This window comes from Rhipicephalus microplus, unplaced genomic scaffold (genome assembly GCF_043290135.1).
Source record: "Rhipicephalus microplus isolate Deutch F79 unplaced genomic scaffold, USDA_Rmic scaffold_179, whole genome shotgun sequence".
NCBI lineage: Eukaryota > Metazoa > Arthropoda > Arachnida > Ixodida > Ixodidae > Rhipicephalus > Rhipicephalus microplus.
Window position 1 is genome coordinate 290,133 of NW_027464750.1, and position 68,677 is coordinate 358,809.

Below are 68,677 nucleotides of genomic sequence, written 5' to 3' on the forward strand. Positions count from 1 at the left end.
GCCGCACCACCACCGGGTGGGCTCGAACCTCCAGCCTTTCGGTTAACGGCCGAACGCGCTAGGCAATAGCGCCACGGAGACTGTCGTGCTCCACTCTCACCACCGTCAGAACATTTCTTCAGAGCTATCAGCGCAAAGAAAAAGGCAACACACCACTCCCGGGAGGGCTCGAAATTCCAACCTTTCGGTTAACAGCCTATCGCGCTAGGCATTTGCGCAACGGAGACAGTACCCTATCGAAAAAAAACGTATGGTGGGCATGGTGGAAACAACCACCCACCATTATAGTGGATTAATGTAGTGGGTGAATGGTGGAAAACGCCCACCAATGTGCATGGTGCGTATGGTGGGTGCTGCAGTGCCGTCAACGCTTCAGCGCGAAATGACGTCAGAATCACCGTGACGAGCTGCCACAAAAAATAAAAAAGAATTCCATAGAAACGGTTTAAAAACACCTGTCCTGTAAAAAAAAAACAAGGCGCCCCGGGAGATCGAACGTGCAACCTGTGGATTTTGATTCGAAGACACTAACGACTGCGCCACACCAACATGACGTTGATGGTGTGTTGAATACTTAGTTGGCATACTAACGTACGGTTCAACTTATGTTTGTCGAGTACACAACATAGACAAGATATACACCTGCTACTAAAAATTGCACATTTAATAAACACAGGCAACTGCGGCCTGTAACGATTGCCACTGTGTTAATGGCACTAGTGCTATTTTTTTACAATTCACAACTTCAAGAAAAAAAAACAAGTGGACTGGGGAGCAGCAACAGTTTACCGGCGGGGTCTGCCAAGTTTAATATCCGTTTCGCGCTCGTTCTAAAGGGCGACATCTGCTCACGCTTTATGACGCTTCTAGGCTCATTCCATAGATTTGCCCGCCTAGTTTATTTGATTGAGTATTGGGATGCTTTTCGCGCAATGTAGAGGGCGGTCGTGCCAGCGCAATGCTGTAGCTCTTTCGCTAAAGCAACAACTACATAACAGCTTGGCCAAAACGAATTCAGTGTGCCGAAAACATTACGCTATCATATTGGTTCACCAAGCATACGAATTGCCACTTCTGAGTTCCCGTACAAAAGCTAGAGAAGTGCCGGCGAGTGCGACCGGTGGCTGTCGGTGAGAAGACACTGACGTTCTCTGGGAGTGCGTTAATCGCGTCGCATCGATGTTTGTTGCTTCTTGAGCGGACACCATACACAATGAAAAATGCTTCAATTAGGTTAATTGATGCCATGGCTGCGCTGTATTGTCATACTTAATCGTCGAAATCGTGTATTCTGAAACCCGGAAGCACGGATAACACAATTGTACGGGCTCGGTCGGTAGGCCTAACATTTGGTGGAAATCATGGTGGTAGAACATGTAGTATACAGATCCCAGCTTGGTACACTATATAAATTGCCCGCCATTATGAGCCCACCCATCATCTGCTTACTGCTTCCCAGCATTATCGCGATGGTGGGCAGAGCTTCTCAGCTTGGTACACCATGTAGCCCACCATAATAAGCACCACCCAACATATGCTTAGGGCTTCCCAGCATTATCGCAATGGTGGGCCGAGTGTCCCATTATTGCCCACTATCTAGCCTCTGCTTTCCACCATCATTTCCACTTTACCCATCATCTGTACACCATACCACCCAGTATGTCCCGGCATATCCACAATATTTTCCACTACGTCCCACCATATCCATCATAATTTCCACCATGCCCACTATTATTTCCACTACGCCCGCCATGTTTTCCAGTATCCACCATGGCAATTTTTCTGGTAGGGTAGTGCAGCACTCCCACCTCCGTCAGAACATTTCTCCAGAGCTATCAGCCCAAAGAAAAAAAAGCGCCGCAACTCCACTGGGTGGGCTCGAACCTCCAGCCTTTCGGTTAACAGCCCATCGCGCTAGCCAATAGCGCCACGGAGACAGTCGTGCTCCACTCTCACCACCATCAGAACATATCTTCAAAGCTATCAGCGCAAAGAAAAAAGCAACACACCACTCTCGGGAGGGCTCGAACCTCCAACTTTTTGGTTAACAGCCGATCGCGCTAGCCAATTGCGCCCCGGAGACTGTCCTTCTATACTCTCACCACCAGCAGAACATATCTTCTAAGCTATCAGCCCAAAGAATGGCGCAACGACTATCTCCGTTGCGCCATTGGCTAGCATGACGGGCTGTTAACCGAAAGGTTGGAGTTTCGAGCCCACCCGTGGACGGTGTGTCGCTTTTTTTGCTTTGCGCTGATGGCGTTGAAGATATGTTCTGATGGTGGTGAGAGTGAAGCACGACTGTCTCCGTGGCGCAATTGGCTAGCGCGATCGGCTGTTAACCGAAAGGTTGGAGTTTCGAGCCCACCCGTGGACGGTGTGTCGCTTTTTTTGCTTTGCGCTGATGGCGTTGAAGATATGTTCTCATGGTGGTGAGAGTGAAGCACGACTGTCTCCGTGGCGCAATTGGCTAGAGCGATCGGCTGTTAACCGAAAGGTTGGAGGTTCGAGCCCACCCGGGGGTGGTGCGGCGCTTTTTTTTCTTTGGGCTGATAGCTTTGAAGATATGTTTGATGGTGGTGAGAGTGGTGCAGGACTGTCTCCGTGGCGCAGTTGGCTAGCGCGATTGGCTGTTAACCGAAAAGTTGGAGGTTCGAGCTCACCAAAGGACGGTGTGTCGCTTTTTTCTTTGCGCTGATAGCTTTGAAGATATGTTCTGATGGTGGTGAGAGAGGAGAACGACTGTCTCCGTGGCTGGCGCAATTGGCTAGCGCGATCGGCTGTTGACCGAGAAGTTGGAGGTTCGAGCCCACCCGGGGGTGGTGCGGCGTTTCTTTTTCTTTGGGCTGAAAGCTCTGAAGTAATGTTCTGACAGTGATGAGAGTGGACCACGACTGCCTCCGTGTCCCAATTGGCTAGCGCGATCGGCTGTTAACTGAATGGTTGGAGGTTCGAGCCCACCCGGTGGTGGTGCGGCGCTTTTTTTTTCTTTGGGCTGATAGCTTAGAAGATATGTTCTGCTGGTGGTGAGAGTATAGAAGGACAGTCTCCGGGGCGCAATTGGCTAGCGCGATCGGCTGTTAACCAAAAAGTTGGAGGTTCGAGCCCTCCCGAGAGTGGTGTGTTGCTTTTTTCTTTGCGCTGATAGCTTTGAAGATATGTTCTGATGGTGGTGAGAGTGGAGCACGACTGTCTCCGTGGCGCTATTGGCTAGCGCGATGGGCTGTTAACCGAAAGGCTGGAGGTTCGAGCCCACCCAGTGGAGTTGCGGCGCTTTTTTTTCTTTGGGCTGATAGCTCTGGAGAAATGTTCTGACGGAGGTGGGAGTGCTGCACTACCCTACCAGAAAAATTGCCATGGTGGATACTGGAAAACATGGTGGGCGTAGTGGAAATAATAGTGGGCATGGTGGAAATTATGATGGATATGGTGGGACGTAGTGGAAAATATTGTGGATATGCCGGGACATACTGGGTGGTATGGTGTACAGATGATGGGTAAAGTGGAAATGATGGTGGAAAGCAGAGGCTAGATAGTGGGCAATAATGGGACACTCGGCCCACCATTGCGATAATGCTGGGAAGCCCTAAGCATATGTTGGGTGGTGCTTATTATGGTGGGCTACATGGTGTACCAAGCTGAGAAGCTCTGCCCACCATCGCGATAATGCTGGGAAGCAGTAAGCAGATGATGGGTGGGCTCATAATGGCGGGCAATTTATATAGTGTACCAAGCTGGGATCTGTATACTACATGTTCTACCACCATGATTTCCACCAAATGTTAGGCCTACCGACCGAGCCCGTACAATTGTGTTATCCGTGCTTCCGGGTTTCAGAATACACGATTTCGACGATTAAGTATGACAATACAGCGCAGCCATGGCATCAATTAACCTAATTGAAGCATTTTTCATTGTGTATGGTGTCCGCTCAAGAAGCAACAAACATCGATGCGACGCGATTAAAGCACTCCCAGAGAACGTCAGTGTCTTCTCACCGACAGCCACCGGTCGCACTCGCCGGCACTTCTCTAGCTTTTGTACGGGAACTCAGAAGTGGCAATTCGTATGCTTGGTGAACCAATATGATAGCGTAATGTTTTCGGCACACTGAATTCGTTTTGGCCAAGCTGTTATGTAGTTGTTGCTTTAGCGAAAGAGCTACAGCATTGCGCTGGCACGACCGCCCTCTACATTGCGCGAAAAGCATCCCAATACTCAATCAAATAAACTAGGCGGGCGAATCTATGGAATGAGCCTAGAAGCGTCATAAAGCGTGAGCAGATGTCGCCCTTTAGAACGAGCGCGAAACGGATATTAAACTTGGCAGACCCCGCCGGTAAACTGTTGCTGCTCCCCAGTCCACTTGTTTTTTTTCTTGAAGTTGTGAATTGTAAAAAAATAGCACTAGTGCCATTAACACAGTGGCAATCGTTACAGGCCGCAGTTGCCTGTGTTTATTAAATGTGCAATTTTTAGTAGCAGGTGTATATCTTGTCTATGTTGTGTACTCGACAAACATAAGTTGAACCGTACGTTAGTATGCCAACTAAGTATTCAACACACCATCAACGTCATGTTGGTGTGGCGCAGTCGTTAGTGTCTTCGAATCAAAATCCACAGGTTGCACGTTCGATCTCCCGGGGCGCCTTGTTTTTTTTTTACAGGACAGGTGTTTTTTAAACCGTTTCTATGGAATTCTTTTTTATTTTTTGTGGCAGCTCGTCACGGTGATTCTGACGTCATTTCGCGCTGAAGCGTTGACGGCACTGCAGCACCCACCATACGCACCATGCACATTGGTGGGCGTTTTCCACCATTCACCCACTACATTAATCCACTATAATGGTGGGTGGTTGTTTCCACCATGCCCACCATACGTTTTTTTCGATAGGGTACTGTCTCCGTTGCGCAAATGCCTAGCGCGATAGGCTGTTAACCGAAAGGTTGGAATTTCGAGCCCTCCCGGGAGTGGTGTGTTGCCTTTTTCTTTGCGCTGATAGCTCTGAAGAAATGTTCTGACGGTGGTGAGAGTGGAGCACGACAGTCTCCGTGGCGCTATTGCCTAGCGCGTTCGGCCGTTAACCGAAAGGCTGGAGGTTCGAGCCCACCCGGTGGTGGTGCGGCGCTTTTTTTTCTTTGGGCTGATAGCTATGAAGAAATGTTCTGACGGTGGTGAGAGCGGAGCACGACTTTCTCCGTGGCGCAATTGGCTAGCGTGATCGGCTGTTAACCGAAAGGTTGGAGGTTCGAGCCCACCCGGTGGTGGTGCGGCGCTTTTTTCTTCTTTGCGCTGATAGCTTTGAAGAAATGTTCTGACGGTGGTGAGAGTGCAGCAAAACTGTCTCCGTGAAGCAATTGGCTAGCGCGTTCGGCTGTTAACCGAAAGTTTGGAGATTCGAGCCCTCCCGGTAGATGTGTGTTGCTTTTTTTCTTTGCGCTGATGGCTTTGGAGAAATGTTCTGATGGCGGTGAGAGTGCAGCACGAACTTCCAATCACAGGTAATGTTATTAGGTTCCTTCTGTTCAAAAAGAGTCTGACTGATAATACTCCTTACGACTTGTTTATGTTGTTGGGACTGTATTCATTATGGAAAAGTCGCACGATTGATAGACATGCCGAGCAACCATGGTCGACTAGATCTGTCTTCCGAGAAGCAGCTGCTCAAGTGCGCAGTGTTGTCGACACTTTTGACCCTGTTCCGGAGTCACCTCTCCTTCTTGACGCTTTTGCGTGTTTTCCGGACTTCTGGTGAAGTATGCTCTGTGTACATTACTGTTGATAATTTCATTCATTCAAGAAAAAAAAAGTCTCCGTGGCGCAATATTCTAGCGCGTTCGTATGGTAATCGAAAGGTTGGAGGTTCCAGCCCTTCCGGGAGCAGTGTGTCGCTTTTTTTTATTGCGCTGATAGCTTTGGAGAAATGTACAGACGGTGGTGAGAGCGCTGCACTATTGTCTTCGTGGCACATTTGGCTAGCGCGTTCGACTGTTAACCGAAAGGCTGGAGGTTCGAGCCCTCCCAGGAGCGGTGTGTCGCTTTTTTCTTCTTGGCGCTGAAAGCTTTGGAGAAATGTTCTGACGGTGGTGAAAGTTGAGCACGACTATCTCCGTTGCGCCATTGGCTAGCATGACGGGCTGTTAACCGAAAGGTTGGAGTTTCGAGCCCACCCGTGGCCGGTGTGTCGCTTTTTTTGCTTTGCGCTGATGGCGTTGAAGATATGTTCTGATGGTGGTGAGAGTGAAGCACGACTGTCTCCGTGGCGCAATTGGCTAGCGCGATCGGCTGTTAACCGAAAGGTTGGAGTTTCGAGCCCACCCGTGGACGGTGTGTCGCTTTTTTTGCTTTGCGCTGATGGCGTTGAAGATATGTTCTCATGGTGGTGAGAGTGAAGCACGACTGTCTCCGTGGCGCAATTGGCTAGAGCGATCGGCTGTTAACCGAAAGGTTGGAGGTTCGAGCCCACCCGGGGGTGGTGCGGCGCTTTTTTTTCTTTGGGCTGATAGCTTTGAAGATATGTTTGATGGTGGTGAGAGTGGTGCAAACTGTCTCCGTGGCGCAGTTGGCTAGCGCGATTGGCTGTTAACCGAAAAGTTGGAGGTTCGAGCTCACCAAAGGACGGTGTGTCGCTTTTTTCTTTGCGCTGATAGCTTTGAAGATATGTTCTGATGGTGGTGAGAGGGGAGAACGACTGTCTCCGTGGCTGGCGCAATTGGCTAGCGCGATCGGCTGTTGACCGAGAAGTTGGAGGTTCGAGCCCACCCGGGGGTGGTGCGGCGTTTCTTTTTCTTTGGGCTGAAAGCTCTGAAGTAATGTTCTGACAGTGATGAGAGTGGACCACGACTGCCTCCGTGTCCCAATTGGCTAGCGCGATCGGCTGTTAACTGAATGGTTGGAGGTTCGAGCCCACCCGGTGGTGGTGCGGCGCTTTTTTTTTTCTTTGGGCTGATAGCTTAGAAGATATGTTCTGCTGGTGGTGAGAGTATAGAAGGACAGTCTCCGGGGCGCAATTGGCTAGCGCGATCGGCTGTTAACCAAAAAGTTGGAGGTTCGAGCCCTCCCGAGAGTGGTGTGTTGCTTTTTTCTTTGCGCTGATAGCTTTGAAGATATGTTCTGATGGTGGTGAGAGTGGAGCACGACTGTCTCCGTGGCGCTATTGGCTAGCGCGATGGGCTGTTAACCGAAAGGCTGGAGGTTCGAGCCCACCCAGTGGAGGTGCGGCGCTTTTTTTTCTTTGGGCTGATAGCTCTGGAGAAATGTTCTGACGGAGGTGGGAGTGCTGCACTACCCTACCAGAAAAATTGCCATGGTGGATACTGGAAAACATGGTGGGCGTAGTGGAAATAATAGTGGGCATGGTGGAAATTATGATGGATATGGTGGGACGTAGTGGAAAATATTGTGGATATGCCGGGACATACTGGGTGGTATGGTGTACAGATGATGGGTAAAGTGGAAATGATGGTGGAAAGCAGAGGCTAGATAGTGGGCAATAATGGGACACTCGGCCCACCATTGCGATAATGCTGGGAAGCCCTAAGCATATGTTGGGTGGTGCTTATTATGGTGGGCTACATGGTGTACCAAGCTGAGAAGCTCTGCCCACCATCGCGATAATGCTGGGAAGCAGTAAGCAGATGATGGGTGGGCTCATAATGGCGGGCAATTTATATAGTGTACCAAGATGGGATCTGTATACTACATGTTCTACCACCATGATTTCCACCAAATGTTAGGCCTACCGACCGAGCCCGTACAATTGTGTTATCCGTGCTTCCGGGTTTCAGAATACACGATTTCGACGATTAAGTATGACAATACAGCGCAGCCATGGCATCAATTAACCTAATTGAAGCATTTTTCATTGTGTATGGTGTCCGCTCAAGAAGCAACAAACATCGATGCGACGCGATTAAAGCACTCCCAGAGAACGTCAGTGTCTTCTCACCGACAGCCACCGGTCGCACTCGCCGGCACTTCTCTAGCTTTTGCACGGGAACTCAGAAGTGGCAATTCGTATGCTTGGTGAACCAATATGATAGCGTAATGTTTTCGGCACACTGAATTCGTTTTGGCCAAGCTGTTATGTAGTTGTTGCTTTAGCGAAAGAGCTACAGCATTGCGCTGGCACGACCGCCCTCTACATTGCGCGAAAAGCATCCCAATACTCAATCAAATAAACTAGGCGGGCGAATCTATGGAATGAGCCTAGAAGCGTCATAAAGCGTGAGCAGATGTCGCCCTTTAGAACGAGCGCGAAACGGATATTAAACTTGGCAGACCCCGCCGGTAAACTGTTGCTGCTCCCCAGTCCACTTGTTTTTTTTTTCTTGAAGTTGTGAATTGTAAAAAAATAGCACTAGTGCCATTAACACAGTGGCAATCGTTACAGGCCGCAGTTGCCTGTGTTTATTAAATGTGCAATTTTTAGTAGCAGGTGTATATCTTGTCTATGTTGTGTACTCGACAAACATAAGTTGAACCGTACGTTAGTATGCCAACTAAGTATTCAACACACCATCAACGTCATGTTGGTGTGGCGCAGTCGTTAGTGTCTTCGAATCAAAATCCACAGGTTGCACGTTCGATCTCCCGGGGCGCCTTGTTTTTTTTTACAGGACAGGTGTTTTTTAAACCGTTTCTATGGAATTCTTTTTTATTTTTTGTGGCAGCTCGTCACGGTGATTCTGACGTCATTTCGCGCTGAAGCGTTGACGGCACTGCAGCACCCACGATACGCACCATGCACATTGGTGGGCGTTTTCCACCATTCACCCACTACATTAATCCACTATAATGGTGGGTGGTTGTTTCCACCATGCCCACCATACGTTTTTTTTCGATAGGGTACTGTCTCCGTTGCGCAAATGCCTAGCGCGATAGGCTGTTAACCGAAAGGTTGGAATTTCGAGCCCTCCCGGGAGTGGTGTGTTGCCTTTTTCTTTGCGCTGATAGCTCTGAAGAAATGTTCTGACGGTGGTGAGAGTGGAGCACGACAGTCTCCGTGGCGCTATTGCCTAGCGCGTTCGGCCGTTAACCGAAAGGCTGGAGGTTCGAGCCCACCCGGTGGTGGTGCGGCGCTTTTTTTTCTTTGGGCTGATAGCTATGAAGAAATGTTCTGACGGTGGTGAGAGCGGAGCACGACTTTCTCCGTGGCGCAATTGGCTAGCGTGATCGGCTGTTAACCGAAAGGTTGGAGGTTCGAGCCCACCCGGTGGTGGTGCGGCGCTTTTTTCTTCTTTGCGCTGATAGCTTTGAAGAAATGTTCTGATGGCGGTGAGAGTGCAGCACGAACTTCCAATCACAGGTAATGTTATTAGGTTCCTTCTGTTCAAAAAGAGTCTGACTGATAATACTCCTTACGACTTGTTTATCTTGTTGGGACTGTATTCATTATGGAAAAGTCGCACGATTGATAGGCATGCCGAGCAACCATGGTCGACTAGATCTGTCTTCCGAGAAGCAGCTGCTCAAGTGCGCAGTGTTGTCGACACTTTTGACCCTGTTCCGGAGTCACCTCTCCTTCTTGACGCTTTTGCGTGTTTTCCGGACTTCTGGTGAAGTATGCTCTGTGTACATTACTGTTGATAATTTCATTCATTCAAGAAAAAAAAAGTCTCCGTGGCGCAATATTCTAGCGCGTTCGTATGGTAATCGAAAGGTTGGAGGTTCCAGCCCTTCCGGGAGCAGTGTGTCGCTTTTTTTATTGCGCTGATAGCTTTGGAGAAATGTACAGACGGTGGTGAGAGCGCTGCACTATTGTCTTCGTGGCACATTTGGCTAGCACGTTCGACTGTTAACCGAAAGGCTGGAGGTTCGAGCCCTCCCGGGAGCGGTGTGTCGCTTTTTTCTTCTTGGCGCTGAAAGCTTTGGAGAAATGTTCTGACGGTGGTGAAAGTTGAGCACGACTATCTCCGTTGCGCCATTGGCTAGCATGATGGGCTGTTAACCGAAAGGTTGGAGTTTCGAGCCCACCCGTGGCCGGTGTGTCGCTTTTTTTGCTTTGCGCTGATGGCGTTGAAGATATGTTCTGATGGTGGTGAGAGTGAAGCACGACTGTCTCCGTGGCGCAATTGGCTAGCGCGATCGGCTGTTAACCGAAAGGTTGGAGTTTCGAGCCCACCCGTGGACGGTGTGTCGCTTTTTTTGCTTCGCGCTGATGGCGTTGAAGATATGTTCTGATGGTGGTGAGAGTATTGCAGGACTGTCTCCGTAGCGCAATTGGCTAGCGCGATTGGCTGTTAACCAAAAGGTTGGAGGTTTGAGCCCACCAGGGGACGGTGTGTCGCTTTTTTCTTTGCGCTGATAGCTTTGAAGATATGTTCTGATGGTGGTGAGAGCGGAGAACGACTGTCTCCGTGGCTGTCGCAATTGTCTAGCGCGATCGGCTGTTGACCGAGAGGTTGGAGGTTCGAGCCCTCCCGGGAGTGGTGTGTTGCTTTTTTCTTTGCGCTGATAGCTTTGAAGATATGTTCTGATGGTGGTGAGAGTGGACCACGACTGTCTCCGTGGCGCAATTGGCTAGCGCGTTGGGCTGTTAACCGAAAGGTTGGAGGTTCGAGCCCACCCGGTTGTGGTGCTGCGCTTTTTTTCCTTTGGGCTGATAGCTCTGAGGAAATGTTCTGACGGTGGTGGAAGTGTAGCGCGACTGTCTCCGTGTCGCAATTGGCTAGCGCGATCGGCTTTTAACTGAAAGGTTGGAGGTTCGAGCCCTCCCGAGAGTGGTGTGTTGCTCTTTTTTCTTTGGGCTGATAGCTTTGAAGATATGTTCTGATGGTGGTGAGAGTAGAGCAGGACTGTCTCCGTGGCGCAACTGGCTAGCGCGACCGGCTGTTAACCGAAAAGTTGGAGGTTCGAGCCCACCCGGTGGTGCTGCGGCGCTTTTTTTTCTGTGGGCTGATAGCTTTGAAGTTATGTTCTCATGGTGGTGAGAGTGGAAAAGGACTGTCTCCGTGGCGCATTTGGCTAGCGCAATCGGCTGTTAACCGAAAGGTTGGAGGTTCGTGCCCTCCCGGAAGTGGTGTGTTGCTTTTTTCTTTGCGCTGATAGCTTTAAAGTTATGTTCTGACAGTGGTGAGAATGGAGCACGACAGTCTCCGTGGCGCATTTGGCTAGCGCGTTCGGCTGTTAATCGAAATGTTGGAGGTTCGAGCCCTCCCGAGAGTGGTGTGTCGCTTTTTTTTTCTTTGCGCTGATAGCTTTCAAGAAATGTTCTGACGGTGGTGAGAGTGGAGCACGACTGTCTCCGTGGCGCAATTGGCTAGCGCGTTCGTATGGTAATTGAAAGGTTGGAGGTTCGAGCCCTTCCGGGAGCAGTGTGTCGCTTTTTTTATTGCGCTGATAGCTTTTGAGAAATGTACAGACGGTGGTGAGAGCGCTGAACTACTGTCTTCGTGGCACATTTGGCTAGCGCGTTCGACTGTTAACCGAAAGGCTGGAGGTTCGAGCCCTCCCAGGAGCGGTGTGTCGCTTTTTTCTTCTTGGCGCTGAAAGCTTTGGAAAAATGTTCTGACGGTGGTGAAAGTGGAGCACGACTATCTCCGTTGCGCCATTGGCTAGCGCGATGGGCTGTTAACCGAAAGGTTGGAGTTTCGAGCCCACCCGTGGACGGTGTGTCGCTTTTTTTTGTTTTGCGCTGATGGCGTTGAAGATATGTTCTGATGGTGGTGAGAGTGAAGCACGACTGTCTCCGTGGCGCAATTGGCTAGCGCGATCGGCTGTTAACCGAAAGTTTGGAGGTTCGAGCCCACCCGGGGGCGGTACGGCGCTTTTTTTTTCTTTGGGCTGATAGCTTTGAAGATATGTTTGATGGTGGTGAGAGTGGTGCAGGACTGTCTCCGTAGCGCAATTGGCTAGCGCGATTGGCTGTTAACCAAAAGGTTGGAGGTTTGAGCCCACCAGGGGACGGTGTGTCGCTTTTTTCTTTGCGCTGATAGCTTTGAAGATATGTTCTTATGGTGGTGAGAGCGGAGAACGACTGTCTCCGTGGCTGTCGCAATTGGCTAGCGCGATCGGCTGTTGACCGAGAGGTTGGAGGTTCGAGCCCTCCCGGGAGTGGTGTGTTGCTTTTTTCTTTGCGCTGATAGCTTTGAAGGTATGTTCTGATGGTTGTGAGAGTGGACCACGACTGTCTCCGTGGCGCAATTGGCTAGCGCGTTGGGCTGTTAACCGAAAGGTTGGAGGTTCTAGCCCACCCGGTTGTGGTGCTGCGCTTTTTTTCCTTTGGGCTGATAGCTCTGAGGAAATGTTCTGACGGTGGTGAAAGTGTAGCGCGACTGTCTCCGTGTCGCAATTGGCTAGCGCGATCGCCTTTTAACTGAAAGGTTGGAGGTTCGAGCCCTCCCGAGAGTGGTGTGTTGCTCTTTTTTCTTTGGGCTGATAGCTTTGAAGATATGTTCTGATGGTGGTGAGAGTAGAGCAGGACTGTCTCCGTGGCGCAACTGGCTAGCGCGTTCGGCTGTTAACCGAAATTTGGAGGTTCGAGCCCTCCCGGAAGCAGTGTGTCAGTTTTTTTTATCTTTGCGCTGATAGCTTTGGAGAAATGTTTTCACGGTGGTGAGAGTTGCGCATGACTGTCTCCGCTGCGCAATTGGCTAGCGCGATCGGCTGTTAACCAAAAGGTTTTAGTTCCGAGCCCTCCCGGGAGTGGTGTGATGCTCTTTTCTTTGTGCTGATAGATTTGGAGAAATGTTCTGACGTTGGTGAGATTGGAGCACGACTGTCCCCGTGGCGCAATTGGCTAGCACGTTCGGCTGTTAACCGAAAATTTGGAGGTTCGAGCCCTCCCGGGAGTGGTGTGTTGCTCTTTCTTTGCGCTGATAGCTTTGAAGATATGTTCTGATGGTGGTGAGAGTGGAGCACGACTGTCTCCGGGGCGCAATCGGCTAGCGTGAACGGCTGTTAACCGAAAGGTTGGAGGTTCGCGCCCACCCGGTGGTGGTGCGGCGTTTTTTTTTCTTTGGGCTGATAGTCTGAAGAAATGTTCTGACGGTGGTGAGAGAGGAGCACGACTGTCTCCGTGGCGCTATTGGCCAGCGCGATGGGCTGTTAACCGAAAGGTTGGAGGTTCGAGCCCACCCGGTGGTGGTGCGGCGCTTTTTTTCTTTTGGCCTGATAGCTCTGAAGCAATGTTCTGATGGTGTTGAGAGTGGAGCACGACTGTCTCTGTGGCGCAATTGGCTAGCGCGATCGGCTGTTAACTGAAAGGTTGGAGGTTCGAGCCCTCCCGGGAGTGGTTTGTTGCTTTTTTTCTTTGGGCTGATAGCTTTGAAGATATGTTCTCAAGGTGGTGAGAGTGGAGCAGGACTGTCTCCGTGGCGCAATTGGCTAGCGCGATCAGCTGTTAACCAAAAGGTTGGAGGTTCGAGCCCACCCGGTGGTGGTGCGGCGCTTTTTTTTCTTTGGGCTCATAGATTTGAAGATATGTTCTGATGGTGGTGAGAGTGGAGCAGGACTGTCTCCGTGGCGCAATTGGCTAGCGCGATCGGCTGTTAACCGAAAGGTTGGAGGTTCGTGCCCTCCCGGAAGTGGTGTGTTGCTTTTTTATTTGCGCTGATAGCTTTACAGTTATGTTCTGACAGTGGTGAGAATGGAGCACGACTGTCTCCGTGGCGCATTTGGCTAGCGCGTTCGGCTTTTAACCGAAAGTTTGGAGGTTCGAGCCCTCCCGGAAGCGGTGTGTCACTTTTTTTATCTTTGCGCCGATAGCTTTGGAGAAATGTTTTCACGGTGGTGAGAGTTGCGCATGACTGTCTCCGCTGCGTAATTGGCTAGCGCGATCGGCTGTTAACCAAAAGGTTGGAGTTCCGAGCCCTCCCGGGAGTGGTGTGATGCTCTTTTCTTTGTGCTGATAGCTTTGGAGAAATGTTCTGACGTTGGTGAGATTGGAGCACGACTGTCTCCGTGGCGCAATTGGCTACCACGTTCGGCTGTTAACCGAAAATTTGGAGGTTCGAGCCCTCCAGGGAGTGGTGTGTTGCTTTTTCTTTGCGCTGATAGCTTTGAAGATATGTTCTGATGGTGGTGGGAGTGGAGCACGAATATCTCCGTGGCGCAATCGGCTAGCGTGATCGGCTGTTAACCGAAAGGTTGGAGGTTCGAGTCCACCCGGTGGTGGTGCGGCGCTTTTTTTTTCTTTGGGCTGATAGCTTTGAAGATATGTTCTGATGGGGGTAAGAGTGGAGCAGGACTGTCTCCGTGGCGCATTTGGCTAGCGCAATCGGCTGTTAACCGAAAGGTTGGAGGTTCGTGCCCTCCTTGAAGTGGTGTGTTGCTTTTTTCTTTGCGCTGATAGCTTTAAAGTTATGTTCTGACAGTGGTGAGAATGGAGCACGACAGTCTCCGTGGCGCATTTGGCTAGCGCGTTCGGCTGTTAATCGAAATGTTGGAGGTTCGAGCCCTCCCGGGAGTGGTGTGTCGCTTTTTTTTTCTTTGCGCTGATAGCTGTCAAGAAATGTTCTGACGGTGGTGAGAGTGGAGCACGACTGTCTCCGTGGCGCAATTGGCTAGCGCGTTCGTATGGTAATTGAAAGGTTGGAGGTTCGAGCCCTTCCGGGAGCAGTGTGTCGCTTTTTTTATTGCGCTGATAGCTTTTGAGAAATGTACAGACGGTGGTGAGAGCGCTGAACTACTGTCTTCGTGGCACATTTGGCTAGCGCGTTCGACTGTTAACCGAAAGGCTGGAGGTTCGAGCCCTCCCAGGAGCGGTGTGTCGCTTTTTTCTTCTTGGCGCTGAAAGCTTTGGAGAAATGTTCTGACGGTGGTGAAAGTGGAGCACGACTATCTCCGTTGCGCCATTGGCTAGCGCGATGGGCTGTTAACCGAAAGGTTGGAGTTTCGAGCCCACCCGTGGACGGTGTGTCGCTTTTTTTTGCTTTGCGCTGATGGCGTTGAAGATATGTTCTGATGGTGGTGAGAGTGAAGCACGACTGTCTCCGTGGCGCAATTGGCTAGCGCGATCGGCTGTTAACCGAAAGGTTGGAGTTTCCAGTCCACCCGTGGACGGTGTGTCGCTTTTTTTGCTTTGCGCTGATGGCGCTGAAGATATGTTCTGATGGTGGTGAGAGTGAAGCACGACTGTCTCCGTGGCGCAATTGGCTAGCGCGATCGGCTGTTAACCGATAGTTTGGAGGTTCGAGCCCACCCGGGGGCGGTACGGCGCTTTTTTTTTCTTTGGGCTGATAGCTTTGAAGATATGTTTGATGGTGGTGAGAGTGGTGCAGGACTGTCTCCGTAGCGCAATTGGCTAGCGCGATTGGCTGTTAACCAAAAGGTTGGAGGTTTGAGCCCACCAGGGGACGGTGTGTCGCTTTTTTCTTTGCGCTGATAGCTTTGAAGATATGTTCTTATGGTGGTGAGAGCGGAGAACGACTGTCTCCGTGGCTGTCGCAATTGGCTAGCGCGATCGGCTGTTGACCGAGAGGTTGGAGGTTCGAGCCCTCCCGGGAGTGGTGTGTTGCCTTTTTCTTTGCGCTGATAGCTCTGAAGAAATGTTCTGACGGTGGTGAGAGTGGAGCACGACAGTCTCCGTGGCGCTATTGCCTAGCGCGTTCGGCCGTTAACCGAAAGGCTGGAGGTTCGAGCCCACCCGGTGGTGGTGCGGCGCTTTTTTTTCTTTGGGCTGATAGCTATGAAGAAATGTTCTGACGGTGGTGAGAGCGGAGCACGACTTTCTCCGTGGCGCAATTGGCTAGCGTGATCGGCTGTTAACCGAAAGGTTGGAGGTTCGAGCCCACCCGGTGGTGGTGCGGCGCTTTTTTCTTCTTTGCGCTGATAGCTTTGAAGAAATGTTCTGACGGTGGTGAGAGTGCAGCAAAAATGTCTCCGTGAAGCAATTGGCTAGCGCGTTCGGCTGTTAACCGAAAGTTTGGAGATTCGAGCCCTCCCGGTAGATGTGTGTTGCTTTTTTTTCTTTGCGCTGATGGCTTTGGAGAAATGTTCTGATGGCGGTGAGAGTGCAGCACGAACTTCCAATCACAGGTAATGTTATTAGGTTCCTTCTGTTCAAAAAGAGTCTGACTGATAATACTCCTTACGACTTGTTTATCTTGTTGGGACTGTATTCATTATGGAAAAGTCGCACGATTGATAGGCATGCCGAGCAACCATGGTCGACTAGATCTGTCTTCCGAGAAGCAGCTGCTCAAGTGCGCAGTGTTGTCGACACTTTTGACCATGTTCCGGAGTCACCTCTCCTTCTTGACGCTTTTGCGTGTTTTCCGGACTTCTGGTGAAGTATGCTCTGTGTACATTACTGTTGATAATTTCATTCATTCAAGAAAAAAAAAGTCTCCGTGGCGCAATATTCTAGCGCGTTCGTATGGTAATCGAAAGGTTGGAGGTTCCAGCCCTTCCGGGAGCAGTGTGTCGCTTTTTTTATTGCGCTGATAGCTTTGGAGAAATGTACAGACGGTGGTGAGAGCGCTGCACTATTGTCTTCGTGGCACATTTGGCTAGCACGTTCGACTGTTAACCGAAAGGCTGGAGGTTCGAGCCCTCCCGGGAGCGGTGTGTCGCTTTTTTCTTCTTGGCGCTGAAAGCTTTGGAGAAATGTTCTGACGGTGGTGAAAGTTGAGCACGACTATCTCCGTTGCGCCATTGGCTAGCATGATGGGCTGTTAACCGAAAGGTTGGAGTTTCGAGCCCACCCGTGGCCGGTGTGTCGCTTTTTTTGCTTTGCGCTGATGGCGTTGAAGATATGTTCTGATGGTGGTGAGAGTGAAGCACGACTGTCTCCGTGGCGCAATTGGCTAGCGCGATCGGCTGTTAACCGAAAGGTTGGAGTTTCGAGCCCACCCGTGGACGGTGTGTCGCTTTTTTTGCTTTGCGCTGATGGCGTTGAAGATATGTTCTGATGGTGGTGAGAGTATTGCAGGACTGTCTCCGTAGCGCAATTGGCTAGCGCGATTGGCTGTTAACCAAAAGGTTGGAGGTTTGAGCCCACCAGGGGACGGTGTGTCGCTTTTTTCTTTGCGCTGATAGCTTTGAAGATATGTTCTGATGGTGGTGAGAGCGGAGAACGACTGTCTCCGTGGCTGTCGCAATTGTCTAGCGCGATCGGCTGTTGACCGAGAGGTTGGAGGTTCGAGCCCTCCCGGGAGTGGTGTGTTGCTTTTTTCTTTGCGCTGATAGCTTTGAAGATATGTTCTGATGGTGGTGAGAGTGGACCACGACTGTCTCCGTGGCGCAATTGGCTAGCGCGTTGGGCTGTTAACCGAAAGGTTGGAGGTTCGAGCCCACCCGGTTGTGGTGCTGCGCTTTTTTTCCTTTGGGCTGATAGCTCTGAGGAAATGTTCTGACGGTGGTGAAAGTGTAGCGCGACTGTCTCCGTGTCGCAATTGGCTAGCGCGATCGGCTTTTAACTGAAAGGTTGGAGGTTCGAGCCCTCCCGAGAGTGGTGTGTTGCTCTTTTTTCTTTGGGCTGATAGCTTTGAAGTTATGTTCTGATGGTGGTGAGAGTAGAGCAGGACTGTCTCCGTGGCGCAACTGGCTAGCGCGACCAGCTGTTAACCGAAAGGTTGGAGGTTCGAGCCCACCCGGTGGTGCTGCGGCGCTTTTTTTTCTGTGGGCTGATAGCTTTGAAGTTATGTTCTCATGGTGGTGAGAGTGGAAAAGGACTGTCTCCGTGGCGCATTTGGCTAGCGCAATCGGCTGTTAACCGAAAGGTTGGAGGTTCGTGCCCTCCCGGAAGTGGTGTGTTGCTTTTTTCTTTGCGCTGATAGCTTTAAAGTTATGTTCTGACAGTGGTGAGAATGGAGCACGAAAGTCTCCGTGGCGCATTTGGCTAGCGCGTTCGGCTGTTAATCGAAATGTTGGAGGTTCGAGCCCTCCCGAGAGTGGTGTGTCGCTTTTTTTTTCTTTGCGCTGATAGCTTTCAAGAAATGTTCTGACGGTGGTGAGAGTGGAGCACGACTGTCTCCGTGGCGCAATTGGCTAGCGCGTTCGTATGGTAATTGAAAGGTTGGAGGTTCGAGCCCTTCCGGGAGCAGTGTGTCGCTTTTTTTATTGCGCTGATAGCTTTTGAGAAATGTACAGACGGTGGTGAGAGCGCTGAACTACTGTCTTCGTGGCACATTTGGCTAGCGCGTTCGACTGTTAACCGAAAGGCTGGAGGTTCGAGCCCTCCCAGGAGCGGTGTGTCGCTTTTTTCTTCTTGGCGCTGAAAGCTTTGGAGAAATGTTCTGACGGTGGTGAAAGTGGAGCACGACTATCTCCGTTGCGCCATTGGCTAGCGCGATGGGCTGTTAACCGAAAGGTTGGAGTTTCGAGCCCACCCGTGGACGGTGTGTCGCTTTTTTTTGCTTTGCGCTGATGGCGTTGAAGATATGTTCTGATGGTGGTGAGAGTGAAGCACGACTGTCTCCGTGGCGCAATTGGCTAGCGCGATCGGCTGTTAACCGAAAGTTTGGAGGTTCGAGCCCACCCGGGGGCGGTACGGCGCTTTTTTTTTCTTTGGGCTGATAGCTTTGAAGATATGTTTGATGGTGGTGAGAGTGGTGCAGGACTGTCTCCGTAGCGCAATTGGCTAGCGCGATTGGCTGTTAACCAAAAGGTTGGAGGTTTGAGCCCACCAGGGGACGGTGTGTCGCTTTTTTCTTTGCGCTGATAGCTTTGAAGATATGTTCTTATGGTGGTGAGAGCGGAGAACGACTGTCTCCGTGGCTGTCGCAATTGGCTAGCGCGATCGGCTGTTGACCGAGAGGTTGGAGGTTCGAGCCCTCCCGGGAGTGGTGTGTTGCTTTTTTCTTTGCGCTGATAGCTTTGAAGGTATGTTCTGATGGTTGTGAGAGTGGACCACGACTGTCTCCGTGGCGCAATTGGCTAGCGCGTTGGGCTGTTAACCGAAAGGTTGGAGGTTCTAGCCCACCCGGTTGTGGTGCTGCGCTTTTTTTCCTTTGGGCTGATAGCTCTGAGGAAATGTTCTGACGGTGGTGAAAGTGTAGCGCGACTGTCTCCGTGTCGCAATTGGCTAGCGCGATCGCCTTTTAACTGAAAGGTTGGAGGTTCGAGCCCTCCCGAGAGTGGTGTGTTGCTCTTTTTTCTTTGGGCTGATAGCTTTGAAGATATGTTCTGATGGTGGTGAGAGTAGAGCAGGACTGTCTCCGTGGCGCAACTGGCTAGCGCGTTCGGCTGTTAACCGAAATTTGGAGGTTCGAGCCCTCCCGGAAGCAGTGTGTCAGTTTTTTTTATCTTTGCGCTGATAGCTTTGGAGAAATGTTTTCACGGTGGTGAGAGTTGCGCATGACTGTCTCCGCTGCGCAATTGGCTAGCGCGATCGGCTGTTAACCAAAAGGTTTGAGTTCCGAGCCCTGCCGGGAGTGGTGTGATGCTCTTTTCTTTGTGCTGATAGATTTGGAGAAATGTTCTGACGTTGGTGAGATTGGAGCACGACTGTCCCCGTGGCGCAATTGGCTAGCACGTTCGGCTGTTAACCGAAAATTTGGAGGTTCGAGCCCTCCCGGGAGTGGTGTGTTGCTCTTTCTTTGCGCTGATAGCTTTGAAGATATGTTCTGATGGTGGTGAGAGTGGAGCACGACTGTCTCCGGGGCGCAATCGGCTAGCGTGAACGGCTGTTAACCGAAAGGTTGGAGGTTCGCGCCCACCCGGTGGTGGTGCGGCGTTTTTTTTTCTTTGGGCTGATAGTCTGAAGAAATGTTCTGACGGTGGTGAGAGAGGAGCACGACTGTCTCCGTGGCGCTATTGGCCAGCGCGATGGGCTGTTAACCGAAAGGTTGGAGGTTCGAGCCCACCCGGTGGTGGTGCGGCGCTTTTTTTCTTTTGGCCTGATAGCTCTGAAGCAATGTTCTGATGGTGTTGAGAGTGGAGCACGACTGTCTCTGTGGCGCAATTGGCTAGCGCGATCGGCTGTTAACTGAAAGGTTGGAGGTTCGAGCCCTCCCGGGAGTGGTTTGTTGCTTTTTTTCTTTGGGCTGATAGCTTTGAAGATATGTTCTCAAGGTGGTGAGAGTGGAGCAGGACTGTCTCCGTGGCGCAATTGGCTAGCGCGATCAGCTGTTAACCAAAAGGTTGGAGGTTCGAGCCCACCCGGTGGTGGTGCGGCGCTTTTTTTTCTTTGGGCTCATAGATTTGAAGATATGTTCTGATGGTGGTGAGAGTGGAGCAGGACTGTCTCCGTGGCGCAATTGGCTAGCGCGATCGGCTGTTAACCGAAAGGTTGGAGGTTCGTGCCCTCCCGGAAGTGGTGTGTTGCTTTTTTATTTGCGCTGATAGCTTTACAGTTATGTTCTGACAGTGGTGAGAATGGAGCACGACTGTCTCCGTGGCGCATTTGGCTAGCGCGTTCGGCTTTTAACCGAAAGTTTGGAGGTTCGAGCCCTCCCGGAAGCGGTGTGTCACTTTTTTTATCTTTGCGCCGATAGCTTTGGAGAAATGTTTTCACGGTGGTGAGAGTTGCGCATGACTGTCTCCGCTGCGCAATTGGCTAGCGCGATCGGCTGTTAACCAAAAGGTTGGAGTTCCGAGCCCTCCCGGGAGTGGTGTGATGCTCTTTTCTTTGTGCTGATAGCTTTGGAGAAATGTTCTGACGTTGGTGAGAATGGAGCACGACTGTCTCTGTGGCGCAATTGGCTAGCGCAATCGGCTGTTAACTGAAAGGTTGGAGGTTCGAGCCCTCCCGGGAGTGGTTTGTTGCTTTTTTTCTTTGGGCTGATAGCTTTGAAGATATCTTCTCATGGTGGTGAGAGTGGAGCAGGATTGTCTCCGTGGCGCAATTGGCTAGCGCGATCAGCTGTTAACCAAAAGGTTGGAGGTTCGAGCCCACCTGGTGGTGGTGCGGCGCTTTTTTTTCTTTGGGCTCATAGATTTGAAAATATGTTCTGACGGTGGTAAGAGTGAAGCATGACTGTCTCCGTGGTGCAATTGGCTAGCGCGATCGGCTGTTAACAGAAAGTTTGGAGGTAAGAGCCAACCCGGTGGTGGTGCGGCGCTTTTTTTTCTTTGGGCTTATAGCTTTGAAGATATGTTTGATGGTGTTGAGAGTGGTGCAGAAATGTCTCCGTAGCGCAATTGGCTAGCGCGATTGGCTGCTAACCGAAAGGTTGGAGGTTTCAGCCCACCAGGGGACGGTGTGTCGCATTTTTCTTTGCGCTGATAGCTTTGAAGATATGTTCTAATGGTGGTGAGAGGGGAGAACGACAGTCTCCGTGGCGCTATTGCCTAGCGCGTTCGGCCGTTAACCGAAAAGCTGGAGGTTCGAGCCCACCCGGTGGTGGTACGGCGCTTTTGTTTCTTTGGGCTGATAGCTCTGAAGAAATGTTCTGACGGTGGTGAGAGTAGAGCGCGACTTTCTCCGTGGCGCATTTGGCTAGCGCGATCGGCTGTTAACCGAAAGGTTGGAGGTTCGAGCCCACCCGGTGGTGGTGCGGCGCTTTTTTCTTCTTTGCGCTGATAGCTTTGAAGAAATGTTCTGACGGGGGTGAGAGTGCATCAAAAATGTCTCCGTAAAGCAATTGGCTAGCGCGTTCGGCTGTCAACCGAAAGGTTGGAGGTTCGAGCCCACCCGGTGGTGGTGCGGCGCTTTTTTTTCTTTGGGCTCATAGATTTGAAGATATGTTCCGACGGTGGTAAGAGTGAAGCATGACTGTCTCCGTGGTGCAATTGGCTAGCGCGATCGGCTGTTAACAGAAAGGTTGGAGGTTAGAGCCCACCCGGGAGTGGTGCGGCGCTTTTTTTTCTTTGGGCTTATAGCTTTGAAGATATGTTTGATGGTGGTGAGAGTGATGCAGGAATGTCTCCGTGGCGCAATTGGCTAGCGCGATTGGCTGTTAACCGAAAGGTTGGAGGTTTGAGCCCACCAGGGGACGGTGTGTCGCTTTTTTCTTTGCGCTGATAGCTTTGAAGATATTTTCTAATGGTGGTGAGAGGGGAGAACGACAGTCTCCGTGGCGCTATTGCCTAGCGCGTTCGGCCGTTAACCGAAAAACTGGAGGTTCGAGCCCACCTGGTGGTGGTGCGGCACTTTTGTTTCTTTGGGCTGATAGCTCTGAAGAAATGTTCTGACGGTGGTGAGAGTAGAGCACGACTTTCTCCGTGGCGCAATTGGCTAGCGCGATCAGCTGTTAACCGAAAGGTTGGAGGTTCGAGCCCACCCGGTGGTGCTGCGGCGCTTTTTTTTCTGTGGGCTGATAGCTTTGAAGTTATGTTCTCATGGTGGTGAGAGTGGAAAAGGACTGTCTCCGTGGCGCATTTGGCTAGCGCAATCGGCTGTTAACCGAAAGGTTGGAGGTTCGTGCCCTCCCGGAAGTGGTGTGTTGCTTTTTTCTTTGCGCTGATAGCTTTAAAGTTATGTTCTGACAGTGGTGAGAATGGAGCACGAAAGTCTCCGTGGCGCATTTGGCTAGCGCGTTCGGCTGTTAATCGAAATGTTGGAGGTTCGAGCCCTCCCGAGAGTGGTGTGTCGCTTTTTTTTTCTTTGCGCTGATAGCTTTCAAGAAATGTTCTGACGGTGGTGAGAGTGGAGCACGACTGTCTCCGTGGCGCAATTGGCTAGCGCGTTCGTATGGTAATTGAAAGGTTGGAGGTTCGAGCCCTTCCGGGAGCAGTGTGTCGCTTTTTTTATTGCGCTGATAGCTTTTGAGAAATGTACAGACGGTGGTGAGAGCGCTGAACTACTGTCTTCGTGGCACATTTGGCTAGCGCGTTCGACTGTTAACCGAAAGGCTGGAGGTTCGAGCCCTCCCAGGAGCGGTGTGTCGCTTTTTTCTTCTTGGCGCTGAAAGCTTTGGAGAAATGTTCTGACGGTGGTGAAAGTGGAGCACGACTATCTCCGTTGCGCCATTGGCTAGCGCGATGGGCTGTTAACCGAAAGGTTGGAGTTTCGAGCCCACCCGTGGACGGTGTGTCGCTTTTTTTTGCTTTGCGCTGATGGCGTTGAAGATATGTTCTGATGGTGGTGAGAGTGAAGCACGACTGTCTCCGTGGCGCAATTGGCTAGCGCGATCGGCTGTTAACCGAAAGTTTGGAGGTTCGAGCCCACCCGGGGGCGGTACGGCGCTTTTTTTTTCTTTGGGCTGATAGCTTTGAAGATATGTTTGATGGTGGTGAGAGTGGTGCAGGACTGTCTCCGTAGCGCAATTGGCTAGCGCGATTGGCTGTTAACCAAAAGGTTGGAGGTTTGAGCCCACCAGGGGACGGTGTGTCGCTTTTTTCTTTGCGCTGATAGCTTTGAAGATATGTTCTTATGGTGGTGAGAGCGGAGAACGACTGTCTCCGTGGCTGTCGCAATTGGCTAGCGCGATCGGCTGTTGACCGAGAGGTTGGAGGTTCGAGCCCTCCCGGGAGTGGTGTGTTGCTTTTTTCTTTGCGCTGATAGCTTTGAAGGTATGTTCTGATGGTTGTGAGAGTGGACCACGACTGTCTCCGTGGCGCAATTGGCTAGCGCGTTGGGCTGTTAACCGAAAGGTTGGAGGTTCTAGCCCACCCGGTTGTGGTGCTGCGCTTTTTTTCCTTTGGGCTGATAGCTCTGAGGAAATGTTCTGACGGTGGTGAAAGTGTAGCGCGACTGTCTCCGTGTCGCAATTGGCTAGCGCGATCGCCTTTTAACTGAAAGGTTGGAGGTTCGAGCCCTCCCGAGAGTGGTGTGTTGCTCTTTTTTCTTTGGGCTGATAGCTTTGAAGATATGTTCTGATGGTGGTGAGAGTAGAGCAGGACTGTCTCCGTGGCGCAACTGGCTAGCGCGTTCGGCTGTTAACCGAAATTTGGAGGTTCGAGCCCTCCCGGAAGCAGTGTGTCAGTTTTTTTTATCTTTGCGCTGATAGCTTTGGAGAAATGTTTTCACGGTGGTGAGAGTTGCGCATGACTGTCTCCGCTGCGCAATTGGCTAGCGCGATCGGCTGTTAACCAAAAGGTTTGAGTTCCGAGCCCTGCCGGGAGTGGTGTGATGCTCTTTTCTTTGTGCTGATAGATTTGGAGAAATGTTCTGACGTTGGTGAGATTGGAGCACGACTGTCCCCGTGGCGCAATTGGCTAGCACGTTCGGCTGTTAACCGAAAATTTGGAGGTTCGAGCCCTCCCTGGAGTGGTGTGTTGCTCTTTCTTTGCGCTGATAGCTTTGAAGATATGTTCTGATGGTGGTGAGAGTGGAGCACGACTGTCTCCGGGGCGCAATCGGCTAGCGTGAACGGCTGTTAACCGAAAGGTTGGAGGTTCGCGCCCACCCGGTGGTGGTGCGGCGTTTTTTTTTCTTTGGGCTGATAGTCTGAAGAAATGTTCTGACGGTGGTGAGAGAGGAGCACGACTGTCTCCGTGGCGCTATTGGCCAGCGCGATGGGCTGTTAACCGAAAGGTTGGAGGTTCGAGCCCACCCGGTGGTGGTGCGGCGCTTTTTTTCTTTTGGCCTGATAGCTCTGAAGCAATGTTCTGATGGTGTTGAGAGTGGAGCACGACTGTCTCTGTGGCGCAATTGGCTAGCGCGATCGGCTGTTAACTGAAAGGTTGGAGGTTCGAGCCCTCCCGGGAGTGGTTTGTTGCTTTTTTTCTTTGGGCTGATAGCTTTGAAGATATGTTCTCAAGGTGGTGAGAGTGGAGCAGGACTGTCTCCGTGGCGCAATTGGCTAGCGCGATCAGCTGTTAACCAAAAGGTTGGAGGTTCGAGCCCACCCGGTGGTGGTGCGGCGCTTTTTTTTCTTTGGGCTCATAGATTTGAAGATATGTTCTGATGGTGGTGAGAGTGGAGCAGGACTGTCTCCGTGGCGCAATTGGCTAGCGCGATCGGCTGTTAACCGAAAGGTTGGAGGTTCGTGCCCTCCCGGAAGTGGTGTGTTGCTTTTTTATTTGCGCTGATAGCTTTACAGTTATGTTCTGACAGTGGTGAGAATGGAGCACGACTGTCTCCGTGGCGCATTTGGCTAGCGCGTTCGGCTTTTAACCGAAAGTTTGGAGGTTCGAGCCCTCCCGGAAGCGGTGTGTCACTTTTTTTATCTTTGCGCCGATAGCTTTGGAGAAATGTTTTCACGGTGGTGAGAGTTGCGCATGACTGTCTCCGCTGCGCAATTGGCTAGCGCGATCGGCTGTTAACCAAAAGGTTGGAGTTCCGAGCCCTCCCGGGAGTGGTGTGATGCTCTTTTCTTTGTGCTGATAGCTTTGGAGAAATGTTCTGACGTTGGTGAGAATGGAGCACGACTGTCTCTGTGGCGCAATTGGCTAGCGCAATCGGCTGTTAACTGAAAGGTTGGAGGTTCGAGCCCTCCCGGGAGTGGTTTGTTGCTTTTTTTCTTTGGGCTGATAGCTTTGAAGATATCTTCTCATGGTGGTGAGAGTGGAGCAGGATTGTCTCCGTGGCGCAATTGGCTAGCGCGATCAGCTGTTAACCAAAAGGTTGGAGGTTCGAGCCCACCTGGTGGTGGTGCGGCGCTTTTTTTTCTTTGGGCTCATAGATTTGAAAATATGTTCTGACGGTGGTAAGAGTGAAGCATGACTGTCTCCGTGGTGCAATTGGCTAGCGCGATCGGCTGTTAACAGAAAGTTTGGAGGTAAGAGCCAACCCGGTGGTGGTGCGGCGCTTTTTTTTCTTTGGGCTTATAGCTTTGAAGATATGTTTGATGGTGTTGAGAGTGGTGCAGAAATGTCTCCGTAGCGCAATTGGCTAGCGCGATTGGCTGCTAACCGAAAGGTTGGAGGTTTCAGCCCACCAGGGGACGGTGTGTCGCATTTTTCTTTGCGCTGATAGCTTTGAAGATATGTTCTAATGGTGGTGAGAGGGGAGAACGACAGTCTCCGTGGCGCTATTGCCTAGCGCGTTCGGCCGTTAACCGAAAAGCTGGAGGTTCGAGCCCACCCGGTGGTGGTACGGCGCTTTTGTTTCTTTGGGCTGATAGCTCTGAAGAAATGTTCTGACGGTGGTGAGAGTAGAGCGCGACTTTCTCCGTGGCGCATTTGGCTAGCGCGATCGGCTGTTAACCGAAAGGTTGGAGGTTCGAGCCCACCCGGTGGTGGTGCGGCGCTTTTTTCTTCTTTGCGCTGATAGCTTTGAAGAAATGTTCTGACGGGGGTGAGAGTGCATCAAAAATGTCTCCGTAAAGCAATTGGCTAGCGCGTTCGGCTGTCAACCGAAAGGTTGGAGGTTCGAGCCCACCCGGTGGTGGTGCGGCGCTTTTTTTTCTTTGGGCTCATAGATTTGAAGATATGTTCCGACGGTGGTAAGAGTGAAGCATGACTGTCTCCGTGGTGCAATTGGCTAGCGCGATCGGCTGTTAACAGAAAGGTTGGAGGTTAGAGCCCACCCGGGAGTGGTGCGGCGCTTTTTTTTCTTTGGGCTTATAGCTTTGAAGATATGTTTGATGGTGGTGAGAGTGATGCAGGAATGTCTCCGTGGCGCAATTGGCTAGCGCGATTGGCTGTTAACCGAAAGGTTGGAGGTTTGAGCCCACCAGGGGACGGTGTGTCGCTTTTTTCTTTGCGCTGATAGCTTTGAAGATATTTTCTAATGGTGGTGAGAGGGGAGAACGACAGTCTCCGTGGCGCTATTGCCTAGCGCGTTCGGCCGTTAACCGAAAAACTGGAGGTTCGAGCCCACCTGGTGGTGGTGCGGCACTTTTGTTTCTTTGGGCTGATAGCTCTGAAGAAATGTTCTGACGGTGGTGAGAGTAGAGCACGACTTTCTCCGTGGCGCAATTGGCTAGCGCGATCAGCTGTTAACCGAAAGGTTGGAGGTTCGAGCCCACCCGGTGGTGGTGCGGCGCTTTTTTCTTCTTTGCGCTGATAGCTTTGAAGAAATGTTCTGACGGGGGTGAGAGTGCAGCAAAAATGTCTCCGTGAAGCAATTGGCTAGCGCGTTCGGCTGTTAACCGAAAGTTTGGAGATTCGAGCCATCCCGGTAGATGTGTGTTGCTTTTTTTTGCGCTGATGGCTTTGGAGAAATGTTCTGATGGTGGTGAGAGTGCAGCACGAACTTCCAATCACAGGTAATGTTATTAGGTTCCTTCCGTTCAAAAAGAGTCTGACTGATAATACTCCTTACGACTTGTTTATGTTGTTGGGACTGTATTCATTATGGAAAAGTCGCATGATTGATAGACATGCCGAGCCACCATGGTCGACTAGGTCTGTCTTCCGAGAAGCAGCTGCTCAAGTGCGCAGTGTTGTCGACATTTTTGACCCTGTTCCGGAGTCACTTCTCGTTCTTGACGCTTTTGCGTGTTTTCCGGACTTCTGGTGAAGTATGCTCTTTGTACATTACTGTTGATAATTTCATTCATTTAAGAAAAAAAAAGTCTCCGTGGCGCAATATTCTAGCGCGATCGGCTGTTAATCGAAACGTTGGAGGTTCGAGCCCTCCCGGGAGTGGTGTGTCGCTTTTTTTTTCTTTGAGCTGATAGCTTTCAAGAAATGTTCTGACGGTGGTGAGAGTGGAGCACGACTGTCTCCGTGGCGCAATTGGCTAGCGCGTTCGTATGGTAATCGAAAGGTTGGAGGTTCCAGCCCTTCCGTGAGCAGTGTGTCGCTTTTTTTATTGCGCTCATAGCTTTGGAGAAATGTACAGACGGTGGTGAGAGCACTGCACTACTGTCTTCGTGGCACATTTGGCTAGCGCGTTCGACTGTTAACCGAAAGGCTGGAGGTTCGAGCCCTCCCAGGAGCGGTGTGTCGCTTTTTTCTTCTTGGCGCTGAAAGCTTTGGAGAAATGTTCTGACGGTGGTGAAAGTGGAGCACGACTATCTCCGTTGCGCCATTGGTTAGCGCGATGGGCTGTTAACCGTAAGGTTGGAGGTTCGAGCCCACCCGTTGGTGGTGCGGCGCTTTTTTTCCTTTGGGCTAATAGCTCTGAAGAAATGTTCTGACGGTGTTGAGAGTGGAGCACGACTGTCTCCGTGGCGCAATTGGCTAGCGCGATCGGCTGTTAACTGAAAGGTTGGAGGTTCGAGCCCTCCCGAGAGTGGTTTGTTGCTTTTTTTCTTTGGGCTGATAGCTTTGAAGCTATGTTCTGATGGTGGTGAGAGTGGAGCAGGACTGTCTCCGAGGCGCAATTGACTAGAGCGATCAGCTGTTAACCAAAAGATTGGAGGTTCGAGCCCACCCGGTGGTGGTGCGGCGCTTTTTTTTCTTTGGGCTCATAGCTTTGAAGATATGTTCTGATGATGGTGAGAGTGGAGCAGGACTGTCTCCGTGGCGCAATTGGCTAGCGCGATCGGCTGTTAACCGAAAGGTTGGAGTTTCGAGCCCGCCCGTGGACGGTGTGTCGCTTTTTTTGCTTTGCGCTGATGGCGTTGAAGATATGTTCTGATGGTGGTGAGAGTGAAGCACGACTGTCTCCGTGGCGCAATTGGCTAGCGCGATCGGCTGTTAACCGAAAGTTTGGAGGTTCGAGCCCACCCGGGGGTGGTGCGGCGCTTTTTTTTTCTTTGGGCTGATAGTCTGAAGAAATGTTCTGATGGTGGTGAGAGTGGAGCACGACTGTCTCCGTGGCGCAATCGGCTAGCGTGATCGGCTGTTAACCGAATGGTTGGAGGTTCGAGCCCACCCGGTGGTGCGGCGCTTTTTCTTCTTTGGGCTGATAGCTCTGAAGAAATGTTCTGACGGTGGTGAGAGTGGAGCACGACTGTCTCCGTGGCGCAATTGGCTAGCGCGATTGGCTGTTAACCGAAAGTTTGGAGGTTCTAGCCCACCCGGTGGTGGTGCGGCGCTTTTTTTCTTTGGGCTGATCGTCTGAAGAACTGTTCTGACGGTGGTGAGAGAGGAGCACGACTGTCTCCGTGGCGCTATTGGCTAGCGCGATGGGCTGTTAACCGAAAGGTTGGAGGTTCGAGCCCACCCGGTAGTGGTGCGGTGCTTTTTTTCCTTTGGGCTGATAGCTCTGAAGAAATGTTCTGACGGTGGTGAGAGTGGACCAGGACTGTCTCCGTGGCGCAATTGGCTAGCGCGATCGGCTGTTAACCGAAAGGTTGGAGTTTCGAGCCCACCCGTGGACGGTGTGTCGCTTTTTTTTTGCTTTGCGCTGATGGCGTTGAAGATATGTTCTGACGGTGGTAAGAGTGAAGCACGACTGTCTCCGTGGCGCAATTGGCTAGCGCGATCGGCTGTTAACAGAAAGGTTGGAGGTTAGAGCCCACCCGGGGGTGGTGCGGCGCTTTTTTTTTCTTTGGGCTCATAGCTTTGAAGTTTTGTTTGATGGTGATGAAAGTGGTGCAGGACTGTCTCCGTGGCGCAATTGGCTAGCGCGAATGGCTGTTAACAGAAAGGTTGGAGGTTTGAGCCCACCAGGGGACGGTGTGTCGCTTTTTTCTTTGCGCTGATAGCTTTGAAGATATGTTCTGATGGTGGTGAGAGGGGAGAACGACTGTCTCCGTGGCTGTCGCAATTGGCTGGCGCGATCGGCTGTTGACCGAGAGGTTGGATGTTCGAGCCCACCCGGGGGTGGTGCGGCGTTTCTTTTTCTTTGGGCTGATAGCTCTGAAGAAATGTTCTGACAGTGGTGAGAGTGGAGCACGACTGCCTCCGTGGCCCAATTGGCTAGCGCGATTGGCTGTTAACCAAAAGGTTGGAGGTTCCAGCCCACCCGGTGGTGGTGCGGCGCTTTTTTTTCTTTGGGCTGATAGTCTGAAGAAATGTTCTGACGGTGGTGAGAGAGGAGCACGACTGTCTCCGTGGCGCTATTGGCTAGCGCGATGGGCTGTTAACCGAAAGGTTGGAGGTTCGAGCCCACCCGGTGGTGTTGCGGCGCCTTTTTTCCTTTGGGCTGATACCTCTGAAGAAATGTTCTGACGGTCGTGAGAGTGGAGCACGACTGTCTCCGTGGCGCAATTGGCTAGCGCGATCGGCTGTTAACCGAAAGGTTGGAGGTTCGAGCCCGCCCGGGGGGGTGCGGCGCTTTTTTTTCTTTGGGCTGATAACTTTGAAGTTATTTTCTGATGGTGGTGAGAGTGGAGCACGACTGTCTCCGTGGCGCGATTGGCTAGCGCGTTCAGCCGTTAACCGAAAGGCTGGAGGTTCGAGCCCACCCGGTGGTGGTGTGGCGCTTTTTTTTCTTTGGGCTGATAGCTCTGAAAAAATGTTCTGACGGTGGTGAGAGCGAAGCGCGACTGTCTCTGTGGCGCAATTGGCTAGCGCGATCGGCTGTTAACCAAGAGGTTGGAGGAACGAGCCCACCCGGTGGTGGTGCGGCGTTTCTTTTTCTTTGGGCTGATAGCTCTGAAGAAATGTTCTGACAGTGGTGAGAGTGGAGCACGACTGCCTCCGTGGCCCAATTGGCTAGCGCGATCGGCTGTTAGCCGAAAGGTTGTAGTTTCGAGCCTTCCCGGGAGTGGTGTGTTGCCCTTTTCTTTGCGCTGATACCTTTAGAGATATGTTCTGATGGTGGTAACAGTGAAGCACGACTGTCTCCGTGGCGCAATTGGCTAGCGCGATCGGCTGTTAACCGAAAGGCTGGAGGTTCGTGCCCACCCGGTGGAGGTGCGGCGCTTTTTTTTCTTTGGGCTGATAGCTCTGAAGAAATGTTCTGACGGAGGTGGGAGTGCTGCACTATACTGTCTCCGTGGCCTAATCGCCTAGCGCGATCGGCTGTTAACCGAATAGTTGGAATTTCGAGCCCTCCCGAGAGTGGTGTGTTGCTTTTTTCTTTGCGCTGATAGCTTTGAAGATATGTTCTGATGGTGGTGAGAGTGAAGCACGACTGTCTCCGTGGCGCAATTGGCTAGCGCGTTCGGCCGTTAACCGAAAGTCTGGAGGTTCGAGCCCACCCGGTGGTGGTGTGTTTCTTTTTTCTTTGCGCCGATAGCTTTGAAGATATGTTCTAATGGTGGTGAGAGCGGAGCACGACTGTCTCCGTGGCGCAATTGGCTAGCACGTTCGGCTGTTAACCAAAACATTCCAGGTTTGAGCCCTCCCGGGAGTGGTGTGTTGCTTTTTCTTTGCGCTGATAGCTTTGAAGATAGGTACTGATGGTGGTGAGAGTGGCGCACGACTGTCTCCGTGGCGCAATTGGCTAGCGCGATGGGCTGTTAACCGAAAGGTTGGAGTGTCGAGCCCACCTGGTGGTGGAGCGGCGCTTTTTTTTTCTTTGGGCTGATAGCTCTGAAGAAATGTTCTGACGGTGGTGAGAGTGGAGCACGACTATCTCCGTGGTGCAATTGGCTAGCGCGATCGGCTGTTAACTGAAAGGTTGGAGGTTCGAGCCCTCCCGGGAGTGGTTTGTTGCTTTTTTTTCTTTGGGCTCAAAGCTTTGAAGATATGTTCTGATGGTGGAGAGAGTGGAGCAGGACTGTCTCCGTGGCGCAATTGGCTAGCGCGATCAGCTGTTAACCAAAAGGTTGGAGGTTCGAGCCCACCCGGTGGTGGTTCGGCGCTTTTTTTTCTTTGGGCTCATAGCTCTGAAGATATGTTCTGATGGTGGTGAGAGTGGAGCAGGACTGTCTCCGGGGCGCAATTGGCTAGCGCGATCGGCTGTTAACCGAAAGGTTGGAGGTTCGAGCCCACCCGCTGGTGGTGCGGCGCTTCTTTTTCTTTGGGCTGATAGCTTTGAAGATATGTTCTCATGGTGGTGAGAGTGGAGCACGACTGTCTCCGTGGCGCAATAGCCTAGCGCATCCGGCTGTTAACCGAAAGTTTGGAGGTTCGAGCCCACCCGGTGGTGGTGCGGCGCTTTTTTTTCTTTGTGCTGATAGCTTTGGAGAAATGTTCTGACGTTGGTGAGATTGGAGCACGACTGTCTTCGTGGCGCAATTGGCTACCACGTTCGGCTGTTAACCGAAAATTTGGAGGTTCGAGCCCTCCCGGGAGTGGTGTGTTGCTTTTTCTTTGCGCTGATAGCTTTGAAGATATGTTCTGATGGTGGTGGGAGTGGAGCACGAATATCTCCGTGGCGCAATCGGCTAGCGTGATCGGCTGTTAACCGAAAGGTTGGAGGTTCGAGTCCACCCGGTGGTGGTGCGGCGCTTTTTTTCTTTGGGCTGATAGTCGGAAGAAATGTTCTGACGGTGTTGAGAGAGGAGCACGACTGTCTCCGTGGCGCTATTGGCTAGAGCGATGGGCTGTTAACCGAAAGGTTGGAGGTTCGAGCCCACCCGGTGGTGGTGCGGTGCTTTTTTTCCTTTGGCCTGATAGCTCTGAAGAAATGTTCTGACGGTGGTGAGAGTGGAGCACGACTGTCTCTGTGGCGCAATTGGCTAGCGCAATCGGCTGTTAACTGAAAGGTTGGAGGTTCGAGCCCTCCCGGGAGTGGTTTGTTGCTTTTTTTCTTTGGGCTGATAGCTTTGAAGATATCTTCTCATGGTGGTGAGAGTGGAGCAGGATTGTCTCCGTGGCGCAATTCGCTAGCGCGTTCAGCTGTTAACCAAAAGGTTGGAGGTTCGAGCCCACCTGGTGGTGGTGCGGCGCTTTTTTTTCTTTGGGCTCATAGATTTGAAAATATGTTCTGACGGTGGTAAGAGTGAAGCATGACTGTCTCCGTGGTGCAATTGGCTAGCGCGATCGGCTGTTAACAGAAAGGTTGGAGGTAAGAGCCCACCCGGGGGTGGTGCGGCGCTTTTTTTTCTTTGGGCTTATAGCTTTGAAGATATGTTTGATGGTGTTGAGAGTGGTGCAGAAATGTCTCCGTAGCGCAATTGGCTAGCGCGATTGGCTGCTAACCGAAAGGTTGGAGGTTTCAGCCGACCAGGGGACGGTGTGTCGCATTTTTCTTTGCGCTGATAGCTTTGAAGATATGTTCTAATGGTGGTGAGAGGGGAGAACGACAGTCTCCGTGGCGCTATTGCCTAGCGCGTTCGGCCGTTAACCGAAAAGCTGGAGGTTCGAGCCCACCCGGTGGTGGTACGGCGCTTTTGTTTCTTTGGGCTGATAGCTCTGAAGAAATGTTCTGACGGTGGTGAGAGTAGAGCGCGACTTTCTCCGTGGCGCATTTGGCTAGCGCGATCGGCTGTTAACCGAAAGGTTGGAGGTTCGAGCCCACCCGGTGGTGGTGCGGCGCTTTTTTCTTCTTTGCGCTGATAGCTTTGAAGAAATGTTCTGACGGGGGTGAGAGTGCATCAAAAATGTCTCCGTGAAGCAATTGGCTAGCGCGTTCGGCTGTCAACCGAAAGGTTGGAGGTTCGAGCCCACCCGGTGGTGGTGCGGCGCTTTTTTTTCTTTGGGCTCATAGATTTGAAGATATGTTCCGACGGTGGTAAGAGTGAAGCATGACTGTCTCCGTGGTGCAATTGGCTAGCGCGATCGGCTGTTAACAGAAAGGTTGGAGGTTAGAGCCCACCCGGGAGTGGTGCGGCGCTTTTTTTTCTTTGGGCTTATAGCTTTGAAGATATGTTTGATGGTGGTGAGAGTGATGCAGGAATGTCTCCGTGGCGCAATTGGCTAGCGCGATTGGCCGTTAACCGAAAGGTTGGAGGTTTGAGCCCACCAGGGGACGGTGTGTCGCTTTTTTCTTTGCGCTGATAGCTTTGAAGATATTTTCTAATGGTGGTGAGAGGGGAGAACGACAGTCTCCGTGGCGCTATTGCCTAGCGCGTTCGGCCGTTAACCGAAAAACTGGAGGTTCGAGCCCACCTGGTGGTGGTGCGGCACTTTTGTTTCTTTGGGCTGATAGCTCTGAAGAAATGTTCTGACGGTGGTGAGAGTAGAGCACGACTTTCTCCGTGGCGCAATTGGCTAGCGCGATCAGCTGTTAACCGAAAGGTTGGAGGTTCGAGCCCACCCGGTGGTGGTGCGGCGCTTTTTTCTTCTTTGCGCTGATAGCTTTGAAGAAATGTTCTGACGGGGGTGAGAGTGGAGCACGACTGTCTCCGTGGCGCAATTGGCTAGCGCGTTCGTATGGTAATCGAAAGGTTGGAGGTTCCAGCCCTTCCGTGAGCAGTGTGTCGCTTTTTTTATTGCGCTCATAGCTTTGGAGAAATGTACAGACGGTGGTGAGAGCACTGCACTACTGTCTTCGTGGCACATTTGGCTAGCGCGTTCGACTGTTAACCGAAAGGCTGGAGGTTCGAGCCCTCCCGGTAGATGTGTGTTGCGTTTTTTTGCGCTGATGGCTTTGGAGAAATGTTCTGATGGTGGTGAGAGTGCAGCACGAACTTCCAATCACAGGTAATGTTATTAGGTTCCTTCCGTTCAAAAAGAGTCTGACTGATAATACTCCTTACGACTTGTTTATGTTGTTGGGACTGTATTCATTATGGAAAAGTCGCATGATTGATAGACATGCCGAGCCACCATGCTCGACTAGGTCTGTCTTCCGAGAAGCAGCTGCTCAAGTGCGCAGTGTTGTCGACACTTTTGACCCTGTTCCGGAGTCACTTCTCGTTCTTGACGCTTTTGCGTGTTTTCCGGACTTCTGGTGAAGTATGCTCTTTGTACATTACTGTTGATAATTTCATTCATTTAAGAAAAAAAAAGTCTCCGTGGCGCAATATTCTAGCGCGATCGGCTGTTAATCGAAACGTTGGAGGTTCGAGCCCTCCCGGGAGTGGTGTGTCGCTTTTTTTTTCTTTGAGCTGATAGCTTTCAAGAAATGTTCTGACGGTGGTGAGAGTGGAGCACGACTGTCTCCGTGGCGCAATTGGCTAGCGCGTTCGTATGGTAATCGAAAGGTTGGAGGTTCCAGCCCTTCCGTGAGCAGTGTGTCGCTTTTTTTATTGCGCTCATAGCTTTGGAGAAATGTACAGACGGTGGTGAGAGCACTGCACTACTGTCTTCGTGGCACATTTGGCTAGCGCGTTCGACTGTTAACCGAAAGGCTGGAGGTTCGAGCCCTCCCAGGAGCGGTGTGTCGCTTTTTTCTTCTTGGCGCTGAAAGCTTTGGAGAAATGTTCTGACGGTGGTGAAAGTGGAGCACGACTATCTCCGTTGCGCCATTGGTTAGCGCGATGGGCTGTTAACCGTAAGGTTGGAGGTTCGAGCCCACCCGGTGGTGGTGCGGCGCTTTTTTTCCTTTGGGCTAATAGCTCTGAAGAAATGTTCTGACGGTGTTGAGAGTGGAGCACGACTGTCTCCGTGGCGCAATTGGCTAGCGCGATCGGCTGTTAACTGAAAGGTTGGAGGTTCGAGCCCTCCCGAGAGTGGTTTGTTGCTTTTTTTCTTTGGGCTGATAGCTTTGAAGCTATGTTCTGATGGTGGTGAGAGTGGAGCAGGACTGTCTCCGAGGCGCAATTGACTAGAGCGATCAGCTGTTAACCAAAAGTTTGGAGGTTCTAGCCCACCCGGTGGTGGTGCGGCGCTTTTTTTCTTTGGGCTGATCGTCTGAAGAACTGTTCTGACGGTGGTGAGAGAGGAGCACGACTGTCTCCGTGGCGCTATTGGCTAGCGCGATGGGCTGTTAACCGAAAGGTTGGAGGTTCGAGCCCACCCGGTAGTGGTGCGGTGCTTTTTTTCCTTTGGGCTGATAGCTCTGAAGAAATGTTCTGACGGTGGTGAGAGTGGACCAGGACTGTCTCCGTGGCGCAATTGGCTAGCGCGATCGGCTGTTAACCGAAAGGTTGGAGTTTCGAGCCCACCCGTGGACGGTGTGTCGCTTTTTTTTTTGCTTTGCGCTGATGGCGTTGAAGATATGTTCTGACGGTGGTAAGAGTGAAGCACGACTGTCTCCGTGGCGCAATTGGCTAGCGCGATCGGCTGTTAACAGAAAGGTTGGAGGTTAGAGCCCACCCGGGGGTGGTGCGGCGCTTTTTTTTTCTTTGGGCTCATAGCTTTGAAGTTTTGTTTGATGGTGATGAAAGTGGTGCAGGACTGTCTCCGTGGCGCAATTGGCTAGCGCGAATGGCTGTTAACCGAAAGGTTGGAGGTTTGAGCCCACCAGGGGACGGTGTGTCGCTTTTTTCTTTGCGCTGATAGCTTTGAAGATATGTTCTGATGGTGGTGAGAGGGGAGAACGACTGTCTCCGTGGCTGTCGCAATTGGCTGGCGCGATCGGCTGTTGACCGAGAGGTTGGATGTTCGAGCCCACCCGGGGGTGGTGCGGCGTTTCTTTTTCTTTGGGCTGATAGCTCTGAAGAAATGTTCTGACAGTGGTGAGAGTGGAGCACGACTGCCTCCGTGGCCCAATTGGCTAGCGCGATTGGCTGTTAACCAAAAGGTTGGAGGTTCCAGCCCACCCGGTGGTGGTGCGGCGCTTTTTTTTCTTTGGGCTGATAGTCTGAAGAAATGTTCTGACGGTGGTGAGAGAGGAGCACGACTGTCTCCGTGGCGCTATTGGCTAGCGCGATGGGCTGTTAACCGAAAGGTTGGAGGTTCGAGCCCACCCGGTGGTGTTGCGGCGCTTTTTTTCCTTTGGGCTGATACCTCTGAAGAAATGTTCTGACGGTCGTGAGAGTGGAGCACGACTGTCTCCGTGGCGCAATTGGCTAGCGCGATCGGCTGTTAACCGAAAGGTTGGAGGTTCGAGCCCACCCGGGGGGGTGCGGCGCTTTTTTTTCTTTGGGCTGATAACTTTGAAGTTATTTTCTGATGGTGGTGAGAGTGGCGCACGACTGTCTCCGTGGCGCAATTGGCTAGCGCGTTCGGCCGTTAACCGAAAGGCTGGAGGTTCGAGCCCACCCGGTGGTGGTGTGGCGCTTTTTTTTCTTTGGGCTGATAGCGCTGAAGAAACTTTCTGACGGTGGTGAGAGTGGAGCACGACTGTCTCCGTGGCGCCATTGGCTAGCGCGACCGGCTGTTAACCGAGAGGTTGGAGGTTCGAGCCCACCCGGTGGTGGTGCGGCGTTTCTTTTTCTTTGGGCTGATAGCTCTGAAGAAATGTTCTGACAGTGGTGAGAGTGAAGCAAGACTGCCTCCGTGGCCCAATTGGCTAGCGCGATCGGCTGTGAACCGTAAGGTTGGAGGTTCGAGCCCACCCGGTGGAGGTGCGGTGCTTTTTCTTCTTTGAGCTGATAGCTCTGAAGAAATGTTCTGACGGTGGTGAGAGTGGAGCACGACTGTCTCCGTGGCGCAATTGGCTAGCGCGTTCGGCTGTTAACCGATAGGTTGGAGGTTCGAGCCCACCCGGTGGTGGTGCGGCGCTTTTTTTCTTTGGGCTGATAGTCTGAAGAAATGTTCTGCGGTGGTGAGAGTGGTGCACGACTGTCTCCGTGACGCAATTGGCTAGCGCAATGGGCCCTTAACCGAAAGGTTGGAGGTTCGAGCCCACTCGGTGGAGGTGCGGCGCTTTTTTTCCTTTTGGCTGATAGCTCTGAGGAAATGTTCTGATGGTGGTGAGAGTGGAGCACGACTGTCTCCGTGGCGCAATTGGCTAGCGCGATCGGCTGTTAACCGAAAAGTTGGAGGTTCGATCCCTCCCGGGAGTGGTGTGTTGCTTTTTTCTTTGCGCTGATAGCTTTGAAGATATGTCCTGATGGTGGGGAGATTGGAGCACGACTGTCTCCGTGGCGCTATTGGCTAGCGCAATCGGCTAATAACCGAAAGGTTGGAATTTCGAGCCCTCCCGGGAGTGGTGTGTTGCTTTTTTCTTTGCGCTGATAGCTTTGAAGAAATGTTCTGACAGTGGTGAGAGTGGAGCACGAATGTTTCCGTGGCCCAATTGGCTAGCGCGATCGGCTGTTAGCCGAAAGGTTGGAGGTTCGAGCCCACCCGGTGGTGGTGCGGCGCTTTTTCTTCTTTGAGCTGATAGCTCTGAAGAAATGTACTGACGGTGGTGACAGTGGAGCACGACTGTCTCCGTGGCGCAATCGGCTAGCGCGTTCGGCTGTTAACCTAAAGGTTGGAGGTTCGAGCCCACCCGGTGGTGGTGCGGCGCTTTTTTTTCTTTGGGCTGATAGTCTGAAGAAATGTTCTGACGGTGGTGAGAGTGGAGCACGACTGTCTCCGTGGCGCAATTGGGTGGCACGATGGGCTGTTAACCGAAAGGTTGGAGGTTCGAGCCCACTCGGTGGAGGTGCGGCGCTTTTTTTCCTTTGGGCTGATAGCTCTGAGGAAATGTTCTGACGGTGGTGAGAGTGGAGCACGACTGTCTCCGTGGCGCAATTGGCTAGCGCGATCGGCTGTTAACCGAAACTTTGGAGGTTCGATCCCTCCCGGGAGTGGTGTGTTGCTTTTTTCTTTGCGCTGATAGCTTTGAAGATATGTTCTGATGGTGGGGATATTGAAGCACGACTGTCTCCGTGGCGCTATGGGCTAGCGCAATCGGCTGTTAACCGAAAGGTTGGAGGTTCGAGCTCACCCGGTGGTGGTGAGGCGCTTTTTTTCCTTTGGCCTGACAGCTCCGAAGAAATGTTCTAACGGTGGTGAGAGTGGAGCACGACTGTCTCCGTGGCGCAATGGGCTAGCGCATCCGGCTGTTAACCGAAAGTTTTGAGGTTCGAGCCCACCCGGTGGTGGTGCGGCGCTTTTTTTTCTTTGGGCAGATAGCTCTGAAGAAATATCCTGACGGAGGTGGGAGTGCTGCGCTACTGTCTCCGTGGCGCAATTGGCTAGTGCGATCGGCTGTTAACCGAAAGGTTGTAGTTTCGAGCCTTCCAGGGAGTGGTGTGTTGCTCTTTTCTTCGCGCTGATAGCTTTGGAGATATGTTCTGATGGTGGTGAGAGTGGAGCACGACTGTCTCCGTGGCGCAATTGGCTAGCGCGATCGGCTGTTAACCGAAAGGCTGGAGGTTCGAGCCCACTTGGTGGAGGTGCGGCGCTTTTTTTTTCTTTGGGCTGGTAGCTCTGAAGAAATGTTCTGACGGAGGTGGGAGTGCTGCTCTATACTGTCTCCGTGGCGCAATTGCCTAGCGCGATCGGCTGTTAACCGAAAGGTTGGAATTTCGAGCCCTCCCGGGAGTGGTGTGTTGCTTTTTTCTTTGGGCTGATAGCTCTGAAGAAATGTTCTGATGGTGGTGAGAGCGGAGCACGACTGTCTCCGTGGCGCCAGTGGCTAGCGCGATCGGCTGTTAACCAAAAGGTTGGAAGTTCGAGCCCACCCGTTGGTGGTGCGGCGTTTCTTTTTCTTTGGGCTGATAGCTCTGAAGAAATGTTCTGACGGTGGTAAGAGTGAAGCACGACTGTCTCCTTGGCGCAATTGGCTAGCGCGATCGGCCGTTAACCTTAAGGTTGGAGGCTCGAGCCCACCCGGTGGTGGTGCGGCGCTTTTTTTTCTTTGGGCCGATAGCTCTGAGGAAATGTTCTGACGGTGGTGAGAGTGGAGCACGACTGTCTCCGTGGCGCAATTGGCTAGCGCGATCGGCTGTTAACCGAAACGTTGGAGGTTCGATCCCTCCCGGGAGTGGTGTGTTGCTTTTTTCTTTGCGCTGATAGCTTTGAAGATATGTTCTGATGGTGGGGATATTGAAGCACGACTGTCTCCGTGGCGCTATTGGCTAGCGCAATCGGCTGTTAACCGAAAGGTTGGAGGTTCGAGCTCACCCGGTGGTGGTGAGGCGCTTTTTTTCCTTTGGCCTGACAGCTCCGAAGAAATGTTTTAACGGTGGTGAGAGTGGTGGACGACTGTCTCCGTGGCGCAATGGGCTAGCGCATCCGGCTGTTAACCGAAAGTTTTGAGGTTGGAGCCCACTCTGTGGTGGTGCGGCGCTTTTTTTTCTTTGGGCTGATAGCTCTGAAGAAATATCCTGACGGAGGTGGGAGTGCTGCGCTACTGTCTCCGTGGCGCAATTGGCTAGCGCGATTGGCTGTTAGCCGAAAGGTTGTAGTTTCGAGCCTTCCCGGGAGTGGTGTGTTGCTCTTTTCTTTGCGCTGATAGCTTTGGAGATATGTTCTGATGGTGGTGAGAGTGGAGCACGACTGTCTCCGTGGCGCAATTGGCTAGCGCGATCGGCTGTTAACCGAAAGGCTAGAGGTTCGAGCCCACCCGGTGGAGGTGCGGCGCTTTTTTTTCTATGGGCTGATAGCTCTGAAGAAATGTTCTGACGGAGGTGGGAGTGCTGCTCTATACTGTCTCCGTGGCGCAATTGCCTAGCGCGATCGGCTGTTAACCGAAAGGTTGGAATTTCGAGCCCTCCCGGGAGTGGTGTGTTGCTTTTTTCTTTGCGCTGATAGCTTTGAAGATATGTTCTGATGGTGGTGAGAGTGGAGCAGGACTGTCTCCGGGGCGCAATTGGCTAGCGCTATCGGCTGTTAACCGAAATGTTGGAGGTTCGAGCCCACCCGGTGGTGGTGCGGCGCTTCTTTTTCTTTGGGCTGATAGCTTTGAAGATATGTTCTCATGGTGGTGAGAGTGGAGCAGGACTGTCTCCGTGGCGCAATTGGCTAGCGCGATCGGTTGTTAACCGAAAGATTCGAGTTTCGAGCCCACCTGTGGACGGTGTGTCGCTTTTTTTTGCTTTGCGCTGATGGCGTTGAAGGTATGTTCTTATGGTGGTGAGAGTGAAGCACGACTGTCTCCGTGGCACAATTGGCTAGCGCGATCAGCTGTTAACTGAAAGGTTGGAATTTCGAGCCCTCCCGGGAGTGGTGTGTTGCTTTTTTCTTTGCGCTGATAGCTCTGAAGAAACTTTCTGACGGTGGTGAGAGTGGAGCACGACTGTCTCCGTGGCGCCATTGGCTAGCGCGACCGGCTGTTAACCGAGAGGTTGGAGGTTCGAGCCCACCCGGTGGTGGTGCGGCGTTTCTTTTTCTTTGGGCTGATAGCTCTGAAGAAATGTTCTGACAGTGGTGAGAGTGAAGCAAGACTGCCTCCGTGGCCCAATTGGCTAGCGCGATCGGCTGTGAACCGTAAGGTTGGAGGTTCGAGCACACCCGGTTGAGGTGCGGTGCTTTTTCTTCTTTGAGCTGATAGCTCTGAAGAAATGTTCTGACGGTGGTGAGAGTGGAGCACGACTGTCTCCGTGGCGTAATTGGCTAGCGCGTTCGCCTGTTAACCGAGAGGTTGGAGGTTCGAGCCCACCCGGTGGAGGTGCGGCGCTTTTTTCTTTGGGCTGATAGTCTGAAGAAATGTTCTGCGGTGGTGAGAGTGGTGCACGACTGTCTCCGTGACGCAATTGGCTAGCGCAATGGGCCCTTAACCGAAAGGTTGGAGGTTCGAGCCCACTCGGTGGAGGTGCGGCGCTTTTTTTCCTTTTGGCTGATAGCTCTAGGGAATATTCTGATGGTGGTGAGAGTGGAGCACGACTGTCTCCGTGGCGCAATTGGCTAGCGCGATCGGCTGTTAACCGAAAAGTTGGAGGTTCGATCCCTCCCGGGAGTGGTGTGTTGCTTTTTTCTTTGCGCTGATAGCTTTGAAGATATGTCCTGATGGTGGGGAGATTGGAGCACGACTGTCTCCGTGGCGCTATTGGCTAGCGCAATCGGCTATTAACCGAAAGGTTGGAATTTCGAGCCCTCCCGGGAGTGGTGTGTTGCTTTTTTCTTTGCGCTGATAGCTTTGAAGATATGTTCTGATGGTGGTGAGAGTGGCGGACGACTGTCTCCGTGGCGCATTTGGCTAGCGCGTTCGGCCGTTAACCGAAAGGCAGGAGGTTCGAGCCCACCCGGTGGTGGTGCGGCGTTTCTTTTTTTTGGGCTGATAGCTCTGAAGAAATGTTCTGACAGTGGTGAGAGTGGAGCACGACTGCTTCCGTGGCCCAATTGGCTAGCGCGATCGGCTGTTAACCGAAAGGTTGGAGGTTCGAGCCCACCCGGTGGTGGTGCGGCGCTTTTTCTTCTTTGAGCTGATAGCTCTGAAGAAATGTTCTGACGGTGGTGGCAGTGGAGCACGACTGTCTCCGTGGCGCAATCGGCTAGCGCGTTCGGCTGTTAACCTAAAGGTTGGAGGTTCGAGCCCACCCGGTGGTGGTGCGGCGCTTTTTTTTCTTTGGGCTGATAGTCTGAAGAAATGTTCTGACGGTGTTGAGAGTGGAGCACGACTGTCTCCGTGGCGCAATTGGGTGGCACGATGGGCTGTTAACCGAAAGGTTGGAGGTTCGAGCCCACTCGGTGGAGGTGCGGCGCTTTTTTTCCTTTGGGCTGATAGCTCTGAGGAAATGTTCTGACGGTGGTGAGAGTGGAGCACGACTGTCTCCGTGGCGCAAGTGGCTAGCGCGATCGGCTGTTAACCGAAACGTTGGAGGTTCAATCCCTCCCGGGAGTGGTGTGTTGCTTTTTTCTTTGCGCTGATAGCTTTGAAGATATGTTCTGATGGTGGGGATATTGAAGCACGACTGTCTCCGTGGCGCTATTGGCTAGCGCAATCGGCTGTTAACCGAAAGGTTGGAGGTTCGAGCTCACCCGGTGGTGGTGAGGCGCTTTTTTTCCTTTGGCCTGACAGCTCCGAAGAAATGTTCTAACGGTGGTGAGAGTGGAGCACGACTGTCTCCGTGGCGCAATTGGCTAGCGCATCCGGCTGTTAACCGAAAGTTTTGAGGTTCGAGCCCACCCGGTGGTGGTGCGGCGCTTTTTTTTCTTTGGGCTGATAGCTCTGAAGAAATATCCTGACGGAGGTGGGAGTGCTGCGCTACTGTCTCCGTGGCGCAATTGAATAGTGTGATCGGCTGTTAACCGAAAGGTTGTAGTTTCGAGCCTTCCAGGGAGTGGTGTGTTGCTCTTTTCTTCGCGCTGATAGCTTTGGAGATATGTTCTGATGGTGGTGAGAGTGGAGCACGACTGTCTCCGTGGCGCAATTGGCTAGCGTGATCGGCTGTTAACCGAAAGGCTGGAGGTTCGAGCCCACCCGGTGGAGGTGCGGCGCTTTTTTTTTCTATGGGCTGATAGCTCTGAAGAAATGTTCTGACGGAGGTGGAAGTGCTGCTCTATACTGTCTCCGTGGCGCAATTGCCTAGCGCGATCGGCTGTTAACCGAAAGGTTGGAATTTCGAGCCCTCCCGGGAGTGGTGTGTTGCTTTTTTCTTTGCGCTGATAGCTTTGAAGATATGTTCTGATGGTGGTGAGAGTGGAGCAGGACTGTCTCCGGGGCGCAATTGGCTAGCGCGATCGGCTGTTAACCGAAATGTTGGAGGTTCGAGCCCACCCGGTGGTGGTGCGGCGCTTCTTTTTCTTTGGGCTGATAGCTTTGAAGATATGTTCTCATGGTGGTGAGAGTGGAGCAGGACTGTCTCCGTGGCGCAATTGGCTAGCGCGATCGGTTGTTAACCGAAAGATTCGAGTTTCGAGCCCACCTGTGGACGGTGTGTTGCTTTTTTTTTGCTTTGCGCTGATGGCGTTGAAGGTATGTTCTTATGGTGGTGAGAGTGAAGCACGACTGTCTCCGTGGCACAATTGGCTAGCGCGATCAGCTGTTAACCGAAAGGTTGGAATTTCGAGCCCTCCCGGGAGTGGTGTGTTGCTTTTTTCTTTGCGCTGATAGCTCTGAAGAAACTTTCTGACGGTGGTGAGAGTGGAGCACGACTGTCTCCGTGGCGCCATTGGCTAGCGCGACCGGCTGTTAACCGAGAGGTTGGAGGTTCGAGCCCACCCGGTGGTGGTGCGGCGTTTCTTTTTCTTTGGGCTGATAGCTCTGAAGAAATGTTCTGACAGTGGTGAGAGTGAAGCAAGACTGCCTCCGTGGCCCAATTGGCTAGCGCGATCGGCTGTGAACCGTAAGGTTGGAGGTTCGAGCACACCCGGTTGAGGTGCGGTGCTTTTTCTTCTTTGAGCTGATAGCTCTGAAGAAATGTTCTGACGGTGGTGAGAGTGGAGCACGACTGTCTCCGTGGCGTAATTGGCTAGCGCGTTCGCCTGTTAACCGAGAGGTTGGAGGTTCGAGCCCACCCGGTGGTGGTGCGGCGCTTTTTTCTTTGGGCTGATAGTCTGAAGAAATGTTCTGCGGTGGTGAGAGCGGTGCACGACTGTCTCCGTGACGCAATTGGCTAGCGCAATGGGCCCTTAACCGAAAGGTTGGAGGTTCGAGCCCACTCGGTGGAGGTGCGGCGCTTTTTTTCCTTTTGGCTGATAGCTCTAGGGAATATTCTGATGGTGGTGAGAGTGGAGCACGACTGTCTCCGTGGCGCAATTGGCTAGCGCGATCGGCTGTTAACCGAAAAGTTGGAGGTTCGATCCCTCCCGGGAGTGGTGTGTTGCTTTTTTCTTTGCGCTGATAGCTTTGAAGATATGTCCTGATGGTGGGGAGATTGGAGCACGACTGTCTCCGTGGCGCTATTGGCTAGCGCAATCGGCTATTAACCGAAAGGTTGGAATTTCGAGCCCTCCCGGGAGTGGTGTGTTGCTTTTTTCTTTGCGCTGATAGCTTTGAAGATATGTTCTGATGGTGGTGAGAGTGGCGGACGACTGTCTCCGTGGCGCAATTGGCTAGCGCGTTCGGCCGTTAACCGAAAGGCAGGAGGTTCGAGCCCACCCGGTGGTGGTGCGGCGTTTCTTTTTTTTGGGCTGATAGCTCTGAAGAAATGTTCTGACAGTGGTGAGAGTGGAGCACGACTGCTTCCGTGGCCCAATTGGCTAGCGCTATCGGCTGTTAACCGAAAGGTTGGAGGTTCGAGCCCACCCGGTGGTGGTGCGGCGCTTTTTCTTCTTTGAGCTGATAGCTCTGAAGAAATGTTCTGACGGTGGTGACAGTGGAGCACGACTGTCTCCGTGGCGCAATCGGCTAGCGCGTTCGGCTGTTAACCTAAAGGTTGGAGGTTCGAGCCCACCCGGTGGTGGTGAGGCGCTTTTTTTCCTTTGGCCTGACAGCTCCGAAGAAATGTTCTAACGGTGGTGAGAGTGGAGCACGACTGTCTCCGTGGCGCAATTGGCTAGCGCATCCGGCTGTTAACCGAAAGTTTTGAGGTTCGAGCCCACCCGGTGGTGGTGCGGCGCTTTTTTTTCTTTGGGCTGATAGCTCTGAAGAAATATCCTGACGGAGGTGGGAGTGCTGCGCTACTGTCTCCGTGGCGCAATTGAATAGTGTGATCGGCTGTTAACCGAAAGGTTGTAGTTTCGAGCCTTCCAGGGAGTGGTGTGTTGCTCTTTTCTTCGCGCTGATAGCTTTGGAGATATGTTCTGATGGTGGTGAGAGTGGAGCACGACTGTCTCCGTGGCGCAATTGGCTAGCGTGATCGGCTGTTAACCGAAAGGCTGGAGGTTCGAGCCCACCCGGTGGAGGTGCGGCGCTTTTTTTTTTCTATGGGCTGATAGCTCTGAAGAAATGTTCTGACGGAGGTGGAAGTGCTGCTCTATACTGTCTCCGTGGCGCTATTGCCTAGCGCGATCGGCTGTTAACCGAAAGGTTGGAATTTCGAGCCCTCCCGGGAGTGGTGTGTTGCTTTTTTCTTTGCGCTGATAGCTTTGAAGATATGTTCTGATGGTGGTGAGAGTGGAGCAGGACTGTCTCCGGGGCGCAATTGGCTAGTGCGATCGGCTGTTAACCGAAATGTTGGAGGTTCGAGCCCACCCGGTGGTGGTGCGGCGCTTCTTTTTCTTTGGGCTGATAGCTTTGAAGATATGTTCTCATGGTGGTGAGAGTGGAGCAGGACTGACTCCGTGGCGCAATTGGCTAGCGCGATCGGTTGTTAACCGAAAGATTCGAGTTTCGAGCCCACCTGTGGACGGTGTGTCGCTTTTTTTTTGCTTTGCGCTGATGGCGTTGAAGGTATGTTCTTATGGTGGTGAGAGTGAAGCACGACTATCTCCGTGGCACAATTGGCTAGCGCGATCAGCTGTTAACCGAAAGGTTGGAATTTCGAGCCCTCCCGGGAGTGGTGTGTTGCTTTTTTCTTTGCGCTGATAGCTTTGAAGATATGTTCTGATGGTGGTGAGAGTGGCGCACGGCTGTCTCCGTGGCGCAATTGGCTAGCGCGTTCGGCCGTTAACCGAAAGGCTGGAGGTTCGAGCCCACCCGGTGGTGGTGTGGCGCTTTTTTTTCTTTGGGCTGATAGCTCTGAAGAAACTTTCTGACGGTGGTGAGAGTGGAGGACGACTGTCTCCGTGGCGCCATTGGCTAGCGCGACCGGCTGTTAACCGAGAGGTTGGAGGTTCGAGCCCACCCGGTGGTGGTGCGGCGTTTCTTTTTCTTTAGGCTGATAGCTCTGAAGAAATGTTCTGACAGTGGTGAGAGTGAAGCAAGACTGCCTCCGTGGCCCAATTGGCTAGCGCGATCGGCTGTGAACCGTAAGGTTGGAGGTTCGAGCCCACCCGGTGGAGGTGCGGTGCTTTTTCTTCTTTGAGCTGATAGCTCTGAAGAAATGTTCTGACGGTGGTGAGAGTGGAGCACGACTGTCTCCGTGGCGCAATTGGCTAGCGCGTTCGGCTGTTAACCGATAGGTTGGAGGTTCGAGCCCACCCGGTGGTGGTGCGGCGCTTTTTTTCTTTGGGCTGATAGTCTGAAGAAATGTTCTGCGGTGGTGAGAGTGGTGCACGACTGTCTCCGTGACGCAATTGGCTAGCGCGATCGGTTGTTAACCGAAAGATTGGAGTTTCGAGCCCACCTGTGGAAGGTGTGTCGCTTTTTTTTCTTTGGGCTGATAGCTCTGAAGAAACTTTCTGACGGCGGTGAGAGTGGAGGACGACTGTCTCCGTGGCGCCATTGGCTAGCGCGACCGGCTGTTAACCGAGAGGTTGGAGGTTCGAGCCCACCCGGAGGTGGTGCGGCGCTTTTTTTTCTTTGCGCTGATAGCTTTGGAGATATGTTCTGATGGTGGTGAGAGTGGAGCACGACTGTCTCCGTGGCGCAATTGGCTAGCGCGATCGGCTGTTAACCGAAAGGCTGGAGGTTCGAGCCCACCCGGTGGAGGTGCGGCGCTTTTTTTTTCTATGGGCTGATAGCTCTGAAGAAATGTTCTCATGGTGGTGAGAGTGGAGCAGGACTGTCTCCGTGGCGCAATTGGCTAGCGCGATCGGTTGTTAACCGAAAGATTGGAGTTTCAAGCCCACCTGTGGAAGGTGTGTCGCTTTTTTTTTTGCTTTGCGCTGATGGCGTTGAAGGTATGTTCTGATGGTGGTGAGAGTGAAGCACGACTGTCTCCGTGGCGCTATTGGCTAGTGCGATCGGCTGTTAACCGAAAAGTTGGAGGATCAATCCCTCCCGGGAGTGGTGTGTTGCTTTTTTCTTTGCGCTGATAGCTTTAAAGATATGTTCTGATGGTGGGGAGATTGGAGCACGACTGTCTCCGTGGCGCAATTGGCTAGCGCGTTCGGCTGTTAACCGAAAGGTTGGAGGTTCGAGCCCACCCAGTGGTGGTGCGGCGCTTTTTTTCTTTGGGCTGATAGTGTGAAGAAATGTTCTGCGGTGGTGAGAGCGGAGCACGACTGTCTCCGTGGCGCAATTGGCTAGCGCGATCGGCTGTTAACCGAGAGGTTGGAGGTTCGAGCCCACCCGGTGGTGGTGCGGCGTTTCTTTTTCTTTGGGCTGATAGCTCTGAAGAAATGTTCTGACAGTGGTGAGAGTGGAGCACGACTGCCTCCGTGGCCCAATTGGCTAGCGCGATCGGCTGTTAACCGAAAGGTTGGAGGTCCGAGCCCACCCGGTGGTGGTGCGGCGCTTTTTCTTCTTTGAGCTGATAGCTCTGAAGAAATGTTCTGACGGAGGTTGGAGTGCTGCACTATACCGTCTCCGTTGCGCAATCGCCTAGCGCGATGGGCTGTTAAGCGAAAGGTTGGAAATTCGAGCCCTCCCGGGAGTGGTACGTTGCTTTTTTCTTTGCGCTGATAGCTTTGAAGATATGTTCTGATGGTGGTGAGAGTAAAGCACGACTGTCTCCGTGGCGCAATTGGCTAGCGCGTTCGGCCGTTAACCGAAAGGCTGGAGGTTCGAGCCCACCCGGTGGTGGTGTGTTGCTTTTTTTTCTTTGGGCTGATAGCTTTGAAGATAAGTTCTGATGGTGGTGAGAGCGGAGCACGACTGTCTCCGTGGCGAAATTGGCTAGCACGTTCGGCTGTTAACCAAAACATTGGAGGTTTGAGCCCTCCCGGGAGTGGTGTGTTTCTTTTTTTTTGCGCTGATAGCTTTGAAGATATGTTGTGATGGTGGTGAGAGTGGCGCACGACTGTCTTCGTGGCGCAATTGGCTAGCGCGATGGGCTGTTAACCGAAAGGTTGGAGGTTCGATCCCACCTGGTGGTGGAGTGGCGCTTTTTTTTCCTTTGGGCTGATAGCTCTGAAGAAATGTTCTGGCGGTGGTGAGAGTGAAGCACGACTGTCTCCGTGGCGCAGTTGGCTAGCGCAATGGGCCCTTAACCGAAAGGTTGGAGGTTCGAGCCCACTCGGTGGAGGTGCGGCGCTTTTTTTCCTTTGGGCTGATAGCTCTGAGGAAATGTTCTGACGGTGGTGAGAGTGGAGCACGACTGTCTCCGTGGCGGAATTGGCTAGCGCGATCGGCTGTTAACCGAAAGTTTAGAGGTTCGAGCCCACCCGGTGGTGGTGCGGCGCTTTTTTTTCTTTGGGCTGATAGCTCTGAAGAAATATCCTGACGGAGGTGGGAGTGCTGCGCTACTGTCTCCGTGGCGAAATTGGCTAGCGCGTTTGGCCGTTAACCGAAAGGCTGGAGGTTCGAGCCCACCCGGTGGTGGTGTGGCGCTTTTTTTTCTTTGGGCTGATAGCTCTGAAGAAATGTTCTGATGGTGGTGAGAGCGGAGCACGACTGTCTCCGTGGCGCCAGTGGCTAGCGCGATCGGCTGTTTACCAAAAGTTTGAAAGTTCGAGCCCACCCGGTGGTGGTGCGGCGTTTCTTTTTCTTTGGGCTTATAGCTCTGAAGAAATGTTCTGACGGTGGTAAGAGTGAAGCACGACTGTCTCCGTGGCGCAATTGGCTAGCGCGATCGGCCGTTAACCGAAAGGTTAGAGGCTCGAGCCCACGCGGTGGTGGTGCGGCGCTTTTTTTCTTTGGGCTGATAGCTCTGAAGAAATGTTCTGACAGTGGTGAGAGTGGAGCACCACTGTCTCCGTGGCGCAATTGGCTAGTGCGTTCGGCCGTTAACCGAAAGGCAGGAGGTTCGAGCCCACCCGGTGGTGGTGTGGCGCTTTTTTTTTCTTTGGGCTGATAGCTCTGAAGAAATGTTCTGACGGTGGTGAGAGCGGAGCGCGACTGTCTCCGTGGCGCCATTGGCTAGCGCGATCGGCTGTTAACCGAGAGGTTGGAGGTTCGAGCCCACCCGGAGGTGGTGCGCCGTTTCTTTTTCTTTGGGCTCATAGCTCTGAAGAAATGTTCTGACAGTGGTGAGAGTGGAGCACGACTGCCTCCGTGGCCCAATTGGCTAGCGCGATCGGCTGTTAACCGAAAGGTTGGAGGTTCGAGCCCACCCGGTGGTGGTGCGGCGCTTTTTCTTCTTTGAGCTGATAGCTCTGAAGAAATGTTCTGACGGTGGTGAGAGTAGAGCACGACTGTCTCCGTTGCGCAATTGGCTAGCGCGTTCGGCTATTAACCTAAAGGTTGGAGGTTCGAGCCCACCCGGTGGTGGTGCGGCGCTTTTTTTTCTTTGCGCTGATAGCTCTGAAGAAATATCCTGACGGAGGTGGGAGTGCTGCGATACTGTCTCCGTGGTGCAATTGGCTAGCGCGATCGGCTGTTAACCGAAAGGTTGTAGTTTCCAGCCTTCCCGGGAGTGGTGTGTTGCTTTTTTCTTTGCGCTGATAGCTTTGAAGATATGTTCTGATGGTGGTGAGAGTGGAGCACGACTGTCTCCGTGGCGCATTTGCCCCGCCGCGGTGGTCTAGTGGCTAAGGTACTCGGCTGCTGACCCGCAGGGCGCGGGTTCGAATCCCGGCTGTGGCGGCTGCATTTCCGATGGAGGCGGAAATGTTGTAGGCCCGTGTGCTCAGATTTGGGTGCACGTTAAAGAACCCCAGGTGGTCTAAATTTCCGGAGCACTCCACTACGGCGTCTCTCATAATCATATAGTGGTTTTAGGACGTTAAACCCCACATATCAATCAATCAATCCGTGGCGCATTTGGCTAGCGCGTTCGGCCGTTAACCGAAAGGCTGGAGGTTCGATCCCACACGGTTGTGGTGTGGCGCTTTTTTCTTTCGGCTGATAGCTCTGAAAGAATGTTCTGATGGTGGGGAGAGCGGAGCACGACTGTCTCCGTGGCGCCAGTGGCTAGCGCGATCGGCTGTTAACCATAAGGTTGGAAGTTCGAGCCCACCCGGTGGTGGTGCGGCGTTTCTTTTTCTTCGGGCTGATAGCTCTGAAGAAATGTTCTGACGGTGGTAAGAGTGAAGCACGACTGTCTCTGTGGCGCAATTGGCTAGCGCGATCGGCTGTTAACCGAAAAGTTGGAGGTTCGATCCCTCCAGGGAGTGGTGTGTTGCTTTTTTCTTTGCGCTGATAGCTTTGAAGATATGTTCTCATGGTGGGGAGATTGGGGCACGACTGTCCTTGTGGCGCTATTGGCTAGCGCAATCGGCTGTTAACCGAAAGGTTGGAGGTTCGAGCTCGCCCGGTGGTGGTGCGGCGCTTTTTTTTCTTTTGGGCTGACAGCTCCGAAGAAATGTTCTGACGGTGGTGAGAGTGGAGCACGACTGTCTCCGTGGCGCAATTGCCTAGCGCGTTCGGCCGTTAACCGAAAGGCTGGAGGTTCGATCCCACCCGGTGGTGGTGCGGCGCTTTTGTTTCTTTGGGCTGATAGCTTTGAAGATATGTTCTGATGGTGGTGAGAGTAGAGCAGGACTGTCTCCGGGGCGCAACTGGCGAGCGCGATCGGCTGTTAACCGAAAGGTGAGGTTCGAGCCCACCCGGTGGTGCTGCGGCGCTTTTTTTTCTTTGGGCTGATAGCTTTGAAGATATGTTCTGATGGTGGTGAGAGTGGAAAAGGAGTGTCTCCGTGGCGCAATTGGCTAGCGCGATCGGTTGTTAACCGAAAGATTGGAGTTTCGAGCCCACCTGTGGACGGTGTGTCGCTTTTTTTTGCTTTGCGCTGATGGCGTTGAAGGTATGTTCTGATGGTGGTGAGAGTGAAGCACGACTGTCTCCGTGGCGCAATTGGCTAGCGCGATCGGCTGTTAACCGAAAGGTTGGAATTTCGAGCCCTCCCGGGAGTGGTGTGTTGCTTTTTTCTTTGCGCTGATAGCTTTGAAGATATGTTCTGATGGTGGTGAGAGCGGAGCACGACTGTCTCCGTGGCGCCAGTGGCTAGCGCGATCGGCTGTTAGCCAAAAGGTTGGAAGTTCGAGCCCACCCGGTGCTGGTGCAGCGTTTCTTTTTCTTTGGGCTGATAGCTCTGAAGAAATGTTCTGACGGTGGTAAGAGTGAAGCACAACTGTCTCCGTGGCGCAATTGGCTAGCGCGATCGGCTGTTAACCGAAAGGTTGGAATTTTGAGCCCTCCCGGGAGTGGTGTGTTGCTTTTTTTCTTTGCGCTGATAGCTTTGAAGTTATGTTCTGACGGTGGTGAGAGTGGAGTACGACTGTCTCCGTGGCGCAATTGGCTAGCGCGATCGGCCGTTAACCGAAAGGCAGGAGGTTCGAGCCTACCCGGTGGTGGTGTGGCGCTTTTTTTTCTTTGGGCTGATAGCTCTGAAGAAATGTTCTGACGGTATTGAGAGCGGAGCACGACTGTCTCCGTGGCGCCATTGGCTAGCGCGATCGGCTGTTAACCGAGAGGTTGGAGGTTCGAGCCCACCCGGTGGTGGTGCGGCGTTTCTTTTTCTTTGGGCTGATAGCTCTGAAGAAATGTTCTGACTGTGGTGAGAGTGGAGGACGACTGCCTCCGTGGCCCAATTGGCTAGCGCGATCGGCTGTTAACCGAAAGGTTGGAGGTTCGAGCCCACCCGGTGGTGGTGCGGCGCTTTTTCTTCTTTGAGCTGATAGCTCTGAAGAAATGTTCTGACGGTGGTGAGAGTGGAGCACGGCTGTCTCCGTGGCGCAATTGGCTAGCGCGTTCGGCTGTTAACCTAAAGGTTGGAGGGTCGAGCCCACCCGGTGGTGGTGCGGCGCTTTTTTTTTCTTTGGGCTGATAGTCTGAAGAAATGTTCTGACGGTGGTGAGAGTGGAGCACGACTGTCTCCGTGGAGCAATTGGGTTGCACGATGGGCTGTTAACCGAAAGGCTGGAGGTTCGAGCCCACCCGGTGGAGGTGCGGCGCTTTTTTTTTCTTTGGGCTGATAGCTCTGAAGAAATGTTCTGACGGAGGTGGGAGTGCTGCTCTATACTGTCTCCGTGGCGCAATTGCCTAGCGCGATCGGCTGTTTACCGAAAGGTTGGAATTTCGAGCCCTCCCGGGAGTGGTGTGTTGCTTTTTTCTTTGCGCTGATAGCTTTGAAGATATGTTCTGATGGTGGTGAGAGTGGAGCACGACTGTCTCCGTGACGCAATTGGCTAGCGCCTTCGGCCGTTTACCGAAAGGTTGGAAGTTCGAGCTCACCCGGTGGTGGTGCGGCGCTTTTTTTTCCTTTGGCCTGACAGCTCCGAAGAAATGTTCTATGTGGTGAGAGTGGAGCAGGAGTGTCTCCGTGGCGCAATTGGCTAGCGCGATCGGTTGTTAACCGAAAGATTGGAGTTTCGAGCCCACCTGTGGACGGTGTGTCGCTTTTTTTGCTTTGCGCTGATGGCGTTGAAGGTATGTTCTGATGGTGGTGAGAGTGAAGCACGACTGTCTCCGTGGCGCAATTGGCTAGCGCGATCGGCTGTTAACCGAAAGGTTGGAATTTCGAGCCCTCCCAGGAGTGGTGTGTTGCTTTTTTTTTGCGCTGATAGCTTTGAAGATATGTTCTGATGGTGGTGAGAGTGGCGCACGACTGTCTCCGTGGCGCAATTGGCTAGCGCGATCGGCTGTTAACCGAAAGGTTGGAGGTTCGAGCCCACCCGGTGGTGGTGCGGCGCTTTTTCTTCTTTGAGCTGATAATACTCTGAAGAAATGTTCTGACGGTGGTGAGAGTGGAGCACGACTGTCTCCGTGGCGCAATTGGCTAGTGCATTCGGCTGTTAACCGAAAGGTTGGAGGTTCGAGCCCACCCGGTGGTGGTGCGGCGCTTTTTTTCTTTGGGCTGATAGTCTGAAGAAATGTTCTGACGGTGGTGAGAGTGGAGCACGACTGTCTCCGTGGCGCAATTGGCTAGCGCATTCGGCTGTTAACCGAAAGGTTGGAGGTTCGAGCCCACCCGGTGGTGGTGCGGCGCTTTTTTTTTCTTTGGGCTGATAGCTCTGAAAAAATATCCTGACGGAGGTGGGAGTGCTGCGCTACTGTCTCCGTGGCGCAATTGGCTAGCGCGATCGGCTGTTAACCGAAAGGTTGTAGTTTCGAGCCTTCCCGGGAGTGGTGTGTTGCTCTTTTTCTTGCGCTGATAGCTTTGGAGATATGTTCTGATGGTGGTGAGAGTGTAGCACGACTGTCTCCGTGGCGCAATTGGCTAGCGCGATCGGCTGTTAACCATAAGGTTGGAAGTTCGAGCCCACCCGGTGGTGGTGCGGCGTTTCTTTTTCTTCGGGCTGATAGCTCTGAAGAAATGTTCTGACGGTGGTAAGAGTGAAGCACGACTGTCTCTGTGGCGCAATTGGCTAGCGCGATCGGCTGTTAACCGAAAAGTTGGAGGTTCGATCCCTCCAGGGAGTGGTGTGTTGCTTTTTTCTTTGCGCTGATAGCTTTGAAGATATGTTCTCATGGTGGGGAGATTGGGGCACGACTGTCTCCGTGGCGCTATTGGCTAGCGCAATCGGCTGTTAACCGAAAGGTTGGAGGTTCGAGCTCGCCCGGTGGTGGTGCGGCGCTTTTTTTTCTTTTGGGCTGACAGCTCCGAAGAAATGTTCTGACGGTGGTGAGAGTGGAGCACGACTGTCTCCGTGGCGCAATTGGCTAGCGCATCCGGCTGTTAACCGAAAGTTTGGAGGTTCGAGCCCACCTGGTGGTGGTGCGGTGCTTTTTTTCTTTGGGCTGATAGCTCTGAAGAAATGTTCTGACGGTGGTGAGAGCGGAGCACGACTGTCTCCGTGGCGCCATTGGCTAGCGCGATCGGCTGTTAACCAAAAGGTTGGAGGCTCGAGCCCACCCGGTGGTGGTGCGGCGCTTTTTTTTCTTTGGGCTGATAGCTCAGAAGAAATGTTCCGACGGTGGTGAGAGTGGAGCACGACAGTCTCCGTAGCGCAATTGCCTAGCGCGTTCGGCCGTTAACCGAAAGGCTGGAGGTTCGATCCCACCCGGTGGTGGTGCGGCGCTTTTGTTTGTTTGGGCTGATAGCTTTGAAGATATGTTCTGATGGTGGTGAGAGTAGAGCAGGACTGTCTCCGGGGCGCAACTGGCGAGCGCGATCGGCTGTTAACCGAAAGGTGAGGTTCGAGCCCACCCGGTGGTGCTGCGGCGCTTTTTTTTCTTTGGGCTGATAGCTTTGAAGATATGTTCTGATGGTGGTGAGAGTGGAAAAGGAGTGTCTCCGTGGCGCAATTGGCTAGCGCGATCGGTTGTTAACCGAAAGATTGGAGTTTCGAGCCCACCTGTGGACGGTGTGTCGCTTTTTTTTGCTTTGCGCTGATGGCGTTGAAGGTATGTTCTGATGGTGGTGAGAGTGAAGCACGACTGTCTCCGTGGCGCAATTGGCTAGCGCGATCGGCTGTTAACCGAAAGGTTGGAATTTCGAGCCCTCCCGGGAGTGGTGTGTTGCTTTTTTCTTTGCGTTGATAGCTTTGAAGATATGTTCTGATGGTGGTGAGAGCGGAGCACGACTGTCTCCGTGGCGCCAGTGGCTAGCGCGATCGGCTGTTAACCAAAAGGTTGGAAGTTCGAGCCCACCCGGTGGTGGTGCAGCGTTTCTTTTTCTTTGGGCTGATAGCTCTGAAGAAATGTTCTGACGGTGGTAAGAGTGAAGCACGACTGTCTCCGTGGCGCAATTGGCTAGCGCGATCGGCTGTTAACCGAAAGGTTGGAATTTCGAGCCCTCCCGGGAGTGGTGTGTAGCTTTTTTTCTTTGCGCTGATAGCTTTGAAGATATGTTCTGACGGTGGTGAGAGTGGAGCACGACTGTCTCCGTGGCGCAATTGGCTAGCGCGATCGGCCGTTAACCGAAAGGCAGGAGGTTCGAGCCTACCCGGTGGTGGTCTGGCGCTTTTTTTTCTTTGGGCTGATAGCTCTGAAGAAATGTTCTGACGGTGGTGAGAGCGGAGCACGACTGTCTCCGTGGCGCCATTGGCTAGCGCGATCGGCTGTTAACCGAGAGGTTGGAGGTTCGAGCCCACCCGGTGGTGGTGCGGCGTTTCTTTTTCTTTGGGCTGATAGCTCTGAAGAAATGTTCTGACTGTGGTGAGAGTGGAGGACGACTGCCTCCGTGGCCCAATTGGCTAGCGCGATCGGCTGTTAACCGAAAGGTTGGAGGTTCGAGCCCACCCGGTGGTGGTGCGGCGCTTTTTCTTCTTTGAGCTGATAGCTCTGAAGAAATGTTCTGACGGTGGTGAGAGTGGAGCACGACTGTCTCCGTGGCGCAATTGGCTAGCGCGTTCGGCTGTTAACCTAAAGGTTGGAGGGTCGAGCCCACCCGGTGGTGGTGCGGCGCTTTTTTTTTGGGCTGATAGTCTGAAGAAATGTTCTGACGGTGGTGAGAGTGGAGCACGACTGTCTCCGTGGAGCAATTGGGTTGCACGATGGGCTGTTAACCGAAAGGCTGGAGGTTCGAGCCCACCCGGTGGAGGTGCGGCGCTTTTTTTTTCTTTGGGCTGATAGCTCTGAAGAAATGTTCTGACGGAGGTGGGAGTGCTGCTCTATACTGTCTCCGTGGCGCAATTGCCTAGCGCGATCGGCTGTTTACCGAAAGGTTGGAATTTCGAGCCCTCCCGGGAGTGGTGTGTTGCTTTTTTCTTTGCGCTGATAGCTTTGAAGAAATGTTCTATGTGGTGAAAGTGGAGCAGGAGTGTCTCCGTGGCGCAATTGGCTAGCGCGATCGGTTGTTAACCGAAAGATTGAAGTTTCGAGCCCACCTGTGGACGGCGTGTCGCTTTTTTTTGCTTTGCGCTGATGGCGTTGAAGGTATGTTCTGATGGTGGTGAGAGTGAAGCACGACTGTCTCCGTGGCGCAATTGGCTAGCGCGTTCGGCCATTAACCGAAAGGCTGGAGGTTCGAGCCCACCCGGTGGTGGTGTGGCGCTTTTTTTTCTTTGGGCTGATAGCTCTGAAGAAATGTTCTGACGGTGGTGAGAGCGGAGCAGACTGTCTCCGTGGCGCCATTGGCTAGTGCGACCGGCTGTTAACCGAGAGGTTGGAGGTTCGAGCCCACCCGGTGGTGGTGCGGTGTTTCTTTTTCTTTGGGCTGATAGCTCTGAAGAAATGTTCTGACAGTGGTGAGAGTGGAGAACGACTGCCTCCGTGGCCCAATTGGCTAGCGCGATCGGCTGTTAACCGAAAGGTTGGAGGTTCGAGCCCACCCGGTGGTGGTGCGGCGCTTTTTCTTCTTTGAGCTGATAATACTCTGAAGAAATGTTCTGACGGTGGTGAGAGTGGAGCACGACTGTCTCCGTGGCACAATTGGCTAGTGCATTCGGCTGTTAACCGAAAGGTTGGAGGTTCGAGCCCACCCGGTGGTGGTGCGGTGTTTCTTTTTCTTTGGGCTGATAGCTCTGAAGAAATGTTCTGACAGTGGTGAGAGTGGAGCACGACTGCCTCCGTGGCCCAATTGGCTAGCGCGATCGGCTGTTAACCGAAAGGTTGGAGGTTCGAGCCCACCCGGTGGTGGTGCGGCGCTTTTTCTTCTTTGAGCTGATAATACTCTGAAGAAATGTTCTGACGGTGGTGAGAGTGGAGCACGACTGTCACCATGGCGCAATTGGCTAGTGCATTCGGCTGTTAACCGAAAGGTTGGAGGTTCGAGCCCACCCGGTGGTGGTGTGTTGCTTTTTTCTTTGCGCTGATAGCTTTGAAGATATGTTCTGATGGTGGTGAGAGTGGAGCACGACTGTCTCCGTGACGCAATTGGCTAGCGCGTTCGGCCGTTAACCGAAAGGCTTGAGTTTCGAGCCCACCCGGTGGTGGTGTGGCGCTTTTTTTTCTTTGGGCTGATAGCTCTGAAGAAATGTTCTGATTGTGGTGAGAGCGGAGCACGACTGTCTCCGTGGCGCCAGTGGCTAGCGCGATCGGCTCTTAACCAAAAGGTTGGAAGTTCGAGCCCACCCGGTGGTGGTGCGGCGTTTCTTTTTCTTTGGGCTGATAGCTCTGAAGAAATGTTCTGACGGTGGTAAGAGTGAAGCACGACTGTCTCCGTGGCGATATTGGCTAGCGCGATCGGCCGTTAACCGAAAGGCTGGAGGCTCGAGCCCACCCGGTGGTGGTGTGGCGCTTTTTTTTCTTTGGGCTGATAGCTCTGAAGAAATGTTCTGATGGTGGTGAGAGAGGAGCACGACTGTCTCCGTGGCGCAATTGGCTAGCGCGATCGGCTGTTAACGGAAAAGTTGGAGGTTCGATCCCTCCCGGGAGTGGTGTGTTGCTTTTTTCTTTGCACTGATAGCTTTGAAGATATGTTCTGATGGTGGTGAGAGTGAAGCACGACTGTCTCCGTGGCGCAATTGGCTAGCGCGTTCGGCCGTTAACCGAAAGGCTGGAGGTTCGAGCCCACCCGGTGGTGGTGTGGCGCTTTTTTTTCTTTGGGCTGATAGCTCTGAAGAAATGTTCTGACGGTGGTGAGAGCGGAGCACGACTGTCTCCGTGGCGCCATTGGATAGCGCGACCAGCTGTTAACCGAGAGGTTGGAGGTTCGAGCCCACCCGGTGGTGGTTCGGCGTTTCTTTTTCTTTGGGCTGATAGCTCTGAAGAAATGTTCTGACAGTGGTGAGAGTGCAGCACGACTGCCTCTGTGGCCCAATTGGCTAGCGCGATCCGCTGTTAACCGAAAGGTTGGAGGTTCGAGCCCACCCGGGGATGGTGCGGCGCTTTTTCTTCTTTGAGCTGATAGCTCTGAAGAAATGTTCTGATGGTGGTGAGAGTGGAGCACGACTGTCTCCGTGGCGCAATGGGCTAGCGCATCCGGCTGTTAACCGAAAATTTGGAGGTTCGAGCCCACCCGGTGGTTGTGCGGCGCTTTTTTTTCTTTGGGCTGATAGCTCTGAAGAAATATCCTGACGGAGTTGGGAGTGCTGCGCTACTGTCTCCGTGGCGCAATTGGCTAGCGCGATCGGCTGTTAACCGAAAGGTTGTAGTTTCGAGCCTTCCCGGGAGTGGTGTGTGGCTCTTTTCTTTGCGCTGATAGCTTTGAAGATATGTTCTGATGGTGGTGAGAGTGGAGCACGACTGTCTCCGTGACGCAATTGGCTAGCGCGTTCGGCCGTTAACCGAAAGGCTGGAGGTTCGAGCCCACCCGGTGGTGGTGTGGCGCTTTTTTTTCTTTGGGCTGATAGCTCTGAAGAAATGTTCTGATGGTGGTGAGAGCGGAGCACGACTGTCTCCGTGGCGCCAGTGGCTAGCGCGATCGGTTTAACCAAAAGGTGGGAAGTTAGAGCCCACCCGGTGGTGGTGCGGCGTTTCTTTTTCTTTGGGCTGATAGCTCTGAAGAAATGTTCTGACGGTGGTAAGAGTGAAGCACGACTGTCTCCGTGGCGCAATTGGCTAGCGCGATCGGCCGTTAACCGAAAGGTTGGAGGCTCGAGCCCACCCGGTGGTGGTGCGGCGCTTTTTTTCTTTGGGCTGATAGCTCTTAAGAAATGTTCTGACAGTGGTGAGAGTGGAGCACCACTGTCTCCGTGGCGCAATTGGCTAGCGCCTTCGACCGTTAACCGAAAGTCAGGAGGTTCGAGCCCACCCGGTGGTGGTGTGGCGCTTTTTTTTCTTTGGGCTGATAGCTCAGAAGAAATGTTCTGACGTTGGTGAGAGCGGAGCACGACTGTCTCCGTGGCGCCATTGGCTAGCGCGATCAGCTGTTAACCGAAAAGTTGGAGGTTCGATCCCTCCCGAGAGTGGTGTGTTGCTTTTTTCTTTGCGCTGATAGCTTTGAAGATATGTTCTGATGGTGGGCATATTGAAGCACGACTGTCTCCGTGGCGCTATTGGCTAGCGCAATCGGCTGTTAACCGAAAGTTTGGAAGTTCGAGCTCACCCGTTGGTGGTGCGGCGCTTTTTTTCCTTTTGCCTGACAGCTCCGAAGAAATGTTCTAACGGTGGTGAGAGTGGAGCACGACTGTCTCCGTGGCGCAATGGGCTAGCGCATCCGGCTGTTAACCGAAAGTTTGGAGGTTCGAGCCCACCCGGTGGTGGTGCGGCGCTTTTTTTTCTTTGGGCTGATAGCTCTGAAGAAATATCCTGACGGAGGTGGGAGTGCTGCGCTACTGTCTCCGTGGCGCAATTGGCTAGCGCGATCGGCTGTTAACCGAAAGGTTGTAGTTTCGAGCCTTCCCGGGAGTGGTGCGTTGCTCTTTTCTTTGCACTGATAGCTTTGGAGATATGTTCTGATGGTGGTGAGAGTGGAGCACGACTGTCTCCGTGGCGCAATTGGCTAGCGCGATCGGCTGTTAACCGAAAGGCTGGAGGTTCGAGCCCACCCGGTTGGGGTGCGGCGCTTTTTTTTTCTTTGGGCTGATAGCTCTGAAGAAATGTTCTGATGGAGGTGGGAGTGCTGCTCTATACTGTCTATGTGGCGCAATTGCCTAGCGCGATCGGCTGTTAACCGAAAGGTTGGAATTTTGAGCCCTCCAGGGAGTGGTGTGTTGCTTTTTTCTTTGCGCTGATAGCTTTGAAGATATGTTCTGATGGTGGTGAGAGTGGAGCACGACTGTCTCCGTGGCGCAATTGGCTTGCGCGTTCGGTCGTTAACCGAAAGGCTGTAGGTTCGAGCACACCCGGTGGTGGTGTGGCGCTTTTTTTTCTTTGGGCTGATAGCTCTGAATAAATGTTGTGATGTTGGTGAGAGCTGAGCACGACTGTCTCCGTGGGGCCAGTGGCTAGCGCGATCGGCTGTTAACCAAAACGTTGGAAGTTCGAGCCCACCCGGTGGTGGTGCGGCGTTTCTTTTTCTTTGGGCTGATAGCTCTGAAGAAATGTTCTGACGGTGGTAAGAGTGAAGCACGACTGTCTCCGTGGCGCAATTGGCTAGTGCAATCGGCCGTTAACCGAAAGGTTGGAGGCTCGAGCCCACCCGGTGGTGGTGCGGCGCTTTTTTTTCTTTGGGCTGATAGCTCTGAAGAAATGTTCTGACAGTGGTGAGAGTGGAGCACCACTGTTTCCGTGGCGCAATTGGCTAGCGCGTTCGGCCGTTAACCGAAAGGCAGGAGTTTCGAGCCCACCCGGTGGTGGTGTGGCGCTTTTTTTTCTTTGGGCTGATAGCTCTGAAGAAATGTTCTGACGGTGGTGAGAGCGAAGCACGACTGTCTCCGTGGCGCCATTGGCTAGCGCGATCGGCTGTTAACCGAGAGGTTGGAGGTTCGAGCCTACCCGGTGTTGGTGCGGCGTTTCTTTTTCTTTGGGCTGATAGCTCTGAAGAAATGTTCTGACTGTGGTGAGTGTGGAGCACGACTGCCTCCGTGGCCCAATTGGCTCGCGCGATCGGCTGTTAACCGAAAGGTTGGAGGTTCGAGCCCACCCGGTGGTGGTGCGGCGCTTTTTCTTCTTTGAGCTGATAGCTCTGAAGAAATGTTCTGACGGTGGTGAGAGTGGAGCACGACTGTCTCCGTGGCGCAATTGGCTAGCGCGTTCGCTGTTAACCTAAAGGTTGGAGGTTCGAGCCCACCCGGTGGCGGTGCGGCGCTTTTTTTTCTTTGGGCTGATAGTCTGAAGAAATATCCTGACGGTGGTGAGAGTGGAGCACGACTGTCTCCGTGGCGCAATTGTGTGGCACGATGGGCTGTTAACCGAAAAATTGGAGGTTCGAGCTCACCCGATGGTGGTGCGGCGCTTTTTTTCCTTTGGCCTGACAGCTCCGAAGAAATGTTCTAACGGCGGTGAGAGTGGAGCAGGAGTGTCTCCGTGGCGCAATTGGCTAGCGCGATCGGTTGTTAACCGAAAGATTGGAGTTTCGAGCCCACCTGTGGACGGTGTGTCGCTTTTTTTTTGCTTTGCGCTGATGGCGTTGAAGGTATGTTCTGATGGTGGTGAGAGTGAAGCACGACTGTCTCCGTGGCGCAATTGGCTAGCGCGATCGGCTGTTAACCGAAAGGTTGGAATTTCGAGCCCTCCCAGGAGTGGTGTGTTGCTTTTTTCTTTGCGCTGATAGCTTTGAAGATATGTTCTGATGGTGGTGAGAGTGGCGCACGACTGTCTCCGTGGCGCAATTGGCTAGTGCGATCGGCTGTTAACCGAAAGGGTGGAGGTTCGAGCCCACCCAGTGGAGGTGCGGCGCTTTTTTTTTCTTTGGGCTGATAGCTCTGAAGAAATGTTCTGACGGAGGTGGGAGTGCTGCTCTATACTGTCTCCGTGGCGCAATTGCCTAGCGCGATCGGCTGTTAACCGAAAGGTTGGAATTTCGAGCCCTCCCGGGAGTGGTGTGTTGCTTTTATCTTTGCGCTGATAGCTTTGAAGATATGTTCTGATGGTGGTGAGAGTGAAGCACGACTGTCTCCGTGGCGCAATTGGCTAGCGCGATCGGCCGTTAACCGAAAGGTTGGAGGCTCGAGCCCACCCGGTGGTGGTGCGGCGCCTTTTTTTCTTTGGGCTGATAGCCCTGAAGAAATGTTCTGACAGTGGTGAGAGTGGAGCACCACTGTCTCTGTGGCGCAATTGGCTAGCGCGTTCGGCCGTTAACCGAAAGGCAGGAGGTTCGAGCCCACCCGGTGTTGGTGTGGCGCTTTTTTTTCTTTGGGCTGATAGCTCTGAAGAAATGTTCTGCAGTGGTGAGAGCGGAGCACGACTGTCTCCGTGGCGCAATTGGCTAGCGCGATCGGCTGTTAACCGAAAGGTTGGAATTTCGAGCCCTCCCAGGAGTGGTGTGTTGCTTTTTTCTTTGCGCTGATAGCTTTGAAGATATGTTCTGATGGTGGTGAGAGTGGCGCACGACTGTCTCCGTGGCGCAATTGGCTAGTGCGATCGGCTGTTAACCGAAAGGGTGGAGGTTCGAGCCCACCCAGTGGAGGTGCGGCGCTTTTTTTTTCTTTGGGCTGATAGCTCTGAAGAAATGTTCTGACGGAGGTGGGAGTGCTGCTCTATACTGTCTCCGTGGCGCAATTGCCTAGCGCGATCGGCTGTTAACCGAAAGGTTGGAATTTCGAGCCCTCCCGGGAGTGGTGTGTTGCTTTTATCTTTGCGCTGATAGCTTTGAAGATATGTTCTGATGGTGGTGAGAGTGAAGCACGACTGTCTCCGTGGCGCAATTGGCTAGCGCGATCGGCCGTTAACCGAAAGGTTGGAGGCTCGAGCCCACCCGGTGGTGGTGCGGCGCCTTTTTTTCTTTGGGCTGATAGCCCTGAAAAAATGTTCTGACAGTGGTGAGAGTGGAGCACCACTGTCTCTGTGGCGCAATTGGCTAGCGCGTTCGGCCGTTAACCGAAAGGCAGGAGGTTCGAGCCCACCCGGTGTTGGTGTGGCGCTTTTTTTTCTTTGGGCTGATAGCTCTGAAGAAATGTTCTGCAGTGGTGAGAGCGGAGCACGACTGTCTCCGTGGCGCCATTGGCTAGCGCGATCGGCTGTTAACCGAGAGGTTGGAGGTTCGAGCCAACCCGGTGGTGGTGCGGCGTTTTTTTTTCTTTGGGCTGATAGCTCTGAAGAAATGTTCTTACTGTGGTGACAGTGGAGCACGACTGCATCCGTGGCCCAATTGGCTAGCGCGATCGGCTGTTAACCGAAAGGTTGGAGGTTCGAGCTCACCCGGTGGTGGTGCGGCGCTTTTTCTTCTTTGAGCTGATAGCTCTGAAGAAATGTTCTGACGGTGGTGGGAGGGCTGCTCTATACTGTCTCCGTGGCGCAATTGCCTAGCGCGATCGGCTGTTAACCGAAAGGTTGGAATTTGGAGCCCTCCAGGGAGTGGTGTGTTGCTTTTTTCTTTGCGCTGATAGCTTTGAAGATATGTTCTGATGGTGGTGAGAGTGGAGCACGACTGTCTCCGTGGCGCAATTGGCCTGCGCGTTCGGTCGTTAACCGAAAGGCTGTAGGTTCGAGCACACCCGGTGGTGGTGTGGCGCTTTTTTTTCTTTGGGCTGATAGCTCTGAATAAATGTTGTGATGTTGGTGAGAGCGGAGCACGACTGTCTCCGTGGGGCCAGTGGCTAGCGCGATCGGCTGTTAACCAAAAGGTTGGAAGTTCGAGCCCACCCGGTGGTGGTGCGGCGTTTCTTTTTGTTTGGGCTGATAGCTCTGAAGAAATGTTCTGACGGTGGTAAGAGTGAAGCACGACTGTCTCCGTGGCGCAATTGGCTAGCGCGTTCGGCCGTTAACCGAAAGGCAGGAGTTTCGAGCCCACCCGGTGGTGGTGTGGCGCTTTTTTTTCTTTGGGCTGATAGCTCTGAAGAAATGTTCTGACGGTGGTGAGAGCGGAGCACGACTGTCTCCGTGGCGCCATTGGCTAGCGCGATCGGCTGTTAACCGAGAGGTTGGAGGTTCGAGCCCACCCGGTGTTGGTGCGGCGTTTCTTTTTCTTTGGGCTGATAGCTCTGAAGAAATGTTCTGACTGTGGTGAGAGTGGAGCACGACTGCCTCCGTGGCCCAATTGGCTCGCGCGATTGGCTGTTAACCGAAAGGTTGGAGGTTCGAGCCCACCCGGTGGTGGTGCGGCGCTTTTTCTTCTTTGAGCTGATAGCTCTGAAGAAATGTTCTGACGGTGGTGAGAGTGGAGCACGACTGTCTCCGTGGCGCAATTGGCTAGCGCGTTCGCTGTTAACCTAAAGGTTGGAGGTTCGAGCCCACCCGGTGGCGGTGCGGCGCTTTTTTTTCTTTGGGCTGATAGTCTGAAGAAATATCCTGACGGTGGTGAGAGTGGAGCACGACTGTCTCCGTGGCGCAATTGTGTGGCACGATGGGCTGTTAACCGAAAAATTGGAGGTTCGAGCTCACCCGATGGTGGTGCGGCGCTTTTTTTCCTTTGGCCTGACAGCTCCGAAGAAATGTTCTAACGGCGGTGAGAGTGGAGCAGGAGTGTCTCCGTGGCGCAATTGGCTAGCGCGATCGGCCGTTAACCGAAAGGTTGGAGGCTCGAGCCCACCCGGTGGTGGTGCGGCGCCTTTTTTTCTTTGGGCTGATAGCCCTGAAGAAATGTTCTGACAGTGGTGAGATTGGAGCACCACTGTCTCCGTGGCGCAATTGGCTAGCGCGTTCGGCCGTTAACCGAAAGGCAGGAGGTTTGAGCCCACCCGGTGTTGGTGTGGCGCTTTTTTTTCTTTGGGCTGATAGCTCTGAAGAAATGTTCTGCAGTGGTGAGAGCGGAGCACGACTGTCTCCGTGGCGCCATTGGCTAGCGCGATCGGCTGTTAACCGAGAGGTTGGAGGTTCGAGCCAACCCGGTGGTGGTGCGGCGTTTTTTTTTTTTCTTTGGGCTGATAGCTCTGAAGAAATGTTCTTACTGTGGTGAGAGTGGAGCACGACTGTCTCCGTGGCTCAATTGGCTAGCGCGATCGGCTGTTAACCGAAAGGTTGGAGGTTCGAGCTCACCCGGTGGTGGTGCGGCGCTTTTTCTTCTTTGAGCTGATAGCTCTGAAGAAATGTTCTGACGGTGGTGGGAGTGCTGCTATATACTGTCTCCGTGGCGCAATTGCCTAGCGCGATCGGCTGTTAACCGAAAGGTTGGAATTTGGAGCCCTCCAGGGAGTGGTGTGTTGCTTTTTTCTTTGCGCTGATAGCTTTGAAGATATGTTCTGATGGTGGTGAGAGTGGAGCACGACTGTCTCCGTGGCGCAATTGGCTTGCGCGTTCGGTCGTTAACCGAAAGGCTGTAGGTTCGAGCACACCCGGTGGTGGTGTGGCGCTTTTTTTTCTTTGGGCTGATAGCTCTGAATAAATGTTGTGATGTTGGTGAGAGCGGAGCACGACTGTCTCCGTGGGGCCAGTGGCTAGCGCGATCGGCTGTTAACCAAAAGGTTGGAAGTTCGAGCCCACCCGGTGGTGGTGCGGAACATGTTAAGCATGCAGCTTTGTGTGTCTGAGAATGAAAGCATGCGATGTGTGCTTGCTAACATTTAACTTTCTGAATGTTAAAAGAATTTAACGTTCAAAGACAGGTGTTGCCAATGAAATGAATGCGAAAGGAGGGTTCATCACAAAACATTATGATTTGTGATGTCATAAGATGACGTCTTCTTCATGTAACGAGGATTTGGTGCATCATATCGTGTAAACGCAGCTGGCTTGAGAAGATGCCGGATGCCGCCAACGATCCATTTTCGCTTTTCATGAGGAATTTGTTGCATTTGCATCTGTTTTGGTGAGAATTTTTTATGCTGTTTATTTGCCCCGTTTATTCACATGGTTAATTATTGCCTCCTCATGTTATATCGCTGCGAGTTTTTTTTCTTGCTCCTTCATAAGTGCAGCGCAACTGCAAACGCTCCAAAGTGTACAATTGGAGGGAGGGCGGAGCTAGTCAAGCTGCTTGTCAGCTTTTTATCTCACCCTCGATCATTGTCTTGGTGAAAAATAAAGGATATACTATTGTTATTTATGCTTCTGCCTTAATACAATGTATGGCTGTCATTCCGCGAAATTGCAGCTGCCACTGGTGTACGAGGGAGGGTGCTTGCAGTAATCAGGCAAGGTAAGTGATCTTGTAATACAATATTTGTGCTACACTCAAATATGTAGCCGTAATTCACAACTCAAATATTTTGCAGATTATAAGAAGTGGTGGCGCAAGACTACACTTCACATTTGGAAGCATGGCAATCGGTATGACTAAGCGGCACTGCGCTACGTCCGAACAGTCAACGAATGAGTCTTATCAGTTGCTACGCTGCCTGGCGATCACTCCAGAGTGCAACGCTTACATTACGCCCCGAAGCTGAATGGGAGCCCTAGGGCAAAACATGAGTTACACGCGAAACACGCGACAGTTATCATGTACTGTGTCGTAATGAATGCGTCCTTCTAAGGCTGAACAGGGTGCCCCCCGTGGTGAAAGCGTCCGTGTCTACAGCCATTCAACCTCTACTGTGCTCGCTACCGAATTGAACGGCCGAAGAAAAGAAAAAAGAAACAGAACCGAGCAGCCAAATAAATCTGTCCAGGAATACACAGACGAAATCCAGGAATTGACAACAGCCAGCATTTTTCTCGCCTGTCACCTTGGCTCAAGATGTGGATCGGCATCAGACTTTACACTAACGACCGCGCCTGTTCAAAACATCGGCCACGGTTGCAGGAATCGTGCCGTACATGGAGCTGTTTTTGTTTGTTTTTCGTACCAACACCTTTCTGTCAAATGGTGAATTCAAATGGCATATTTTCTCATTTTCTCGCACTTTCTTTCTCTCAGTGTAAACACATGTAATACTCAAAAGCGTTACGAAGGAAATGGATGATCACTTATATTCCTGGAAGCAGTTCAGTGGCAATTCATGCCATTTAGCGCATGAACTCCGTGGTTGCATATAATGTGCTACACCACTGTACAGTAGCAAGCATCAGAGAACATAAAGCACCCAAGGCTTTAGAATTGGCCTCTTGCACAGAAGCTAATACTCTCAAAAATCAACTTTCAGTAAGTCAAAAAAGCAACTCTCAGAAGAGCAAACAAAACAATGAAAAAATTATTTTCGGCGCATTGCTGCCCTGGCATGAGCTATCTGGTATCGGCTTAGCAGAGGACAAGCGATTGCCTCAATGAAGAAGTCGAAAACGACACATGCCTAGGAAACGAGCTAGGTGTCTAGAACAACAAGTGTTTCACATCTCAACTATTATACCTCAAACAATGCCAATACAGCCGAAGGCCGAACCGTATACAGCTTCGAACGCACCCCCGGCGTTGTTTGCGCGAGAGACGACGCGGTGATATGCCTACTCCGGTAGTGGTGCCTGGCAGCAAAATGCCACACTAAGACGGCCGCTTCCCATTGAAATCTGCTCCTTCGCCCAGGCATTGAAAAAAGGCGCTAGGCAAGCACATCGAAAGGTGTTCCACGTTGCTCACATACAAATGACGCACGAAACGTATGCGCAGGTACAGATGAACGCAAATAAGCACCTCAATTGTTACTTCCCAGTGTCTGAAAAGCATGGCGCTTTCGTAGAGACTGTGCAGCGAGTGTAGTGACCTTTGTGCACCCAATAAATACAACAAAATATTTCAAGTGGAAGACCAAGGCATACGATTCTCACCACCGTAAGATAAGCGCGCACACGCCTGAGCGTCCATTCCCCCTTTCGCAGGGCAAAGTACGCGTGAAAGACGAGAGCACGCGCCACAGCGTCGTGATCTGGCGACGCGCACTTATTGCATCATCCCACTGGCAATGCTCAAAATATAGAAAATAGAATAGTGAATAGCCGGCAGTGTCGTGACGTGACGAATTATATGCGAACGTCACAAATGGCAAATGAACGTCCCAGTCCTGGTGGTCGGCCGCTACGTATTTAGAAAGCATGTCGGTTATGGTGTGGTCGAGGCGCTCCGTAAGACCGTTCGTTTGCGGATGGTACGAAGTGGCAAACTTGTGCTTTGCAGAGCAAGAGCGCAGGATTTCATCAACGACAGCTGATAGGAAGGTCCGGCCCCGGTCAGTGAGAAATTGACGTGGAGCTCCGTGTACTAAAATAATATCATATACCAGAAAGTTCGCCACATCGGTTGCGCAACTCGTTGGAAGTGCTCGTGTGATAGCGTACCGTGTCGCATAGTCAGTGGCGACAGTGATCCAATTGTTGCCTGAGCTGGAGATCGAGAATGGGCCAAGCAGGTCGAGGCCAATTCGAAAAAAAGGTTCAATGGGAATGTCGATTGGCTGAAGGAATCCAGCTGGTAGGGAAGATGGCTTTTTGCGGCGCTGGCAGGGCTCACAAGCGGCGACGTAGCGTCGAACAGAGCGGGCAAGACCAGGCCAAAGGAAACGACGACGTACACGGTCGTATTGCCGAGAGACGCCCAAGTGTCCCGGCAAAGGAGCGTCATGAAGCTGGTTGAGAACAGTCGCACGAAGATGTGCTGGTATGATGGGGAACAAGTCATGGCCATATGGATCGAGGTTACGGCGATACAGGATGCCGTCTTTTACCAGGAACCTACCATCACACCACCACACCACCACCGGGTGGTCTCGAACCTCCAATCTTTCGGTTAACAGCTGATCGCGCTAGCCAATTGCGCCAAGGAGACAGTCCTGCTCCACTCTCACCACCATCAGAACATATTTTCAAAGCTATTAGCCCAAAGAAAAAAAAGCAACAAACCACTCCCGGGAGGGCTCGAACCTCCAACCTTTCAGGTAACAGCCGATCGCGCTAGCAAATTTCGCCACGGAGACAGTAGTGCAGCACTCCCACCTCCGTCAGAACATTTCTTCAGAGCTATCAGCCCAAAGAAAAAAAGCGCCGCACCACTCCCGGGAGGGCTCGAACCTCCAACCTTTCGGTTAACAGCCTATCGCGCTAGCCAATTGCACCACGGAGACAGTCGTGCTCCCCTCTCACCACCATCAGAACATTTCTCCAGAGCTATCAGCCCAAAGAAAAACAGTCATGCCCTTTTGGTCTCTGTAATGAACCGGCCACATTCGAAAGAATGATGGACTCATTGCTTCAAGGGTTTAAACGGTCAACCTGCTTATGTTATTAAGACGATGTTATCGTTTCCTCGCCCACATTCGACTCCCATCTCAAGCGTTTATCGGCGATTCTTGAAGTTTTTCATCGAGCCGGACTTCAACTGAACTCGTCGAAATGCCACTTTGCTCGTCGTCAAATAACCGTACTTGGCCACATCGTCGATGCCGCAAAAGTCCGCCCAGATCCCGAGAAAATTCGCGCCGTCACGGACTTTCCTGTTCCGAAGTCAACAAAGGACGTTCGCAGTTTTGTGGGCTTGTGCTCCTACTTTCGACGGTTTGTTAAGAACTTCGCCATCATTGCACACCCACTCCCAAACCTCCTGAAGAAGGACACCCCGTTTTTCTGGGGCGTTGATCAAGCTTCATCTTTTTCCCAGCTCACGATGCTCCTCAAAACACCGC

At 52.5% G+C, this 68,677-nt stretch overlaps 7 non-coding genes across 7 annotated transcripts; all 7 read left to right on the forward strand.

The window, feature by feature from the left end:
• Positions 1-12,426: 12,426 nt before the first annotated feature.
• Positions 12,427-12,499, forward strand: TRNAN-GUU (transfer RNA asparagine (anticodon GUU)). The gene has a single exon. It is a non-coding gene; the product is annotated as a tRNA-Asn (tRNA).
• A 1,103-nt stretch (positions 12,500-13,602) lies between these two features.
• Positions 13,603-13,676, forward strand: TRNAK-UUU (transfer RNA lysine (anticodon UUU)). Its single transcript has one exon. It is a non-coding gene; the product is annotated as a tRNA-Lys (tRNA).
• Positions 13,677-15,078: 1,402 nt separating this feature from the next.
• Positions 15,079-15,152, forward strand: TRNAN-GUU (transfer RNA asparagine (anticodon GUU)). Its single transcript has one exon. It is a non-coding gene; the product is annotated as a tRNA-Asn (tRNA).
• A 3,945-nt stretch (positions 15,153-19,097) lies between these two features.
• TRNAN-GUU (transfer RNA asparagine (anticodon GUU)) lies at positions 19,098-19,170 on the forward strand. The gene has a single exon. It is a non-coding gene; the product is annotated as a tRNA-Asn (tRNA).
• Positions 19,171-20,273: 1,103 nt separating this feature from the next.
• Positions 20,274-20,347, forward strand: TRNAK-UUU (transfer RNA lysine (anticodon UUU)). Its single transcript has one exon. It is a non-coding gene; the product is annotated as a tRNA-Lys (tRNA).
• A 3,322-nt stretch (positions 20,348-23,669) lies between these two features.
• TRNAN-GUU (transfer RNA asparagine (anticodon GUU)) lies at positions 23,670-23,742 on the forward strand. Its single transcript has one exon. It is a non-coding gene; the product is annotated as a tRNA-Asn (tRNA).
• A 1,103-nt stretch (positions 23,743-24,845) lies between these two features.
• TRNAK-UUU (transfer RNA lysine (anticodon UUU)) lies at positions 24,846-24,919 on the forward strand. Its single transcript has one exon. It is a non-coding gene; the product is annotated as a tRNA-Lys (tRNA).
• Positions 24,920-68,677: the final 43,758 nt, after the last annotated feature.